This window comes from Macaca mulatta, chromosome 10 (genome assembly GCF_049350105.2).
Source record: "Macaca mulatta isolate MMU2019108-1 chromosome 10, T2T-MMU8v2.0, whole genome shotgun sequence".
Taxonomy (NCBI): Eukaryota; Metazoa; Chordata; class Mammalia; order Primates; family Cercopithecidae; genus Macaca; species Macaca mulatta.
Window position 1 is genome coordinate 57401053 of NC_133415.1, and position 72089 is coordinate 57473141.

The 72089-nt window shown below is 41.5% G+C and overlaps 1 protein-coding gene, 1 non-coding gene and 1 pseudogene across 5 annotated transcripts; 1 reads left to right on the top strand and 2 right to left on the bottom strand.

Annotated features, from left to right (window-relative positions):
• Positions 1–21522: 21522 nt before the first annotated feature.
• On the bottom strand, positions 21523–50553 carry LOC114675655 (POTE ankyrin domain family member B-like). 4 transcript variants are annotated; one of them, XM_077949103.1, is made up of 13 exons: positions 50310–50553; positions 49772–49937; positions 45261–45375; positions 44928–45101; positions 41981–42087; positions 40513–40650; positions 38005–38075; positions 32097–32167; positions 30680–30724; positions 29492–29658; positions 22481–22601; positions 21679–21825; positions 21523–21570 (listed from the first exon to the last, which is right to left on the bottom strand). In XM_077949103.1, the coding sequence occupies exons 1-13, from the start codon at positions 50551–50553 to the stop codon at positions 21523–21525; spliced, it is 1614 nt and encodes a 537-aa protein (XP_077805229.1). The 4 variants fall into 4 exon arrangements, with proteins under 4 accessions (XP_077805229.1, XP_077805226.1, XP_077805228.1 ...); XM_077949100.1 differs by having other exon boundaries at positions 21523–21549; positions 21649–21825; positions 49772–49950; positions 50206–50553; XM_077949102.1 differs by having other exon boundaries at positions 49772–49897; positions 50159–50553.
• Positions 39181–39287, bottom strand: LOC114675661 (U6 spliceosomal RNA). The gene has a single exon (XR_003726573.2). It is a non-coding gene; the product is annotated as a U6 spliceosomal RNA (small nuclear RNA).
• Positions 50554–54391: 3838 nt separating the features above from the next.
• Positions 54392–54872, top strand: LOC144332239 (cyclin-dependent kinase 2-associated protein 2 pseudogene; annotated as a pseudogene).
• The last annotated feature ends 17217 nt before the right edge of the window (positions 54873–72089 follow it).

Consider the following 72089-nt stretch of genomic DNA (forward strand, 5'->3'; position numbering starts at 1 on the left):
GGGCAAGGCCAAGCTGACTCTAAGAGAAACCAGCCACTTCTCCAAGGGTGTTCCAGGAGCTGGTGAACCAGCCACGAACCCCACTGACTGCCGGTCGGGTACATCAGTTCCTCTACCCTAGAGGTAAGGCCCCAGTGTCTTCCGATTTTCCTCAGGCCTCAGCTCCATCAGCCATCAGGTGGCAGACAGTCTGGCTGTTGGAACCTGGCCATCCTTACTTCCTTGAGTGGGTGAGGTAGGTGGCTACTGCAACTGATCCAGGTGCACCCTTGCAGAAGTGACTGGTTGCTCTTTGAGCCAGCTTGGTTTTCCCTGGAATGCACAGACCCCAGGCACCAACATGCTGCTCTGAGTGAGCTGGTCCTGCCTGGGGCAAATTCTAAGTCTTGCCACAGAAGGGCCACAGAAGACCTAGGCCCCTGGGTGGAAATCCTGGCTGCTTTCTGCACTTGAACATAAAGTCTTCCTCAAGATGGCCTGTCGTCTGAGCCTTGGCAGAAAAGAAGCCCAGAATGCCATCTGAGCCCTGAGGAATTGAGTGGAGCCCTAAAGGCAGGGCACACCGTGCTCCTGAGCCTGCTGCTTATTTCCTCTATATGGCTCCATTTATAAGACAATTGTCACAATGAGGCTTGTGCATGCAGGACAAGGCCAAGCTGGCTCACGGAGCAACCAACCACCTCTGCAAGGGTGTGCCAGGAGCCCATGGACCAGCCACCAATCTCACTGCCAGTCAGGGTACATCATTTCTTCTACCCCAGGGGTAAGGCCTCATTGCCATCTGCTTTTCCTCAGGTCTCTGCTCCATCAGCCGTCAGGTGGCAGTCACTCAGGCTGTTGGAATCCGGCCATCCCTGCTTCCTTGAGTGGGTGAGGTTGATGGCTGCTCCACCTGTTCCGGGTGCACCCTTGCAGAGATGGCTGGTGGCCCTTTGAGCCAGCTTGGCCTTGCCTGGCATGCACAGACTGCAGGTACCAAAGTGCTGCTCTGAGAGAGCTTGTCCTGCCTGGGGCCAAATTCTAAGTCTGGCCAGGGCCACAGAAGGCCGAGTCCCTTGGGTGGAAATCCTGGCTGCTTTCTGCACTTGAACATAAAGTCCTCCTCAAGACGTCATGTGGTCTCCCTATTTGCAACCAAGAAGCCCGCAGTGCCATCTGAGCCCTGAGGAATTGACTGGAGCCCTAAAAGCAGTGCACACCCTGCTCCTGAGCCTGCTACTCCTCTCCACTATATGGCTCCATTTGTAAGACAATTGTTGCACTGAGGCTTGTGCATGCCACACAAGGCCAAGCTGGCTCAAAGAGCAACCAGCCACCTCTGCAAGGGTGTGCCAGGAGCCAGTGGACCAGCCACAAACCTCACTCACTGCCGCTCATGGTACATCAGTTCTACCATAGAGGTAGGGCCCCAGTGCCATCTGCTTTTCCTCAGGCTTCTGCTCCATCAGCCATCAGGTGGCAGCCACTCAGGCTGTTGGAAACTGGCCATCCCTGCTTCCTTGAGTGGGTGAGGTTGGCAGCTGCTCCACCTGCTCCAGGTGAGCTTGTCCTGCCTGAGGCCAAACTCTAAGTCTGGTCAGGGCCACAGAAGACCTAGGCCCCTGGGTGGAAATTCTTTCTGCTTTCTGCACTTGAATATAATAAAGTCCTCCTCAAGATGGCCTGTGGTCTGCCTCTTGGCAAAGAAGAAGCCCGCAGTGCCATCTGAGCACTGAGGCATTGACTGGAGCCCTAAAGGCAGCTCATACCCTGCTCCTGAGCCTGCTGCTCTTTTCCTCAATATGGCTCCATTTGTAAGACAATTTTTGCACTGAGGCTTGTGCATGCCAGGCAAGGCCAAGCTGGCTCAAAGAGCAACCAGCCACCTCTGCAAGGGTGTGCCAGGAGCAGGTGGACCAGCCACCAACCTCACCCACTGCTGCTCGTGTACCTCATTTCTTCTACCCTAGAGGTAAGGCCTCAGTGCCATCTGCTTTTCCTCAGGCCTTTACTCCGACAGCCATCAAGTGGCAGCCAGTCCGGCTTTTGGGACCTGGCCATCCCTACTTCCTTGAGTGGGTGGGGTTGGCGGCTGGTGCAACTGCTCCTGGCACACCCTTGCAGAGGTGGCTGGTTGCTCTTTGAGCCAGGATGGCCTTGCCTTTCATGCACATGCCCCAGCTTCTCCGAGTGATCTTGTGCTGCCTGGGGCCAACTTTTAAATCTGCCCAGGGCCACAGAAGGCAGAGACCTCAGGCCTCTACTCCATCAGCACCTGCTCCAGGCGCACCCTTGCAGAGTTGGCTGGTTGCTTTTTGAGCCAGCTTGGCCTTGCCTGGCATGACCAGACCACAGACACCGATGTGCTGCTCTGAGTCAGCTTGTCTTGCCTGGGGTCAAATTCTAAGTCTGGCCAGGGCCACGGAATGCCTAGTCCCCTGGATTGCAATCCTGGCTGCTTTCTGCACTTGAACATAAAGTCCTCCTGAAGATGCCCTGTGGTCTGACTCTTGGCAACAAAGAAGGCCGCAGTGCCGTCTGAGCCCTGAGGAATTGACTGGAGCCCTAAAGGCAGCCCACACCCTACTCCTGAGCCTCCTGCTCCTTTCCTCTATATGGCTCCATGTGTAAGACAATTGTTGCACTGAGGCTTGTGCATGCCAGGCAAGGCCAAGCTGGCTCAAAGAGCAACCAGCCACCTGTACAAGGGTGTGCCAGGAGCCGGTGGAGCAGCCAGCAACTTCACTCGCTGCCCCTCATGGTACATCAGTTCTACCCTAGAGGTAGAGCCCCAGTGCCATCTGCTTTTCCTCAGGCCTCTGCTCCTTCAGCCATCAGGTGGCAGTCACTCAGTCTGTTGGAATCTGGCCATCCCTGCTTCCTTGAGTGGGTGAGGTTGGTGGCTGTTCCTGCTGCTCTGGGCGCACCCTTGCAGAGGTGGCTGGTTGCTCTTTGAGCCAGCTTGGCCTTGCCTTGTATGCACAGAACGCAGGTACCAAAGTGCTGCTCTCAGTGAGCTTGTCCTGCCTGAGGCCAAATCCTAAGTCTGCCCAGGGCCACAGAAGGCCTAGGCCCCTGGGTGGAAATCCTTTCTGCTTTCTGCACTTGAACATAAAGTCCTCCTCAGGATGGCCTCTGGTCTGCCTCTTGGCAATGAAGAAGCCCGCAGTGCCATCTGAGCCCTGAGGAATTGACTGGAGCCCAAAAGCAGCCCACACGCGGCTCCTGAGCCTGCTGCTCTTTTCCTCAATATGGCTCCATTTGTAAGACAATTGTTGCACTGAGGCTTGTTCATGCCAGGCAAGGCCAAGCTGGCTCAAAGAGCAACCAGCCACCTCTTCAAATGTGTGCCAGGAGCCAGTGGACCAGCCACCAACCTCACTTACTGCCGCTCATGGTACATCAGTTCTACCCTAGAGGTAGGGCCCCAGTGCCATCTACTTTTCCTCAGGCCTCTGCTCCACCAGTCATCAGGTGGCAGTCACTCAGTCTGTTGGAATCTGGCCATCTCTGCTTCCTTGAGTGGGTGAGGTTGGTGGCTGCTCCACCTGCTCTGGGCGCACCCTTGCAGAGGTGGCTGGTTGCTCTTTGAGGCAGCGTGGCCATGCCTGGCATGCACAGACTCCAGGTATGGACATTCTGCTCTGAGTGAACTTGTCCTGCCTGGGTCCAAATTTTACGCCTGGCCAGGGCCACAGAAATCCTAGGAACTTGGGTGAAAATCCTGGCTGCTTTCTGCACTTGAACATAAAGTCCTCCTCAAGATGGCCTGTGATCTGCCTCTTGGCAATGAAGAAGCCCGCAGTGCCATCTGAGCCCTGAGGAATTGACTGGAGCCCTAAAGGCAGCCCACACCCTACTCCTGAGCCTCCTGCTCCTTTTCTCTGTGTGGCTCCATTTGTAAGACAATTGTTTCACTGAGGCTTGTGCATGCCAGGCAAGGCCAAGCTGGCTCAAAGAGCAACCAGCCACCTCTGCAAGGGTGTGCCAGGAGCCGGTGGATCAGCCACCAACCTCACTTGCTGCCGGTCAAGGTACTTCATTTCTTCTATCCTAGTGGCAAGGCCTCAGTGTCATCTGCTTTTCCTCGGGCCTCTGTTCCATCTGACATCAGGTGGCAGCCACTCAGTCTGTTGGAATCTGGCCATCCCTGCTTCCTTGAGTGGGTGAGGTTGGTGGCTGCTCCACCTGCTCCAGGGGCACCCTTGCAGAGGTGGCTAGTTGCTCTTTGAGACAGCTTGGCCTTGCCTGGCATGCATAGAATGTAGGTACCAAAGTGCTGCTCTGAGTGAGCTTGTCCTTCCTGAGGCCAAATTCTAAGTCTGGCCAGGGACACAGAAGGCCTAGGCCCCTGGGTGGAAATCCTGGCTGCTTTCTGCACTTGAATATAAAGTCCTCCTCAAGACGGCCTGTGGTCTACCTCTTCACAATGAAGAAGCCTGCAGTGCCATCTGAGCCCTGAGGAACTGACTGGAGCCCTAAAGGCAGCGCTCACCCTGCTCCTGAGCCTGCTGCTCATTTCCTCTATAGGACTCCATTTGTAAGACAGTTGTTGCACTGAGGCTTGTGCATGCGGGGCAAGGCCAATCTGGCTTGCAACCAGCCAACTGTGCAAGGGTGTGCCAGGAGCCAATGGACCAGCCTCCAACCTCACTCACTGTCGCTCGTGTACCTCATTTCTTCTACACTAGAGGTAAGGCCTCAGTGCCGTCTACTTTTCCACAGGCCTCTGCTCCATCAGCAATCAGGTGGCAGCCAGTCCGGCTTTTGGGACCTGGCCATCCCTACTTCCCTGAGTGGGTGAAGTTGTACGCTGGTGCAACTGCTCCAGGTGCACCGTTGCAGAGGTGGCTGGTTGCTCTTTGAGCCACCATGGCCTTGCCTTGCATGAACATGCCCCAGCTGCTCCGAGTGATCTTGTCCTGCCTGGGGCCAAATTTTAAATCTACCCAGGACCACAGAAGGCAGGGTCCTCAGGCCTCTGCTCCATCAGCACCTGCTCCAGGCGCACCCTTGCAGAGGTGGCCGGTTGCTCTTTGAGCCAACTTGGCCTTGCCTGGCATGCACAGACCCCAGGTACCAATGTGCTGCTCTGAGTGAGCTTGTCCTGCCTGTGGCCACATTCAAAGTCTGGCCAGGGCCACAGAATGCCTAGTCCCTGGATTGCAATCCTGGCTGCTTTCTGCACTTGAATATAAAGTCCTCCTCAAGACAGCCCGTGGTCTGCCTCTTGGCAATGAAGAAGCCCGCAGTACCATCTGAGCCCTGAGGAATTGACTGGTGTTTTAAAGGCAGCACACACCCTGCTCCTGAGATTGCTGCTCATTTCCTCTATATGTCTCCATTTGTAAGACAATTATTGCACTGAGGCTTGTGCACGCCGGGCAAGGCCAAGCTGGCTCAAAGAGCAACCAGACACCTCTGCAAGAATGTGCCAGGAGGCGGTGGACCAGCGACCAATCACACTCGCTGCTGGTCAGGATATATCATTTCCTCTACCATAGAGTTAGGGCCTCAGTGTCATCTGCTTTTCCTTAGGCCTCTGCCACATCAGCCATCAGGAGACAGCCACTCAGGCTGGGGGAACACGGCCATCCCTGCTTCCTTCAGTGGGTGTCATTGAAGGCTGCTCCAACTGCTACAGACGCACCATTGCAGAGATGGCTCGTTCCCCTTTGAACCAGGTTGGCTTTACCTGGCATGCACACACCCCAGCTACGGACATGCTGCTCTGAGTGACCTTGTCCTGCCTGGGGCCAAATTTTAAGTCTGGCCAGGGCCACAGAAGGCCAAGTCCCTTGGGTTTCAATCCTGGCTACTTTCTTCACTTGAACATAAAGCACAGGCCACCAACTTCACTCACTGCCGCTCATGGTAGAGCAGTTCTACCCTAGAGGTAGGGCCCCAGTGCCATCTGCTTTCCCTCAGACCTCTGCTCCTTCAGCCATCAGGGGGCAGCCACTCAGGCTGTTGGAATCTGGCCATCCCTGCTTCCTTGAGCGGGTGAGGTTGGTGGCTGCTCCACCTGCTCCAGGGGCACCCTTGCAGAGGTGGCTGGTTGCTCTTTCAGCCAACTTGGCCTTGCCTGGCATGCACAGACCTCAGGTACCAAAGTGCTGCTCTGAGTGAGCTTGTCCTGCCTGAGGCCAAATTCTAACTCTGGTCAGGGCCACAGAAGGCCTAGGCCCCTGGGTGGAAATCCTTTCTGCTTTGTGCACTTGAATACAAAGTCCTCCACAAGATGGCCTGTGGTCTGCCTCTTGGCAATGAAGAAGCCCACAGTGCCATCTGAGCACTGAGGAATTGACTGGAGCCCTGAAGTCAGCGCATACCCTGCTCCTGAGCCTGTTCCTCTTTTTCTCAATATGGCTCCATTTGTAAGACAATTGTAGCACTGAGGCTTGTGCATGCCAGGCAAGGCCAAGCTGGCTCAAAGAGCAACCAGCCACCTCTGCAAGAGTGTGCCAGGAGCAGGTAGACCAGCCACCAACCTCACTCACTGCCACTCCTGTACCTCATTTCTTCTACCCTAGAGGTAAAGGATCAGTGCCATCTGTTTTTCCTCAAGCCTCTGCTAAATCAGTCATCAGGTGGCAGTCACTCAGGCTGTCGGGATCCGGCCATCCCTACTTCCTTGAGTGGGTGAGGTTGGTGGCTGGTGCAACTACTCCAGGCGCACCCTTGCAGAGGTGGCTGGTTGCTCTTTGAGCCAGCATGGCCTTGCATTGCATGCACATGCCCCAGCTGCTCCAAGTGATCTTGTCCTGCCTGGGGCCAAATTTTGAATCTGCCCAGGGCCACAGAAGGCAGAGTCCTCAAGCCTCTGCTCCATCAGCATCTGCTCCGGGCACACCGTTGCAGAGGTGGGTGGATGCTCTTCGAGCCAGCTTGGCCTTGCCTGGCATGCACAGACCGTAGGTACCAACGTGCTGCTCTGAGTCAGCTTGTCCTGCCTGTGGCCATATTCACAGTCTGGTCAGGGCCACAGAATTCCTAGTCCCCTGGATTGCTATCCTGGCTGCTTTCTGCACTTGAACATAAAGTCCTCCTCAAAATGGCCTGTGGACTGCCTCTTGGCAACCAAGAAGCCCACAGTGCCATCTGAGCCCTGAGGAATTGACTGGAGTCTTAAAGGCAGCACACACCCCACTCTACAGCTTGCTGCTCATTTCCTCTAAATGGCTCCATTTGTAAGACAGTTGTTGCACTGACGCTTGTCTATGTCTGGCAAGGACAATCTGGCTCAAAAGCAACCAGCCAACTCTACAAGGGTGTGCCAGGAGCCTCAGGCCTCTGCTCCATCAGCCATCAGGTGGCAGCCACTCAGTCTGTTGAAATCTGGCCTTCCCTGCTTTCCTGAGTGGGTGCGGTTGGTGGCTGCTCCACCTGCTCCAGGCGCTCCCTTGCAGAGGTGGCTGGTTGCTCTTTGAGCCAGCTTGGACTTCCCTGGCAGGCACAGGCACAAGAATCCAACACTGATCCATGTGAGCTTGTCCTGCATGGGGCCAAATTCTAAGTCTGGCCATCCCTGCTTCCTTCAGTGGGTGAGGTTGAAGGCTGGTCCAACTGCTACAGGAGCTCCATTGCAGAGGTGGCAGGTTGCCCTTTGAGCCAGCTTGGCCTTGCCTGGCATGCACAGATTCGAGGTACCGACATGTTGCTCCGAGTGAGGTTGACCTGCCTTGGGCCAAATTCTAAGTCTGGCCAGGGCCACAGAAGGCCGAGTCTCTTGGGTATAAATCCTGGCTGCTTTCTGCACTTGAACATAAAGTCCTCCTTAAGACGGCCTGTAGTCTGCCTCTTGGCAACAAAGAAGTGCCATCTGAGCCCTGAGGAATTGACTGGAACCCTAAAGGCAGTGCAAACCCCGCTCCTGAGCCTGCTGCTCATTTCCTCTATGTGGCTCCATGTGTAAGACAGTTGTTGCACTGAGGCTTGTGCATTCCAGGCAAGGCCAAGCTGGCTCAAAGGGCAACCACCCACCTCTGCAAGTGTGTGCCAGGAGCCGGTGGACGAGCCACCAATCTCACTCACTGCTGGTCAGGGTACATCATATCTTCTACACTAGAGATAAGGCCTCAGTGCCATCCGCTTTTCCTCAGGCCTATGCTACATCAGCCATCAGGAGGCAGCCATTCAGGCTGCAGGAACCTGGCCATCCCTGTTTCCTTCAGTGGATGACGTTGTCGGCTGGTCCAACTGCTACAGGCGCACCATTGCAGTGGTGGTTGTTTGCCCTTTGAGCCAGCTTGGCCTTGCCTGGCATGCACAGACCCCAGCTACTGACATTCTGCTCTGAGTGAGCTAGTCCTGCATGGGGCCAAATTGTTAAGTCTGGCCAGGGCCACAGAAAGCCGATCCCCTGGGTGGAAATCCTGGCAGCTTTCTTCACTTCAACATAAAGTCCTCCTCAAGAGGGCCTGCGGTCTCCCTATTTGCAATCAAGAAGCCTGCAGTGCCATCTGAGCCCTGAGGAATTGACTGGAGCCCTAAAGGCAGCCCACATCCTGCTCCTGAGCTTGCTACTCGTTTGCTCTATATGGCTCCATTTGTAAGCCAATTGTTGCACTGAGGTTTGTGCATACCAGGCAAGGCCAAGCTGGGTCAAAGAGTAACCAGCCACCTCTGCAAGGCTGTGCCAGGAGACAGTGGATGAGCAACCAACCTCATTCATTGCTGCTCATGATACATCAGTTCTACCCTAGATGTAGGGCCCCAGTGCCATCTGCTTTTCCTCAGGCCTCTGCTCCATCAGCCATCAGGTGGCAGCCACACAGTCTGTTGGAATCTGGCCTTCCCTGCTTCCTTGAGTGAGTGAGGTTGGTGGCTGCTCCACCTGCTCCAGGGGCACCCTTGCAGAGGTGGCTGGTTGCTCTTTCAGCCAACTTGGCCTTGCCTGGCATGCACAGACCTCAGGTACCAAAGTGCTGCTCTGAGTGAGTTTGCCCTGCCTGAGGCCAAATTCTGAGCCTGGCCAGGGCCACAGAAGGCCTAGGCCCCTGGGCGCAAATCCTGGCTGCTTTCTGCACTTGAACATAAAGTCCTCCTCAAGACGGCCTCTGGTCTGCCTCTTGGCAATGAAGAAACCCGCAGTGCCATCTGAGCCCTGAGGAATTGACTGGCGCCTAAAGGCAGCCTACACATGGCTCCTGAGCCTGCTGCTCTTTTCCTCAATATGACGCCATTTGTAAGACAATTGTAGCACTGAGGCTTGTGCATGCCAGGCAAGGCCAAGCTGGCTCAAAGAGCAACCAGCCACCTCTGCAAGAGTGCCTCTGGAGCAGTTGGAGCAGCCACCAACTTCACTCGCTATCGCTCATGGTACATCAGTTCTACCCTAGAGGTAGGGCCCCAGTGCCATCCACGTTTGCTCAGGCCTCTGCTCCATCAGCCATCAGGTGGCAGCCACTCAGTATGTTGGAATCTGGCCATCCGTGCTTCCTTGAGTGGGTGAGATTGGTGGCTGCTCCACCTGCTCTGAGCGCACCCTTGCAGAGGTGGCTGGCTGCTCTTTGAGCCAGCTTGGCTTTGCCAGGCATGCACAAGCCCCAGAAACAGACACTGCTGCATGTGAGCTTGTCCTGCGTGGGGCCAATTTCTAAGTCTGGCCATCCCTCCTTCCTTAAATGGGTGACGTTGAAGGCTGTTCCAACTGCTACAGGCGCACCCTTGCAGAGGTGGCTGGTTGCTCTTTGAGTCAGCTTGGCCTCGCTTGGCAATGCACAGACCCCAGCTATGGACATTCTGCTCCGAGTGAGCTTGTCCTGCCTTGGGCCAAATTCTAAGTCTGGCTAGGGCCACAGAAGACCGAGTCCCTTGGGTTCAAATCCTGGCTGCTTTCTGCACTTGAACATAAAGTCCTCCTCAAGATGGCCTGTGGTCTCCCTCTTTGCAACCAAGAATCCTGCAGTGCCATCTGAGCCCTGAGGAATGGACTGGAGCCCTCAAGGCAGTGCACACCCCGCTCCTGAGCCTGCTGCTCATTTCCTCTATATGGCTCCATTTGTAAGACAATAATTATACTGAGGCTTGTTCAGGGCAGGCAAGGCCAAGCTGGCTCTAAGAGCAACCAACCACTTCTGCAAGGGTGTGCCAGGGGCCAGTAGACCAGCCACCAACCTCACTCGATGCTGCTCAGGGTACACCATTTCTTCTACCCTAGAGGTAGGGCCCCACTGCCATCTGCTTTTCCTCAGGACTCTGCTCCATCAGCCACCGGGCAGCAGCCACTCAGGCTGTTAGAATCTGGCCATCTCTGCTTCCTTAAGTGGGTGAGGTTGTCAGCTGGTCCAGCTGCTACAGGTGCGCCCTTGCAGAGATGGCTGGCTGCTCTTTGAGTCAGCTTGGCCTTGCCTGGCATGCACAGACCCCAGCTACCAACATTCTGCTCCGAGTGAGCTTGTCCTGCCTTGGGCCAAATTCTAAGTCTGGCTAGGGCCACAGAAGACCAAGTGCCTTGGGTTCAAATCCTGGCTGCTTTCTGCACTTGAACATAAAGTGTTCCTCAAGATGGCCTGTGGTCTCCCTATTTGCAACCAAGAAGCCCGCAGTGACATCTGTGCCATGAGGAATTGACTGGAACCCTAAAGGCAGCGCACACCCTGCTCCTGAGCCTGCTGCTCATTTCCTCTATAAGGCTCCATTTGTAAGACAATTGTTGCACTGAGGCTTGTGCATGCCAGGCAAGGCCAAGCTGGCTCAAAGGGCAACCAGCCACCTCTGCAAGGGTGCGCCAGGAGCCGGTGGACCAGGCACCAATCTCACTCGCTGCCGGTCAGGGTACATAACTTCTTCTACCTGAGAAGTAAGGCCTCAGTGCCATCTGCTTTTCCTCGGGCCTCTGCTCCATCAGCCATCAGGTGGCAGCCACTCAGGCTGTTGGAATCTGGCCATCCCTGCTTCCTTCAGTAGGTGAGGTTGGTGGCTGGTCCACTGGTTCCAGGTGCACCCTTGCAGAGGTGGTTGGTTGCCCTTTGAGCCAGCTTGGCCTTGCCTGGCATGCACAGACCCCAGCTACTGACATTCTGCTCTGAGTGAGCTAGTCCTGCATGGGGCCAAATTGTTAAGTCTGGCCAGGGCCACAGAAAGCCGATCCCCTGGGTTGAAATCCTGGCAGCTTTCTTCACTTCAACATAAAGTCCTCCTCAAGAGGGCCTGCGGTCTCCCTATTTGCAATCAAGAAGCCTGCAGTGCCATCTGAGCCCTGAGGAATTGACTGGAGCCCTAAAGGCAGCCCACATCCTGCTCCTGAGCTTGCTACTCGTTTGCTCTATATGGCTCCATTTCTAAGCCAATTGTTGCACTGACGTTTGTGCATACCAGGCAAGGCCAAGCTGGCTCAAAGAGTAACCAGCCACCTCTGCAAGGCTGTGCCAGGAGACAGTGGATGAGCAACCAACCTCATTCACTGCTGCTCATGATACATCAGTTTTACCCTAGATGTAGGGCCCCAGTGCCATCTGCTTTTCCTCAGGCCTCTGCTCCATCAGCCATCAGGTGGCAGCCACACAGTCTGTTGGAATCTGGCCTTCCCTGCTTCCTTGAGTGAGTGAGGTTGGTGGCTGCTCCACCTGCTCCAGGGGCACCCTTGCAGAGGTGGCTGGTTGCTCTTTGAGCCAACTTGGCCTTGCCTGGCATGCACAGACCTCAGGTACCAAAGTGCTGCTCTGAGTGAGTTTTTCCTGCCTGAGGCCAAATTCTGAGCCTGGCCAGGGCCACAGAAGGCCTAGGCCCCTGGGCGCAAATCCTGGCTGCTTTCTGCACTTGAACATAAAGTCCTCCTCAAGACGGCCTCTGGTCTGCCTCTTGGCAATGAAGAAGCCCGCAGTGCCATCTGAGCCCTGAGGAATTGACTGGAGCCTAAAGGCAGCCTACACGTGGCTCCTGAGCCTGCTGCTCTTTTCCTCAATATGATGCCATTTGTAAGACAATTGTAGCACTGAGGCTTGTGCATGCCAGGCAAGGCCAAGCTGGCTCAAAGAGCAACCAGCCACCTCTGCAAGAGTGCCTCTGGAGCAGTTGGAGCAGCCACCAACTTCACTCGCTATCGCTCATGGTACATCAGTTCTACCCTAGAGGTAGGGCCCCAGTGCCATCTACGTTTGCTCAGGCCTCTGCTCCATCAGCCATCAGGTGGCAGCCACTCAGTATGTTGGAATCTGGCCATCCGTGCTTCCTTGAGTGGGTGAGATTGGTGGCTGCTCCACCTGCTCTGAGCGCACCCTTGCAGAGGTGGCTGGCTGCTCTTTGAGCCAGCTTGGCCTTGCCTGGCATGCACAAGCCCCAGAAACAGACACTGCTGCATGTGAGCTTGTCCTGCGTGGGGCCAATTTCTAAGTCTGGCCATCCCTCCTTCCTTAAATGCGTGACGTTGAAGGCTGGTCCAGCTGCTACAGGCGCACCCTTGCAGAGGTGGCTGGTTGCTCTTTGAGTCAGCTTGGCCTCGCTTGGCAATGCACAGACCCCAGCTACAGACATTCTGCTCTGAGTGAGCTTGTCCTGCCTTGGGCCAAATTCTAAGTCTGGCTAGGGCCACAGAAGACCGAGTCCCTTGGGTTTAAATCCTGGCTGCTTTCTGCACTTGAACATAAAGTCCTCCTCAAGATGGCCTTTGGTCTCCCTATTTGCAACCAAGAAGCCCGCAGTAACATCTGTGCCATGAGGACTTGACTGGAACCCTAAAGGCAGCGCACACCCTGTTCCTGAGCCTGCTGCTCATTTCCTCTATATGGCTCCATGTGTAAGACAATTGTTGCACTGAGGCTTGTGCATGCCAGGCAAGGCCAAACTTGCTGAAAGAGCAACCAGCCACCACTGCAAGGGTGTGCCAGGAGCCGGTGGACCAGCCACCAACCTTACTCGATGCCGCTCATGGTACATCAGTTCTACCCTAGAAGTAGGGCCCCAGTGCCATCTGCTTTTCCTCATGCCTCTGTTCCACCAGACCTCAGGTTGCAGTCACTCAGTCTGTTGGAAACTGGCCATCCCTGCTTCCTTGAGTGGGTGAGGTTGGTGGCTGCTACACCTGCTCCAGGGGCACCCTTGCAGAGGTGGCTGGTTGCTCTTTGAGCCAGCTTGGCCTTGTCTTGCATGCACAGACCACAGGTACCAAAGTACTGCTCCGAGTGAGCTTGTCCTGCTTAGGGCCAAATTCTACGTCTGGCCAGGGTAACAGAAGGCCTAGGCCCCTGGGTGGAAATCCTCGCTGCTTTCTGAACTTGAGAAGAAAGTCCTCCTCAAGACAGCCTGTAGTCTCTCTCTTGGCAACAAAGAAGCCCACAGTGCCATATTAGCCCTGAGGAATTGACTGGATCCCTAAAGGCAGTGCACACCCTGCTCCTGAGCCTGCTGCTCCTTTCCTCTATGTGGCTCCATGTGTAAGACAGTTGTTGCACTGAGGCTTGTGCATGCCAGGCAAGGCCAAGCTGGCTCAAAAAGCAGCCAACCACCTCTGCAAGGGTGTGCCAGGAGCTGGTGGACCAGCCACCAACCTCACTCTCTGCCGCTCATGGTACATCAGGTCTACCCTAGAGGTAGGGCCCCAGTGCCATCTGCTTCTCCTCAGGCCTCAGCTCCATCAGCCATCAGGTGGCAGCCAGTCTGGCTGTTGAAACCATCTCTGCTTCCTTGAGTGGGTGAGGTCAGTGGCTGTTCCACCTGTTCCAGCCACACCTTTGCAGACGTGGCTGCTTGCTCCTGGAGCTAGCTTGTCCTTGCCTGGCATGCATAGACCCCAGCTACCACCATGCTACTCTGAGTGAGCTTGTCCTGCCTTGGGTCAAATTCTAAATCTGGCCAGGGGCACAGAAGGCCGAGTCCATTGGGTGGAACTCCTGGCTGCTTTCTGCACTTGAACATAAAGTCCTCCTCAAGATGGCCTGTGGTCTCCCTCTTTGCAATGAAGAAGCCCACAGTGCCATCTGAGCCCTGAGGAATGGACTGGAACCCTGAAGGCAGCGCACACCCTGCTCCTGATCCTGCTGCTGCTTTTCTCTGTGTGGCTCCATTTGAAGCACAGTTGTTGCACTGCAGCTTGTGCATGCCAGGCAAGGCCAAGCTGGCTCAAAGAGCAACCAGCCATGTCTGCAGGGATATGCCAGGAGCAGGTGGACCACTCGTCAACCTGACCCACTCAGGGAAGCCGGGAATGCGTGTTTGTACCATGCATTTCACTGCAAGTACCTTTCTCTGCAGTTGGTGACCTAGGTTTTCTTCTATAGGTTTTTTATGGTTTTAGGTTTTGCATTTAACTCTTTAATCCATCTTAATATAATTTTTGTATTAAGTGTAAGGGAATGGCCCAGTTTCAGTTTTCTGCATACGGCTAGCCAGTTTTCCCAACACCATTTATTGATAGGGAATCCTTTCCCCATTGCTTGTTTTTGTCAGGTTTGTTAAAGATCAGACAGTTTTAGTTGCATGGTGTCATTTCTGCGGTCTCTGTTCTGTTCCATTGGTCCATATATCTGGATTGATATGAGTACTACGCTCTTTTGGTTACTGCAGCCTTGTAGAATAGTTTGAAGTCAGGTACTGTGATGCCTCCAACTTTGTGCTTTTTGCTTAGGATTCTCTTGGCTGTGTGGGCTCTTTTCTGGTTCCATATGAAATTTAAAGCAGTTTTTCTAATTATTTGAAGAAAGTCAGTGGTAGCATGATGGGAATAGCACTGAATCTATAAATTACTTTAGGTGGTATGGCACTCAGGCACAGAAATGTCCTTGAGTAGGGCAATACCATTCAGGACATAGGCATGGACAAAGTCTTCATCGCTAGAACACCAAAAGCAATGGCAACCAAAGCCAAAATTGACAAATGGGATCTAATTAAACTACTGTGTCTGCAGAGCAAAAGAAACAATCATCAGAGTGAACAGGCAACCCACAGGATGAGAGAAATTTATTGCAATCTCTCCATTTGACCAAGGGCTAATATACATAATCTACAAAGAACTTAAACAAATTTACAAGAGAAAAACAAAGTACCCCATCAAAAAGTGGGCAAAGATATCAACAGACACTTCCCAAAGAAGACATTTATGCAACCAACAAACATGTGAAGCAAAGCACATCACCACTGGTCGTTAGAGAAATGGAAAGCAAAATCACAATGAGATACAATCTCATGCCAGTTGGAATGGCCATCATTAAAAAATCGGGAAACAATAGATGTTGGAGAGGATGTGGAGAAAGAGGAACACTTTTACACTGTTGGTGGGAGTATAAATTAGTTCAACAATTGTGGAAGACAGTGTGATGATTCCTCAAGGATCTATAACTAGAAACAGCATTTGACCCAGCAATCCCATTACTGGGTATATACCCCCAAAAATATAAATCATTCTAATATAAAGACACATGCACACATATGTTTATTGAGGCACTGTTGACAACAGCACAGACTGGAACCAACCCAAATGCCCATCAAGGATAGACTTGATAAAGAAAATGTGGCATATATGCACCATGGTGTACTATGCAGCCACAATAAGGGATGAGTTCATATCCTTTGCAGGGACATGGATGAAGCTGGAAACCATCATTCTCAGCAAACTAACACAAAAACAGAAAACCAAACATCACGCCTTCTCACTCATAAGTGGGAGTTGAACAATGGGAACACATGGACACAGGAAGGGGAACACCACACACCAGGGCCTGTCAGGGTGGGGAGCTAGGAGAGGGATAGCATTACCAGAAATTCATAATGTAGATCACGGACTGATGGATGCAGCAAGCCAGCATGGCATGTGTATACCCATAAAACAATCCTGCATGTTCTGCACATACACCACAGAACTTAAAGTATAATTTTAAAAAAGGAAATTTGCTTTTAAGTAAACTTTTAATCATAGAACTTTAAAAAAAAAATCCTTTTGAATCTTTTACTACCACATCTTAGCTTGGACAAACTGCTGATATTTTAAAAGTAACACAAACATCAAACAGAAAGAACTAGACTTAGGAACCAAACTCAGGTTTCTGTAGTTAACAGGCAGAATCTTAACACTGGGTCACCAAGACTACTCCTTCAGCCTGGCCTTGGCTAGCAAAAGATGGCCTTGTTATGTAGGTGAGCCCGCTTATGTACAAACAAAAAAAATAAAAATAAAAAATATTTTCTGATAACTGGAATTTTTTTTTTTTCATTTTTGCAGCCACAGGGCTTTTAGCCAATTCAGATGCCTTGCTCCCCACAATTTGGAACATTCCCTTGGATTTGACCAAGTCAGGAAGAGATGGGAGAAAAGTGAAACAACAACAATAAAACCCCAAACACAAACACACACAAAGAATTGAGCAAAACAAACAAATGCACCATTTATATGATTACTGAGTGTTCTCATGGTAAGGAGAAATTAAAAGTAGCTGGTGGATAATCTTAAATTTTAGTCATTAGAAAAAATTTTAAGACAAAAGTCTAATTCAGTTACTTACCTGGAAATAAGGCTCAGGCTGGTGATCGTTCTCTGCCGTCTTAGAAGCTGGAAAAAACTGACACTCACCTTTCCTGTCAGAAGCAAGCCGAAACTCAGGAAAGGAGGTGCCTGCTCTCCATCGCCATGGAAGCAGGAAAACTTGCCTTCGTTGTTGGAAATGAGTAAAACTTCAGAAAAGGACTTGTACAGCAAAATCAACTTTAGATCTCAACCAAATTTTGGGAGATCAGGAACTCTCTGCAGGGGAGAAGCTCCCCAACCTCAGCAAATTATCCTATTGGTTTGGGCAATAAAGATAGCTCAGGTTGGTATCAATCAATAATGAGATTTATCAAAGGTCAGGACCACCTTTGTAATCTCCTTCTTTTTTTTCTTTTCTTTGAGATGGAGTCTCGCTCAGTCACCCAGGATGGAGTGCAGTGGCACGATCCCAGCTCACTGCAAGCTCCAACTCCCAGGCTCAGGCCATTCTCCTGCCTCAGCCTCCCGAGTAGCTGGGACTACAGGCACCCGCCACCGTGCCCGGCTAGTTTTTTGTATTTTTAGTAGAGACGGGTTTTCATCGTCTTAGCCAGGATGGTCTTGATCTCCTGACCTCGAGATCTGCCCACCTCGGCCTCCCAAAGTGCTGGGATTACAGGCGTGAGCCACCACGCCCGGCCCTCTTTCTTTTTTTATCTTTATTGCTATAGTCCGTTTGGTCAGGAACTAGGAGTGCAACACTTGCTTTTTTCTGTTTTCCATTTGATTGAAATATTTTTCTCCATTCTTTTATTTTGAGCTTATGTATGGCACTGTATGCAAGATGGGTTTCTTGAAGACAGCATACTCAAATGGGTCTTGGTTCTTTATCCAGCTTGCCCCCGTGTCTTTCAATTGGAGCATTTAGCCCATTTCCATTTAAGGTTAATCATGGTATGTGTGGATTTCATCCTGTCGTCATGCTGTCAGCTGGTTATTTTGCAGACTTGTGTATGTGGTTGGTTTTTGGCATCACTGGACTGTGTACTTCAGTGCGTTTTTATACTGGATGGTGATGGTTTTTTCTTTCCATATTTAGTGCTTCCTTCAGGAGCTCTTGTAAGATAGATCTGGTGATAATGAATTCCCTTAGCATTTGTTTGTCTGAAAAGGATCTTATTTCTCCTTCACTTATGATGCTTCATTTTGCTGGACATGAAATTCTGGGTTGAAATTTCTTTTCTTTAAGAAGTTGAATATCTTTTCTGGTTTGTCGGGTTTCAGCTGAGAGGTCTGCTAAGTCTGATGGAATTCCTTTTGTAGGTGACCTTGCCTTTCTCCCCAGCTGCCTTTAACATACTTTTTTTTCATTTTGACCTTGGAAAATCTGATGACTGTGTGTCTTGGGGATGATCTTCTCATGACATATCTTACTGAGGTTCTCTGGATTTCCTGAATTTGATTGTTGGCTGTCTGGTTAGGTTGGGGATATTCTCATGAATGATATTCTGAAGTACGTTTTCCAAGTTGGTTCCATTCTCCTCATCCCTTTCAGGTACATTAATTCGTCACAGATTTGGTCATTTATATCATCCCATATTTCTCGGATATTTTGTTCATTGCTTTTCATTCTTTTTTTTCCCCATTCTTGTCTGCCTGTTTTATTTCAGAAAGCCAGTTTTCAAGATCTGAGATTCTTTCCTCTGCTTTGTCTGTTCTGCTGGGTGGTTTTGCACATGAGATGGAGCTGGTGAGACCTCTGCCATCCTTACTCTGTTTGCCTCTCCCAGGGCTCCAGCTTGGGCACACCTGCTTACAGGGCACTCTCGGGTGCCCACACACACTACAATAATTTTCATAATGCCATCACACACAATCACCATGTGACTGCATTATGAAAATTCTTGTAGTGTGATTTACAGCTCTATCAGGTCAGTTATGTTTTTCTCTGTACTGCCTATTTTGTCTGTCATCTCCTGCAGTGTTGTACAATGATTTTTAGCTTCCTTGTATTGGATGACAACGTACTTCTTTCACTCAGTGAACTTTATTCCTACCCATATCCTGAACTCTGCTTGTATCATTTCAGACATCTCAGCCTCAGCCCAGTTCTGAACACTTGCTGGAGAGCTGATGCGGTCATTTGGAGGGAAGGAGGCATGCTGACTTTCTGAGTTCTCAGTATTCTTGCACAGATCCTTTCTCATCTTTATGGGCTTATCCTCCTTCAGTCGTTGAGGTTGCTGACCTTTGGACAGGATATTTTTCTTTTATTATATCTGATGACCTTGAGGATTTGATTGTGGTGTAAGGCGGACTCAGCCAACTGGTTTTGTTTTTGGAGGATTTTAGGGGGCCAACATGCATCTCCCAATTCCTGAACTGTGTGCTTTAACTCTGGGGAACGTGTATTGGGCCCCATCTTTGCTCTCTGGCTCCTCGAGGTTTGGAGTCCACTGCACTGAGGGGATCCAAGTGCGGCAGCTGCAGCGGAATGCTAGCGGATGCAGGAGTCCCTGCCTCCCTGAGAGCGTTGACAAGGGGGTGGAGGCAAGACAGCTGGGGTGTGGGCCAGGGGGCCCCTGCTGACTCTGTGTGCTGTTACACTAGAGGCAGTGCTGGTTTGGGGTGGACTGCTGGCCAGTGCACCTCTGGGTGCCTTCTCTGAGCCCCCCCTCCCCCAAAGCAGCAGTGGTCGCTCAGGATATAAGAAGGTGCCTTTTTCTCTGCACAGCATTACCTCAAGGGTGAGATGTTGACAGGGATGGGGTTTTTGGCTCTGTTCCAACCACAGCTTCGTCTTCAGTGGCAGTTGGTGTGGGTTGGGGTGTGTGCTGCACTCCCATGTGCTATCTGGGCAAGTACAGAAAAACCCACCTGTGTAAACACACACAGCAAAGGGATGTGAGAAGTTTCCATATAAAGGGCTGCAGTATGGAGAGGTGATGTGCAGGCTGGTGCATGGCTGTAGGGGCCACCTTGCTGCAGCTCTCCACTAATCAGGCACGGTCCACTGGTACAGAAGCTATGGTGTGTGCACCCGAGAGTGTCCTGTAAGCAGGTGTGGCCTGGCTGGGGTCCTGGGAGAGGCAAGCTGACTAAGGGGTGCTGAGGTCAGACCAGCCTCACCTGATGTGCAAAACTGCCTAGCAGAGATCAGGTCTCAGAGAACTCTCTCAAAAGTGAACCCCAGCACAGCACAACTGCTCTACACAAACATGGCCAGACTTCTTTTTTAAGCAACTCCCCTTTTTAAAGAAGGTAACTCTTAGACCTGATCTGTGCTGGGCAATCTTGCACATGAGACAGGGCTGGTCTGACCGCAGCACTCCTTAAGTGCTGGGATAAAGTGTCTCATAAGAGCAAGCAGAGCTAGAGAGATAGCTGTCCCTGCCCTCTGGGCTGCATATCATCTGACTTGTTGCTCTACAACTTTGTCTCCTGGAGGCTCCACCCGAGAGAGATGTAAGTTAGCAGTTACTTAATGTAATCACCCCAGGATGGAGGGTCTGTGCTGTGAGCCCAAGTCAGGGTTCCCTGTCTGGTGATGAACAGTGCAGGGTGTGTTGTACCTGTGGGAAATGGACTGGTGTGTTCCTTGGGTCAACTGCAGCTTGTTGGAGGTGTCGATATGGCACTTAGAGTCTTTGCTCCCTTGATATTCTGAGGGAAGCAAGGGCAGTTCCACTGCAGAGGCAGCGGCAGAGAGGATTTCAGTTGCTCCTGGAAGCTCAGTCCAGGGAATTGCCAAGTTGCTACAGGCTTGATAGTTCCAGTGGGGGGCTGGCTGGAGACCCTGCCAGGAGGGCCTACCCATTGAGGAGATATGGAAATGGGCACCCACATAACAGTCTGGCCACTTTTCTGTGGGGCTGCTGTGGTATGCTGGGGGTCCACTCCAGTCCCCAATGGCCTCCTATTTTCCAGTGCCTGAAGGTATCAGCAGTGAAGTCTGCAAAAAGGCAAAGATGATAGCCTGCCCCTTCCTCTGGGAGCTCTGCACCTCGGAGGTATGAACCAGTTGCCAATCTGTACACACCTGTAGGATGTGGCTGGAGGCAAGTTGAGAAGTCCTGAACAGTCAGGAGGAACAGGAACAGGGACTTGCTTAAAAAAGAAGTCTGGTCATGTTTTTGTAGAGTGGCTATGCTGTGCTGGGGGTTCACTTCAGCCCCTGGTTGCCTCAGACACTCTGAAACTTGAAGACTGAAATGGCTAAGTTGTCCAAACGGCAAAGATGACAGTCTCGTCCTTCCCCTGGAGTTCTGACTCAGGGAGGTCTGAAACCTCTGTCAGCCAGAGAACAGCAGTGAAGGTGGCTGGAGACCCTAGTTGAAAGCCTGCACCCAGTGTTTACAAATGTGGTCGGAGACTGACTTAAACACGAGTCTGGCCACATTTTTGGAGGATGGCTGTGCTGCACTGAGACACCACTTCCACCCCTGGTCAGCTTGGGCTCTCCAAAGCCAATGGGCCAGAACGGCTAGGTACCCAAACAGCAAAGGTGGTGGCCCTCCCCTCTCTCTGGGAACTCTGTCCCAGGAAGGTTTCAAATCTCCGTTGGCCAAGGAACACTAGTGGGGGTAGCTAGAGGCCTCAGGTGAGAGGTCCTGTCCAGTGATGAGGAACAGGATCAGGGCCTGCTTACAGAAGCAGTCTGGCCATGATTTGGTAAAGCAGCTGTGCCGTGCCACAGGATCTCTTCTGCCCTTGATGGGTTTGTAGTCTCCAAAGCCCACACACTAGAATGACTAAGTTGTCTGAACAGGAAAGATGGGGGCCTGCCCCATCTTGTCTCTCAGAATTTATCCTGTGTGATGCAGCTTAATGTTTAGGCTGTTAATTTTGCTGTCAACATTAGAGTTGTTCAGAAAGAATCTCACTGTTATCTTTTAGGTTAGATATATGAGAATTCATTTTTTCCTGTAAATAAACCTGTTCATGTTTGTTCTCTGTAAAGAAGTCTCTTTCATCTATTTGACATTGATCACAGTCATGTAGGGCAGTAGTCAGTCTAAAACGACATGATAGGATTTCCATTTCCAGTGTTTCCTAGCTGTGTCTTACATTCTGCAGTTCAGAACTGAGCATTCTCAGCGGTCAAAATGCTAAGCTGTCCACTCTACTGAAATACTGATTTTTACTCATGCTTCCTCATTCAATTTTACAGCCTTAAGAAGTTTATCATTATTCTCAGTTGTCAAAATGCTAAGCTGTCCACTGTACTTAAATGCTGACTTTTGTTAATGATCCTCCCTTAATTTTACAGCCTTTAGAAGTTTATCATTCTTTGCTTTCACACTTTCAATTTCCTCCAAAAGTTTCTTTTCCCTTAGCTGGCTCTGCTCTTTTATTTTGTCTACTTTCAGTCTCAGCATGGCAATTTCTTCCTGCAACATGCGATTTTCATGCAAGAGATCTTTTTCTTTCTTATTGGTAAGAGAAACCTAAGTAAACAAAGGGAACTTTTAATTAGCACTCAAGAGAATGATATATGATGATTTCTTCTGAAATTAAAGTATGACATTTATATTTGTATAAGGAAAGAATTCCCATAGTGGATATTTAACTGGAAAAAAGTTGGACAAAACTTCAAATCTAAAAATGTGTAAATTCCAAAAAGTTGAAATACTTATTTAAAGACCATGAAAAATAAGTCACTAGAGGATTTTTAGAATTTCAGAATTGGAAAAGCCTTTCTCTGAATTATAAAAAACACAAATGCATAAAATATAAGATTAATAAGCTTGAGTATATTTTTTAAATTGGGTTTATTCTCTGATATCTAATCTATCAACCACACCATTGTAAGAACCTTAGCTATGCATATATTTGGACAGAAGCAATTTCTTAAAGTTCTTTAAGTTCCTTTTTCTGAAGAAAGTTTTATCAATATACTACTTTTCTAATATTTTTACAGTCAGTTATAAGAATTGCATTTATTCATAACTGTTTAAGCATTGTACCCTTCCACAATGTACATGTAGGCATCTAAACATTGCACTTCTGTTTTAAAAATCCTGTGTGCTTTCCAAAATACATAAAGTTGTCTTTTAAATAAATACACATATTAAAACATTTGAAAATGACTAAAGAAAATACCTCAGAATTCATTTTCTTTTCAGCCACTTCCATCTGCTCTTGTTTACCAGTCAGAATCTCTTGTGATATTCCAGCATTCTGTTCTTCCGAAACTTGCTTCTGGGTATCATTTTGTTCATCACTAGAAGAAATTTTGATTTTCATGAAATACTGGAGGTGTCCCTAAAATGATCTACAGGGCAACATGGTGCCATCAGATGTCATTCACACAATGCATATCTGCACATTAATCCAAGACAAGGCAAAGGGGTCTCACATCTCTTAACCCAGCTCTCCCCAACCATGATGGCACCAGGGACTGGTTTTGTGGAAGGTAATTTTTCTGTAGACCTGAGTTGGGGGATGGTTGCAGGATGACTCAAGCACATAACATTCATTGTGCATATTATTTCTATTATTACTTATATATAATGAAATAATTACATAGCTCACCATAATGTAGAATCAGTGGGAGCCTCAGCTTGTTTTCCTGCAACTAGATGGTCCCATCTGGGCGTGACAGTAGATGGTGACAGATCATAAAGCATTAGATTCTCATAAGGAGTGAACAACCTAGATACCCTGTGTAAGCAGCTTACAACAGGGTTTGAGTCACACTACTATGACAATCCAATGCCACCACTGATCTGACAGGAAGAGGAGCTCAGGCAGTAATGTGAGTGACAGAGAGTGGCTTTAAACAGATGTAACTTTGCTTGCTCACCTGCCACTAGCCTCCTGCTCTGTGGTCCAGGTCCTAAGAGTCCAGGGACTGGTACCGGTCCATGGCCTGGGGATTGGGAAGCCCTGTGTTAACCCATACTTTTTATATTTATTTTTGGGAAACACTTTCCACTTATATTCTTGATTCCTCTGTATTTTATAGACAACTTAGAAATTCCTTTTGGAACAAGACAGGGTCTAATATTGTGTTTTTAACATACAACTTTGAATTAATTTTATCTGTGTATGTGACAGAGATGTGAAATAAAGTAATCATTAATCACTTTTGATTTTACTTTTATTTCATGCATGTTAAGAATAAAACTGGGAAGTCCTAGGCAGAGCAATTGGGCAAGAGAAATAAAGGACATCCAAATTGGAAAAAAGAAAGTCAAATCATCTCTTCACCAATGATATGATCTTATCCCTAGAAAACCCTAAAGACTCCTACAAAACACTCCTAGACTTGATAAATGAATTCAGTAAAGTCTCAGAGGCTACAAAATGTACAAATACCAATGAGTAGTACCACTATACACTACCTACAACCAAGTTGCGAGTCATGTCAAGAACCCAGTCCCTTTGACAATGGCTGCAAAAGAGTAAAATACCTAGGAAAATACGTAACGAAGGAGGTGAGTCAACTATAAAAGGATAACTGGAAAACACCACTGAAGAAAATCAGAGATGACACAAATAAATGAACATACATCTTATGTTCCTGGACTGAAAGCATTGATATTGTGAAAATGATCATAGTGCCCAAAGAAGTCTACAGATCCAATACAATTTCTATCCAAGTACCAATGTCATTCTTCACAGAGTTATTTTAAAAAGCTGCCATTCATGTAGAACCACAACAGAGCCTGAATAGCAGCACACACACCAAGCAAAAGGAACAAACATGTTGGCATCACATGACCTGAAAACTGTAATTATTTTTAATGAGGTAAAAATGCATAAGAATATTACTGTTATTGTACAGAGAAGACAGTGAACAAGAAAAGGAATTTAAAAAGAGAATATCACTACCATATACATATATTAACTGACAAAGAGACTAAAATCTCCTACTGGAGTTTATGTTAGGACTTGAACAAAAGCTTCTAGAAATACCAATAACAGAAACAAGGCAATTAATTTTAAGGAATAAATTATGCAAAGAAATATGTATTTTAAAAAATGTAAATAGATCTTCCTGAGAGCTATTATTAACCAATTCATCGTGACCACAATTTTAAAATGAGGTCTAAAATTCTGGAATATAAAATAGTTTCATTTTGAACATAGTTAATTGAAGGCAACTTTTAAACAGAAAATGTTCAGTTAAAGTTGAGTGTAACTTAGGAAAGAAATGACCTGTACCAATGGTAACAAGAAGCCACCCAGAGCCAGTTTGAAATCTAATCAACCAATCAATGACCACTGGTCTTGCTCACCAACCAATACAGATGTGAGCAGCTTGCTTCTGAAATACAGCCAAGCAGCAGCACCTGCTCCATCAGAATAGCCAGTGCCGGAGCAGTATTCCTCTTACTATAGGAAGCAAAATATTTCCAACTCTGTCATTTTATTTCAAATACCAAAGGTTCATAATCCCTTGAAAAGAATTTGTAAGTTCATTAAATGTGCCACCCCAATTTTTTTTTTAAAGCAGGTGGCCAGGTGCAGTGGCTCATGCCTGTAATCCTAGCACTTTGAAGGGCCAAAGTGGGTGGATCACCTGAGGTAAAGAGTTCGAGACCAGCCTGCCCAACAAGGTGAAATTAGTAGTCTCTACTAAAAATACACAAATTAGCCAGGTGTGGTGGCATGGCGCTGTAATCCCAGCTCCTCAGGAGACTAAGGCAGGAGAAATACATGAACCCAGGAGGCGGAGGGTGCAGTGAACTGAGACCCCACCACTGCACTCCAGCCTGGGTGATAGAGTGAGACTCTATCTCAAAAATCAAATCAAATAAAATACTAGTAAAGTTTGCAATTCCTCTGACTCAGTTTACCATAATTACAATTATGATTACAAATAAAAGAATAAATAATGAATAACCACAATATTGGGCTTTTCTCCCTAAATAAAAAAATTAATATAAAGAATGTAGCTTATTATAAAAAGCCAAAACAATTATTAAAATGCATATAATTACCAGACAAAACTAATAGAATGACCCATGTCAAAATTTTAAAGTGAGAATCAATCAAACAACATACCCAGGATAAACTCCATTCACTCATTTAATAAGGATTTATTAGGTAGCTACATCCAATACGCTAGGCCTTTTTCTAGGCAGTGAGGATATAGTAGTGAAAAATAAAATCCTTATTCATGAGAGTGAGATAAACACACAATAACAACAGACAGAGAAGACAAAATATACAGTACGTTAGAGGAGAAAAACTAAAGCAGGAAAATGAAACGTTTATGTGTTTGATGGGGAGGGTGGTAGGAAAGTTGGGATGGTCAGAAAAGTCTCTGCTGAGAAAGGGGATTTCTTTCTTTCTAATACAAAAAACCTTTTATTTGTATATCAAAGACTCTAAGAAATGATGATATAAGGTTAAGAGTGTTGATGTCAAGATACAAATGGATTTGAAGTTAGAGATGATAAATCACTTTGTTTCATTGAACCTTCCCTTGGTTACATTAGAGAGCCTCCCTGGTACACTCCCAGTTGAATCTTAAGCATGATGCATCTGGGTAGTACATGGTTCTTCCTCAGAAAGTGGTTGTTCCATAATGTGTTTCTTTTTACCCTTTTTCTACTTCTTAGCAGAAAGGAGGTTTTAAATAAAGAACTGAAGGAATGGAAAGAGTAAGCTAGGATGATATCCGGGGAAAAAGCATTCCGGACACAGGGAACTGCCAAGTACAGAGGTGTGCTTGGAGTCTTTAAGCACTAGGGGTAGATAAGGGATGGCAAGAAGTTCAGTGTGGCTAAAGCAGAGCAAGGGAGATAATTAGGAGGAAATTTGACACATACTCAGAGTGAAATGGGAGGCAATCAGAAGGGCTGGGGCACAGGACTGACACAATTTGACTTATATTTTAGGTACATCCACTGAGTTAAGAATTGATGAAAAGGGAAGTTTTTAAAAGCCAGAACTATCAATTACCAGTCTATGACACTCATGTAGACTGCAGATGAGGGTGGCTCAGATGTAGAAGATATGACTGGCTTCTGGACATATTCTTCAGGTAGACCTGACAAGATTTACTGAGAGAATAGATGTAAGGTGTCAGAGACGGAGAGAGAGATGAGTCAAGAATGACAACGAGATTTTTGGCAGAGCAACTGGAAGAGTTGCCCTTAACCAAAGTAGGAAAGACTACATGAGGGGTAGATTTCAGGAAGGCCATTAGTAGCCCAATTTTGGGTCTGACAAGTGTGTGATACCCAATAGTTAACCAAATAGAGATATCAAGTAGGCAGGCTCATATGGAAATCTGGAATTAGGGAGAGAGATCTGAGCCAGAGACATACATTTGGAAATCACTAGCATATACACGGTAGAAAAAGTCACGAGGGGCTGGGTGCAGTGGCTCATACCTGCAACCCCAACACTTTGTGAGGCCAAGGCAGAGAGATCACCTGAGGTCAGGAGTTTGAGACCAGGCTGGCCAACATAGGGAAATGCTGTCTCTACTAAAAATACAAAAATTAGCCGAGCATGGTGGCACCAACCTGTAATGCCAGCTACTCAGGAGGCTGAGGCAGGAGAATCACTTGAACCCAGGAGGTGGAGGTTGCAGTGAGCCGAGATCACACCACTGAACTCCAGCCTGGGTGACAGAGTGAAACTCTGTCTCAAAAAAAGAAAAAGTCATGAGAGAGAAGATTGAGGACTGAGCCCTCGGAAAAAACAATGTCCAAATGGAGAAAGATGAGGAGGAGCAAGCAAAAGAGGCCATGATGAATGGATTAGAAAGGCAGGAGGAAAAGCCTGAGGGACTGAGGTCCTGAAAGCCAAGTTGAAGACGCTGTTAGAGAGGAGATGTCCTCCATTGGCTCAAATTCTGCTAACAGATTAAATAAAATGAAGTGTACGAAAAATGTCTAGATTTATTACAGAAAAAAATTAGTGATAATCTTGAGGAAAAACAACGTTGGAGGAGTACTGAAACTGAAGACTTACTGGTGTGAGATCAAGAGTGAATGAAAAGAAAATTGAGTTCATGAGTGTAGACATGTTCTTTTAAGGACATCATACTTAGAAGTCATGGCTGAGAATGTTGTTATTTTCTTCCACAGTCATGGAAAATAATAGACAATTAATTTCTAATTTTATATAACAGGTGTAGTCTTCAAATTTTACATAACAATTATATATTTTAAAAGTTATAAAATTATACACATGTGGCATTAAAAATGCCAGACTGAGGTGTTAAATTCTTAAAACTATAGAACTAAAAGTCACCTTAAACAATTCTAGATTCCATAAGCTGAATATCACTTTGTTCATGCTTATACATAAAGACCAAGAACCACTAAACGTTTCAAGGAGAGTATTTCTGGCTTGATAAAAATCAGCCAATTCTAGAACAGTTGATACTCATCAAATATACAAAGTAATTGATCACAGTAAACTACTGAGTTCTATTAACAGGAATAAAGTGGCAGAAATGCAGAAAATAGTCTTATGTTATAAATGAAATTTTAAAAATTGTATGAAGTCACTGTGGAAAAATGTGGTGTGGTGAATACTGAAATATATCCTTTTCTAAAAGGAAGGATAATGTCACACATGCCGGACACTTTTATGAATAAGAGTTACTGCATTAGTAGCACCTTCCTTTTAGCACAAGGTCAGCACATTAGCACCTGTGGGCCAAATCCCACTGCCTGTTTTTGTAAGTCAAGTATCTTGGAACCCAGCCATGCTTATTCACTCTACAGTTCACAGAGTCAATTAGCTGGGTGTGATGTTGCACACCTGTGGTCCCAGCTAGCAGAGAGGCTGAGGTGGGAGGATCACTAGAGCCCAGAAAGTGGAGGCTGCAGTGAGCCATGATCACAAAACCGCACTCCAGCCTGGGCAACAGAGACCCTGTCTCAAAAATATATATACAGTCTGCAAAGCCTAAAATATTTACTAACTGACTCTTTGCAGAAAAATCTGACCAAATTCTGGTTTAGTAGATGAAAGATCCTTTGATACATTTTAATAAAAGTTTTACCCAATATACTGAAATGTTTATATTAAATATAGATCCCCATACAATCCCTTGGCAATATTCAGATTGAAGATCCAATATTTCAGCACTCAGGCACTGACAACAAAAATTTAATAACTAGCAATCAAGGTACAGTGTCAATGGAGCATGCAGCTTCCATTTGCAACACAGCAGATATTACAAGAATTCTAACAAAATTATCTTAAGATGTGTTATCAAAGCAAAGGTTTTAAATACATTTTAATTGTGAAATAATCCGTATACTCTAGATCTAACCTCATTTGTAAAAAATGGTTCCATACTACATTATTTTCTGGGAATGAAAATTGAGCTATTTCCTATTGGTAAGGATTTGCTTTTAATAATGATAAATTCCTACTGATAAGGATCCATCTTTTGATATAATGATGCTGTAATAAATGTTCTTATATGTAAGTATATACGTAACAAATCTATACAAGTATCCTTAATATACATATATATCCTTACTATGTTATATATGTGTGTGTGAATATGCTACTCAATTAATGTTCGAAATGCATTTACCAACAGTGTACGACATGTCTTTTTCAATGAGACCATTTCCTTTGCAGCAACACAGATGGAGCTGGCGGCCACTATTCTAAGCAAACTAATGCAGAAACAGAAAATCAAATGCCACATATTCTTACTCATTTAGTGGAAACTAAACAATGAGAACTCATGGACACAAAGAGGAGAATAACAGGCAAAAGGGTCTACTTGAGGGTGGAGCATGGCTGGAGGGAGACGACCAAAAAACTACCTTTTGGGTATTTTGCTTATTATGTGGCTGATGAAATAATCTGTAGCCCAAACTTCCATGATACAGTTTACCTATATAACAAACTGCACATGTACCTCTGAAGCTAAAATAAAAGTTCACTAAAACATAAAGAAATTCCTTTCCCCTCACATTTGCCAATACTCGTTATTTTTCAAATAAATTAATGACTGGAAAAAATGGTAACTCATTTTTTCTGATTTTCATTTTTCTGATTACCAGGCAAGGCTGAATATCCTAGGAAAAATATAAAATTTTTAATCATGAATATTAGCCCAAATTAGGATTAGTTTGACAGCATATGGCTGTCTCCTATTAAATGTTGTCATAGGCTTACCTGTGATACTCTTCATTCTCAGTGTCAGGAAATTGCTGACTTTCAGGTGTTCTGCTCTTGCTTTGTGGAATTAATCCATCATCACCATTGCCAGCAGCGGCATCATTAGTCAGGTTTTCTGGTAATCCCATATTATTACTTCCGTGCTTCTTCATGTCTTCTTCAGCCTTGAGTGGAAGTTTGATATTAAGGATATTCACTTTATTGAATAAAAAGAATCTTTTTGATTGATTTTATCAATTGACTCAGTTTGTCATTATTGTAGTCATTAAAAATATTTCACACTTAAGTTTGATCATATATACAGAACAATTACCCTCTAATTTTAAGATGTAATTATCATATCATTGTAAAGTTTGCTTCATTTCTGCTTGACTGAATAAAACAGAATTTTTCAAAATTCAAAAAGGGCCCTCCTTCATTTTGTGCTTTTATTCCCAATGACTCTTCAGAATCTTATATATGTATTTATCCCATTTGACTCGTGGAAACACACAAATAAAAAGACAAAGATGCAAAATGTGTCTTCTTCTGTCTTTACCACCTAGATCTCACATTAAGCAGTCAGATTTAGAGGATGAGACACTGTGGGGCTTCAGGAATAGAAAGGAAGATTGCCCTTTTCTGCACTGAGATATTCTTCTCCCCCACTGCCGTTGATCATTTTTTTTATTTGGTCCCTGGGATATCAAAAACATGATGGTTCTCACTGAAACATGGGAACTAAAGTTCGCCACAACACAAGGAACACAGTGAAACTGCTGAGGTACAAGCGTGGATGCCCAGAAAATAAGATGTTCCCCAAATTTCACATTCGATAGCCGTACAATTTTCTAGCTGGAAGATACACAGAATAAGAAATTATCTTCTTTAGCCACATTAACTATTGATAATCAGACTAAAACCAAGAAAGATAAAATGATTGATCCAAAGCTCCTAAAGTCGCATGACCTAGCACTTTACGGCACCATTCAGGATTATTCCATAATAATGAAAGAATATCTCTGGGGTTTGTATCTCTTTAAAACTCAATCTACAGAATTCTTTCTGAGTTAAATATTAAATTTTTCACTGATGATTTATGCTACTTACATGATAGGATCATGTGTGCCTATACTTACAACACTTTATTAAACAACATAATGTAAAAATCTAATTCAACAGAAACATTTGAATATAATGGTATACCTCTCTATCACAATCCTTGTTTATTTCTGGTTCTTGAGACATTTCCTGCAAATGCAAAAATAGAAGGTTAATTTGCTTGTTGTATTTCTGTGATGTTTCCTCTTTTGGAATGCATGTTTTAAAAATAATTTTATTTTAAGTAATCAAGTATAGACAATGAAAAATTAGAAAATAATTAAAATTAAAATTTAACTGTTAAAATAAATAATTAATTAAAATTAAAAATTAACTTTTTAATCTACGTTCAGCTACTGCCACATCACTGGCTTCTGACTAACATGAGAAAAATAATTCACCTTAGCCAACGGGAGAAGATAAACATGAACCAGCAAACTTAACTTTGTCACCATTTGTTTGGACTCCACTTAATTTATTACGTGTTAAATCTGCCAAAAATGCATCAGCGGATGATTTGTAGTGTTGCAAAGTCTTCCTCACTTGAAAAGAGTTTACCTCACCAAACCCTAACCAGTGAGCCTCTACAGATTACTAACTGAATTGTAGGCATGCTTTCAGTTATTAGGAGCTGAAATCAACACCAAACAGAAAGAAATGCAAATTCTTAAATTTTAATTGAAATTATATGTTGTAATATGATAGTGTTGTGTATCTAGTTTATCTGCTTAAGTCCAGTTCTAATATATTCTAATGTGTACTAATGACAGTGGATAAAAATTTTAATAATCTGTACTCATTTTCTGCAACTGCAGTAAGTTCAAATGTTATTGTGTTTCTGCACTAACACCAAAGGTCCCATTCTGCAAGATACGATTCTTGTAATAGGCATTTGGGTTGCTTTTATGACCTGGTTCCCTCCCTGAAGAGAAACGCTGAGGTCAATGAGAGATCACAAGGCAGAATATATCTTTCACCTTGCTATCAGTGACTGCAATATAAAACTGCAGATTTTCAATCACTGGCCATGATTACTCTTCAACCACAAATCCAGCTCAGGGACCATCAGTGTTACATTGTTCATAATTCTATTGCTTAATAATATAATCCAATAATTGATGTTACTTTCTTTATCATGTCAGGGTGTTGTAAGAATAAAAGAACAAAGTTCTGGAATTTCTTTTGCCTCTATTCCAAAAGGAAAGATTACCTATAAGCTAATCAAAAAGGCAGATAAGAATATTTTAAATAAGAATATTGTAAAGTAAGAGTATTTTAAAGTTTATAGTGGTTATGTTTTTTAAGTTAAGTTTCAAATGCTAACTTAGAATCTATTGATTCTTCTGTTAATGAGGTTGCTGAATTTATTAAATTTTATGAATCTATTAAAAAGTTCTTAGAAAAAAGAATCTATTCATCCTCAAAACCTAGTCTGAAAGATAATTTCATTTGGACTACCTAATATTATTAAAGCAAAGAAAACAACATTAAATCAAACATTTAAATGTAAAATTTTCCATGCCTCTGGCTGGCTATTTTCACTGCCTTTAAGCCTTTGTGATTCTTCCTCTGATGTCAGCTTTAAGTCTTGTTCTGTTGAGAAATCCATATATTCAGTTAAAATGAACCACTTAGAACAGTTAAAAACTATTGCCTTTATAAAAATAGATTTAAGACAACATTTTATTTTATCTCATAAATTGAGTGTTTAGTGTTTCATGAAATAGTTACTTAGGAAATCACTCTCTAAGACTTCAACAAACCACTTGGGGAGACGCCTGATGAGATTCACTCACAAATTCATCCACCCAACATAAATGAACAAAACCACCAGAAACAAAATTTTAAAATACAGTAGAAACATATAAGGTAACACAGAATGTTGTTCTCCACTTCCTAATCATGAAGCAGTAAATGTAATGAAAAGGAAATTTAGTTTTAAAGAGAAACAAGTTTTCCTGCACTTAACTACTCTGACTCTAAGGATAGTAACAGGCAGGGCCCAGGTAAGGTTGTGTTGACCCTGTCCAAGAAGCCAGAGCCCACAGGTATGGGTCCAGACATCCCAGAGCAAGGTTAAGAAAACAAATTCCTTTACCGTCTCCCCTTCCCCTCAGCATTTACTCATAGCTATTTGTACAAATGTATATATTTTGCAAGTTCTTCTTTTCCTTCAATGTAGTTGCAAAGTCACAAGCTATGCTGAGGTTGCAAAACTTTCACTATATGATTAACTGCCTTTGTTCTGCTTCTGTAAGCTTGCCTTTATAAGCCAGGCTCTGTCTTTGTTCAGGACTCAGCATTTGGATGCAAATCCACTGAACCGGTGTACACCTAAATAAAATCCTCCTGTTTCACCCACTGGGTCTCTCCTGCCTCCTGTTTTCTGCAACAATAGTACCTTATAAATGATTTCCAAAACTACTACTGACACCTTTATTAGTGCACAATGTCTTCCTAATATCTAAAATGTTTCCCTCTACTATTCTGACAAATTTATTTTCTTTTCTTTTTTTTTCTTCTTCTTCTTTTTTTTTTTTTTTTTTTTTTTTGAGCCAGGGTCTTTCTCTGTCACCAGGCTGGAGTGCAGTGGCACAATCTCAGCTCACTGCAACCTCTGACTCCCTGGTTCAAGCGATTCTCTTGTCTCAGTCTCCCAAGAAGCTGGGATTACAGGCATGCACCATCATGCCCAGCTATTTTTCATATTTGTAGTAGAGATGACGTTTCATGATTGGCCAGGATGTTCCTGATCTTTTGACCTTGTGATCCACCTCCTCCAGCCCCCCAAAATGCTGGGATTACAGTTGTGAGACACAACAACTGGCCTTATTTTCATCTTTTAAAACAATGATATGTGAAGTCTTCCTTGATTCTGCATGTCTTTCCCCAGATAAAAAGGTACCTCCTTCTTGAGGCTGCCTTCTGACTTCACTGATTTTTCTACTGCATCTTTACTACCTGAACTCTACGTTATTCCCCCACATATCTGTCCCCTCTGCTCCAAGACTCCAGAGAACAGTCTTGCACATCATCTTTGTAAAAACAGTCTTTATTTTACTCAGAAATTTCTTATTGAGTCCTGCTACATACATGCTACGCATTAGGGTTTAAAAACAATGAAAATAAAGCATATCAGGGATGGCTTTTCTAGAACACATGCCCAAGCACAGACTGAAATATTGAGGCTAGCCAGATTAAAAGTGGTAGAGGGAAGGAAAGGGTAACAGCATTCCACACAGCAGCAAGAGCAGGAGTGAGGCCTGAAAGAGTGAACGAGTGAGTAGGACATTACCAGCAACTCAGTAATGCCAGAGAAAGGGCGCACAGGGAAAAGGGCTAAAGATGGAGAGTGGGGCAGAAGTCAGATTATGAAACCTGATGTGTAATTTTAAGATGCTTGGACATTAATGTTCAAGAGTGATCCCTGGTCCTATCTGCATTTAGAAAAATATCATTTTAATGCCAAAACCAATATTCCTAGTGAGCCAATAGTCATTAAGACAAGGTGACAGATAGCTCTTGTGGACACAGCTGAGATGTTACTATGTAGCAAATTCTCAATAATTCTCATGAGCACTTGGAAAGTGAATTCTATAATAATTCAAAGAAATTATAATCAATCACTTAATATTTGGTTTGGGAAGGTGCTTTCTAAAGTTATAGTGCATACGAATATAATTCATAGTTGTGAATTCAGAGATGTGACAATAAAGCAATGAAACTACATTGTGTTTGAGTCAGTAATCTTCAGATTTCTATCTCGTCTTCCTACCCGGTCTGTAAATTCTAAGTATAATCTTGGTACTCACTCTCAAGTTTATGTTAAATACTAGCCTATAAAAAAACACTCTTTCTCTTACTTCTTTTTGTTATTTATATGTTGCTGTTATTAAAGGAAGAACACAAAAATGCCCCACTGAAGGGATTCTATTTGGTTGCAGGCTACAAGAGGGGAAAAACAGAAAGCATATTTTGCAGAAAATAGTATTTCAGAAATCAGAACTATGACATGAAGTCAAGCAGGGCACTCTAGGACTGAATTTGCTGTGCTTCTTTAATACACTCCTTGCTCTCTTTCTTTTCTGGCAGCCGTGACTCACACAGGTCATGGAGACTATCATTCCCTAAGAGGAACACAATTCTGATATTCATCTTTATCTTTTAAGTTCACCTATCCCAATTCTGTGTTCTGTGGATGCCAACTTTTGGTCACTGATGGTGATACACATGGACAGTTTCATCAACTTTCAGATTCTTTGATCTTTGATAAGTCTTGTTACTGAGAGTCAAAGTAGTAGGATGTGTTATAAATGCTGGTTATCCAATTACCTACTCAAAATATACTACATGAATATTCCATTAAACATGCATAGGAAAAAAATGGTCATTCCTGCTGACCTGCAGCTCTTTGCTCTTCTGTATTCACCAGAAAATTTCCTACTCCTTCCTCATGTCCAGGTTAAATACTAGTGTACGACCTGGAAACCTGTAAATCATCTGACATTTCTCTCGGTCCCCCAAGCCTTTCTCATTCAATTATCACTAAATCATATGGACTATACCTCTCTTCTGCCTCTGCTTTATATTCCCACTGCCACTGGGAACATAAACTTTACAAAATGGCTTCTATTTAAAAGAAAACCGTCAACTACTAATGTTAGTTCTTACATGAAAAAATTAAGCAAAACAAATAAAAAGGCATAACACCATAAAAACAAAGACCAACATATTAAAATGAGTAACTGAGATTCCTAACTTTATTCCACCATGGATGGGTGAAAACCTTATAATACATTGATACTAGTCCAAGGACGTGTGACGAAAACTATAGCTGACTATTGCAAAAGCTTCCTTTGTCTCCTGGTTTCTTTCCATGGTAACCTTCCACCAATCCCAGGAAACTATAGGCCACAGTCCAAATTAAATCTGCCTTATGGTTTGTAAATAAAGTTTTAAAGGAGCTCAGTCATGCCTGTTTGCTTACATAGAATCATGGTGGCTTTCACTCTACAACAGCAGACAACAGCAGGGGTAAGTAGTTATGACAGAGACCACATAGTCTAAAATATTTCCCACCTGGTCCTTTACAGGAAAAGCTTGCTAACCCATTTTACACCATAACCAGAATGCCTTAATACTCACATTTAATCTTGTGACTCCCCTGCTCCCATGTCTCCAATGAGCCCCTGCAGCAAACATTGTCGACTCCCTACCAATAGCCATTCCTTATTCTTTCTTGCAGAAGAAACACAAGTCTATTGGGATGTTTATTATCCCAATCTCCCTCCTCAGCCTTAGAAAGGGAAACGTTAATTCTAAGCTAATCACGTATTTGCATTCCCAGTGCCTGGTTTGGGAATGAGCAGGTAGTGTAACACAGCCAATGAAATGTTACAGGAAGCCCCTTGTGTACTTCTAAGTTTTCTCCCTGTTTAGAAAACACAGGTGAAGAAAAGAAGCCCTTGAGATGTTGTGTTGTGAGAACAAGATGTTTGGAGCTGTTGCAGATTACCCAACCATGAAAGGAGACATGAATAAAACACTGTCCACAGCACAGAAAGAGGGACAAGAGGGATCCCTAGGATATCACTGAACAAACAAAACAACTCTGGTTCCTACTGTTTTCACCACTGCTCATCAGTATTTGCAGTCCAAAGCATTCTACCTGGTAAACTTCCCATGGCCCACAGGATAAAATCTACTCATTTCTGTAGTATTAAAAAGTCTGTCATAAACTTGCCTTACCTAAGTATTCACCTCATTCCCAACCTCTGGTATCTCACACTTTTGGTGCTAGCAGAACTGAACTGCTCAGAAACCCTGCAAAGTTCACTCAAGCATCTTGTCTTTTGCACTTGCTGCCCTTCCTGCCAAACAGGCAATCTCCTTAGATGTTCCTTCTGGCCAACACACAATCTTGTTGTATGTTTCTTCTGTCAAACATTATTCTTCTGCTTCTTTCCCTAGAAAAATTCTTCTCACTCTGCATGCTTCCCTTGAATCATACCTACTTTTTTTTTTTTTTTACGAAAACTTTTCTTCCTCATCACTTATGTCTGGCACATAATCAATATATAATAAATTATAAGCTTCCAGTGGGCATCTAGCACACAGTAAGAACTGAATAAAGAAGTAAAATAAAAAAATAATGACAATGATAATAACAAACTCCTGTCTGTATTTTTAATTGTGTTCTATTGCATTAGAAAAATGCTTAGTATCTAAAAGACATTCAATAGTTATTTGTTAAGTGAAGTGAAAACATAAATGGAAATATTTTCTTTGTAAATTCTATTGAAAAAGCACAGAAATGAAATAGAGACAGCTCTATTATGAGCACCTTAAGGATCAAAACTACATCTGCTCCATCTTTATCTCCTGCAACTTATAAAACCAAACTTATAAAAGTTCTTTGATAAATTGATGGCTAAATTAAAGGTGTTCTCATATCGTTTGGGTTATACAATGTATTAGGTGTCCACAACCAGGTAGCATACTAGCATTTTTGTTATTGTGAAACATTTTTCTAATTTTATTATAATCTCCTGAGCCTAGAGTTGAGAAATTTGTATATTTATTATGACAATCTTTTGGCAAATGGTAGCAGAGCATTTGTTCTAACAAAATTGCTGTTATCATGACAACTAACCAGCAGGTAGAAGAGCACATCTTCCTCCAACAAAGTAAATGTGTCTCTTTCCAACTTCAAATGAGGAAGAATGAAGTCAGTAATAGTGAGACCTTGTTGGGACAAGCATATGTAACATAACTTTGCTCCAGCATTCTTTTGAGATCAAAAGTTCCTTACTTTTACTTTTTTATCTATGGTAGGACCACCCAGAGCAGGGGTCCTCAACTCCCATGCTACAGACCGGTAGCAGTCCATGGATTATTATGAACCCATGGATTATTATGAACCACACCACACAGGAAGAGGTGAGCAGTAAGCAAACCAGGGAAGCTTCACCTGTACTTACAGCCAACCAATAATAATGGCTCATATTATTGCCTGAACTCTGCCCCTTCCTAGATCAGTGACAGCACTAGCTACTCATTGGAGCATGAACCCTGTTGTGAACTGCCCACCCGAGGGATCTAGGTTGTGTGCTTCCTATGAGAATCTAATGCCTGATGATCTGTCACTGTCTCATGTTGCCGCCAGATGAGACCATCTAGTTGCAGAAAAACAACCTCAGATCTTCCACAGATTCTACATGATGGTAAGTTGTATAATTATTTCATTATATATTACAATGTAATAATAATATAAATAAAGTAGCACAATAAATGTAACATGATTGAATAATCCTGAAACTATCCCCACCTTCCCCCAGCCCATAGAAAGACTGTCTTCCACAAAACTGGTCCCTGGTACCAAAAAGATCAGGGACAACTGACCTAAAGTAATTCACTATCACAAGGGTTACCTGGATTGCTGTTTTCAGAAGAGATTTTTAGCATCTGTTTTTCTTCGTAGTCAGAAAGTAATTGGCAAATTCTATGTATAAAAATGTAATAAACCAAATTACTATTTTAATACTGATGTAAAACACTTACCAAATGTAAAATTCTTAGAGTATTTCAAACAATATCATAATATCAGAACTTAACAGTATTATCCCATCCACTTATGAGTACATTCTACAAACTTCTCTTGAAGCTTCTAAGTAAAGAAGACAAAAATGTAGGGTGAAATGCTCATAAATCGAGAGCAGTGTGACCCAGTAAATTAGCTTGCATTAGCATGACATAATAGAAAGCGTTCCAACTCTGCTTAAGTCCTAGCTCCATAATGAACAGCTGCTATTTGTTCTTGGATGACTTGCTTATGTTCTTCAACAAAGTGAGGACTTTGCTACCTTCTTTCACTAGGTTGTTACAAAGATTTAACAAGATAACATTTTTTAAATGCTCAGAGGAATAGTAAAGCAAAGTAATAATCTGTTCCTAAACTGTAACTAAAATTATCTTGGAATCCCAAATAAAACCCAATGCATATTTTGTTCATAGGTTCTAATATGCAAATGTTATAGTTTTCAGCAAATGTTATTAAGTCTTAATTTTGCTTCTTAGTTTTCCTGCTCCTTAGGGCTTATAATTCTGGGCATCTCAACTACGTCTTAGTTTGTAACTAAATTTACTCATAAATATCTCATTAAAGTAGATAATGTGAGTGTCCACTCTTACGGAGTTGACCAATCACACCAACGGCAGAAAAACCAATGGATGTTAAGACCTGGCTTGGACCAGTGATCCTTCTGTACCGACTCCAACTCTGAGCCAGCAGATGTTTCTTAGGATAATCGTTTATATTGATGTTCAATTCCACCTGACATGGAGACCAAAACTCTACCTATATGTTTTTTAGTTTCCATGAAGAAGTTGTAAGTTGACATTCTCTAATTTTTGACATACACACTAACAACATATTTTGCACCAAACACATTATTCAGCTCTGAATCACCTCATAGACCATCTTACATGACTATTTTTTAGTACAAATCACAATTTCAATATTTTGGTGGCACCCATTTTTTGCTTTGATTCACACTGTTTCCTTAGAGCTAGTCAGCAAATAGTCAAATGACCTTCCAGTGACTGACCAAACTATGGAATGCTTCAAAAATTTGTGCTGCTTCCTTATGCAGAAGCCATGCTAATTTTCTCTGTATTGTTCCCATTTTAGGATATGTGCTGCGGAAGCAAGCACAAAGCCCTAGTTTTACACATGATTAGTGATGAGTCATGCACAGGGCTTGGTTCTGTTAAGTCCAACTAACCTACTTGAGATTCTGAGAATTCTCTTCAATGGCTCCCTGTGAGGTAGAATTTGAAGATATTTTAAAATCTTGAGTTACAGATGAAAGTAGCTTGGACGATTTTCATTATCATGTAAAAGAGATCACTCAAGGGCCGACCACAACTGGGAGCCACTGCTTGGAGAAGGTTCATATGGGACTTTCTACTGCCTAAGGTTCTATAGAGAATATAAAGGTGCCTCACAGTACAGATCTGATAGCAAAGAAGAAGAAACAAACACTGATCTCTTTCTGTCACATTATTTGAACCCCTCTGACCCTTTAGAACAAGCCCAATTAATATCTGCCAGAGAAAAGACCAACAACGGCCTCAAAGGATTTTGTACCATGAAGGTCTCAGCTAATTCTTGGCTAAGATGTGGTTTCCACATTAGGTTCTGAATATGGGGGCAAGTGTCATTTTGCTCACTTTGTCTGCAGATCAAGTCAGGATGCCCAGTTGCCAGAGCAGGGTGCTGGTGCTTTGGGAACAATGGCTGAGCATAGAAGCATAGATATGGGAACTTAAAGACTTGAGGGATCTGAATCAGTAAGGGCATCTTGGTGTCAAAGGTCAACCATTACCAGGCAACAGGACCAGTTTGAGTGGCAACAACGCAGCAACAGAAACAAGGGAAACATCAGAATGACTGGAATGTCCTTTTTATTCTCCTCCTTCTGAATTGATAAAAGGGACTGTCTTCCTTGGATTTAGTGAATCCCTTCAGTTATTGAAAAATTCAAGGAGTATGTAGGAAATAGTCTCCAGAAGACAGTACAAGGTTTTCTGTTAAGCTGGACATTTCAAGACTCAAATAACTAAACAGAAAAATGAAAGATATGACACTGTTTTTTAATCCCATCCATAGGTGTTATACTTGGATGAAATGAACAATGTTGGGATCTCTAAGTATCAAGGTCTTAAAAGTCCTGAGATAAAGAATCCTGTATCCATTGGTACTTCTAAATCGTCTTGCTTTTTTTGTGATTTCTTGCTGATGCAGGGGACTAACTGACTGCCACTCTAAAACTAGCTGAACCGCACTATGACATCTCACCTGATATGTAAGATGCTATTGTTATAATTATTTTAAACCTCAATTTAGCATTAACTCGCCTTTTAATGTAAACACTTACACATTATGATGACTAGAAACAGCATAGTCTCTGGCCGTCTGTCCAGATAGATCTTTAGAAGAGACATCAATATTTTGCTCGAGTAGAAGGCTGACTATACTTGCTGATCCACAACGTACAGCAAGTATGAGAGCATTTCTAAAATGACAGAGATAATTTCTCCCTTAGGAACTGTAATAAACTTATTTTAAAAGCTAATTTGATATACTTTATCAACTTAACATCTTACCTGTCCATACAGAATTAAAGATTTACATGCACTAAAACACACAAGCACTTGGGTGCTTAAGTGTTCATCTTTGTAAAATACCAACAAGGTTTAAAGGAAGGGACAACAAGGAAACCTCTTATCTCGGTGAGGTATTGGAAAGTAGAAGACATTAATTTAAAGTCTTTCAATGGGCAAAAAACAATGCTAGGGCCACTTATCTGAAGTGGACAAAGTTATAAGTGAAAATTTCCTTACAGCTTCCCTAGATTGATATGCTGTAATAGAAAATCAGCTAGAGGGTAAGATAAGTAAGAGCTCTCTGCTTGCTGAAAGCAGTAATATTAATAATAATGGTAAGAATAGTCATAGGAGTTTCAGTTAATGATGCCAATAAGCATGTGCTAGGCACTGAATTAAATGCCATATATATCTTCCTTACTTATGCACAATCAATTTGAAGGATATATTCTCCTACTTTTCATATATGACAACACATTTGGTGGTAAATAAGATTCCCAAGGTCACACACTTACCAAGTAAGAAAGCTAGGGATTAAACCCAGTCTTGTGTGAATCCAAAGCCTAGCTCTTTTCTCTTTATCACCCACCTACGGCTTGCCTTCATTAAAGGAAAAGTGTATCCACTTAAAACTATCTTCACTCCCTCTCTCCATACCAATTAAAAATAAAACCATCAAAATACACTGGAAATAAAAAAGGAAAAGCTGTTGGACCCACAGTATGTGGGAATAGCAATTAATTGTCAAGTAGGGATAAGCTAACATTAATATTCTTCAAACAAGGCAACTTAAAGCAGAGTCATTGAATAGAAAAAAGGATTTTCAACTCCTATTTATATTCCATGCAGCATATTTAGCAGAAAAGCATATAAGACACAGAGGTTAAAAACTACTAGAAAAGGTTAAGAAGTTCAATACTGGGTCATAAAGTAAACTAAAAGCTAAAGTTCACATTTCATAAAATTAACATGAAATCCCTTTAACTAACATAATCTCATCTAACCAAAAACATCATACAACAAATAACATCAGTCAATACAATAAGAGAAGATGAATCCTACTAAAACTGTTCTTCATGTTGCCCAGTCCAAATAATTGTTTTTCTACTTAACTGATTTGTGTTGATACTCATCACTATGTCCCAATAAGTATAATTTAATCTTACTAATTTATTATTTATGACTTGAGTGACTGCTATCAATCTCGAACAACACACAGATTAAAAGAAATAACTATACCTTCCACATCTGTCACGTGCACTTAAATTAGCTTTTTTCTTGATTAAAAATTTCACCACTTGCTGTTTTTGTCCATGTACACCAAGCAAAAGTGGTGTGAGGCCATGCTGTAAAACAATATAAAACAAAAACAATATGTAATTCAAAAAATTATGTATTTCTCAGCTGAACTGGAAACTTTATATAAGATCCCGTGGACTTACACTCATAGAAAGTAAATCAAATGTAGCTGCTTCCATCTTACTCTTCTGTGCTTTCCCACATGCTGCTGCTTCCCTTGGAAACACCCCTTCGCTGCCTGACCATATCAACTCTGATCATCTCAAAAACTCACTTTCAACATTTACTGCTTCTAAGACTCTTTGCTTCTAACCCAGCATTTGGCATGGCACTTTTGGATGACGATTTTTTTTCCATTTAAACAAAGAGCTTCTTGAGGGCAGGGGATGTATCTTTTATCTCTATATTATCCAACCCTAAAACAAAATTCTTGTGTATAAAGCAAGAATTTGAATGTAAAATATTTCTTTAGTTTCACATGTTTTACCAAAAGTTCAAGCTCCAATGTGCAATAAAAATTGCTATTAATACTCCTACTGCCCATTTGAAGAATTTTTCCATTCATTCATTTAAAATCTATTTGTATTTACTTTTTCCAGATTGTTAACTAAATCATCAGTTCATAGGATTACTGAAACTAACAGAATTCCCGTCTGTATTCTTAATAACTCCATGGTTTTTAGTGTTTAAACCTGTCATCTTGATTATGTCAAAGCTCTGCAAACATAAGAGACATAATGGATAGTCCACAATACAGCTTCAATTGATTAAAAAAAAGGTTTAGAATTTGCTACAATTCTAATTGAGAAAACTCTGCTCTTAACAATGACTTACTGACCTAAGCACTTGAATATCTGAACAAAGAGACACAAAATCCTGAGAGGGCCGTTCTCTACTTAATGAAAGACTACTCACTGCAAATTTCTAAAGACCTTCTGAATGGCAGGGAATAACTGAAGGTATAAAGGAAAAGGTATTATTCCGTAAGCTGATAGTGCCAATAATATTCATTTTAATGTCTCATCCACATATAAAAGTCAGACTTGGCCAGGAATGGTGGCTCACACCTGTAATCCTAGCATTTTGGGAGGCTGAGGTGGGTGATTCACTTGAGCCCAGGAGTTCAAGGTCAGCCTGAAAAACATGGCATTAACCTCATCTCTACTAAAAAACAAAAAAAAAAACCAAAAAACAAAAACAAAAAAAAACACTGAGATTGGAGAACCACCTGAACTTGGGGAGGTCAAGGCTGTGGTAAGCTGTGATCACACCACTGCACTACAGCCTGGGGAACAGATTGAGACCCCATCTCAAAAACAAACCAAAAAAAAAGTTAGATTAATGTTATTGGAAAGGAAAGATTGAAAGGAATTTGCACATATGCAACTCCAACTCTTCTGGAAATATCTTAAGTTTCTGAGACATAAGAATTTACATATTACACTTTTGTATTCATGGTTCTTAAGCAGAAGTGTATCCAGATTTTGAGAAATTTGTTGTTGTTGTTGTTGTTGTTGTTAGAGACAGGGTCTCATTATGTTGACCAGGCTAGACTCGAACTCCTGAGCTCAAGCAATCCTCCCACCTCAGACTCCCCAGCAGCTGGGACTACAGCCCTGCAACACCACGCCTGGCTTCAAGGAAACATTTTTAAATGTACATATTAGACTTACTCTATCAAAACCTTCAGGGGAAAGCCTAGACTTGTGGATTATTTAAAAATTTTCCTGAGGTAACTGGAATGCACAACTCTAGCTGGAAGCTAGTACAATAGATGATTACTTCAGTCTCAGCGCTCATCCACATAACCAATTCCCTTTATCATTTGAGGATTTGGCCAAAAAGAGGAAAGAGTAGGAGAGAGACTCATTTGCTGAAAACATCACATAATTTTCCCCGGTAAGAGTAGAACAAGGTCTAGTAAACTCAAAATCCAACCTGATCTTGTTCCTTATAAGCCCCTTATCACCCACCTTCCCATCAAGATATTCTAGAGTTGAAAGCAGAGTTGAGACTCCAATTGGCCATTTTTACCAGAATAGGACACTAAGTCAGTTAATTACTTGTCGTTCCCTCTGCTCAAGTGTTTCCCACTACATTACCACCTATTCACTGCCTATCTGGATCCTCAGAGGCTTCCTGAAATTGATCTCTAAGCAGTTTACAACCCACTAACTCCCTCTCCCAAACTGAAAACTGTCATTCTCTAAAATTGAAAAGAACCTTGTCTCACCATACAAAGGAAACAAATGAATGATCAACAGCAACACACACACACAGAAAACCTCTTCATGGTCTTTCCCTCCGTTACCCAATTTCCAAATTGGCCTTGATATTTCTGATTGCTGTCTTTTTCCCTTTCCGCTTCTGCCTCATGTGCAATCAGAAATATCTTAAGACTTGTCACTGAGAAAAAGACTTGTCACTGAGAAATCCATCACCTCATATATATTACTGGGTTTTTTTTGTTTTTTTGGGTTTTTTTTGGGAACTTGCCAAAGGGGCAGGATTACTATTCACTGAACTCTGTTTGAGTTTTCTTGGAGTTTTAATGTAAAACCTATTTCCAGGGCAAATTTTGTCATTTTACATTTATTAGGGGAAAAAAAACCTGGCATGAAAAAAAAACAAAGTATTACCTTATACAAATTCAGTGTTTTTTAAAAAAACATAAACCACAAGAGCATTAAAAAAAAAAACTGTACCCTCGAATGCTTCTTTAAAAGTAACAATATTTAAAATAAAGTCTTAGATAATTAACTCATTTCAAACTATTTTCATTCAGGTTATGCTTGAGCTTCCAAATATGGAAAACTGGCCCTTACCCAGGTCAATGTTAAAATGAATGCATTTTAGTATTTTGAAGATGAAATTGGTAGACCCATACCTTGTTTTTTGATTCAATATCAGCACCGTATAAGAGCAGTGCTTTCGCCATTAATTTATCTTCATTGTAGATAGCATAGTGTAGAGCAGTATTTCCATACTCATCTGGAATATTTGGATCAGTGCCATGTTCCAGCAACATTAATGCACATTCATCTTCTTGGCATTGTACAGCCTGTCAGTATTAGACCAAAAATAAATTATAAGTCCTGAGAATTAAAAGTAACATTCCACAGCTTTCACCAACTAGTTCCATTTAAATGAGAAAACTCATTTTTATGCTATGTATTGAAATCAAAGCCATCTCATGCTGATATAGTTGACTACTGCATACCTTGATCAGAGCTGTCCTCTTTTTGTTGTCAAGGACATCAAGTTGACATCGTCTGTCCAGCAGGAGTTTTACTATTTCTGAATTCCCATTGGCAGAGGCCAGATGTAGAGCAGTCCTATGAGAGTGAGAATACTTTTTAGGAAATTGTAGTGCACTATCTACAGCTACATCAATGATTCATGCAATAGCAAACACAGAATAGCCTGCTATTACTCTGCCTTCAAAACAAACTTAATTTCCCTTTGAAGAAAGCACACTACTTATTACCTCATGACTCACTGTATGAATGAAAGAGCAGCCTATTTGAATAGGAAGACCAGAGCCCTTGAATGGCATTCAACGTGGGCTGGAATCCTACTTGAAGCTCTGATGCTTCCCAGCTGTTGCTTACCTATTTTGGCTCTCAATTTCCTCATCAATAAAATGGGAATGAAAAGAGTAGATTTCTCAGAGGAAACCACAGTAATGCTTAAATAAGACTCTACACGAAAGATATAGAATAGTTCCTAACACAAATAACAGCTCAGTAATTGTAAGATATTATAATTTTTACTAATACCACTAAAGACAACATTTGAATTCAATGAGATGATACAATTATACCTACACTTTCAGGTATGTTTTAAAGATTACAGGTAATGATGTATTTTAGTGATTCTAAGATGATCATTGTCTCTATGTTTCACCATTTCTCACACTGAAATACCACTTATAATTCATGATTTACTATAACTATAATTGGCAGCATTTAAATAATTCTCTTATTGAGACATACAATAATGGGGCATCATACAATCCCTGGTGCCTTACATTAAGTAGAATATGTTACAATATAACACGTCTGGGGCGGTTCCAGTCAGATGACTAGCATTTAGATAAATTTTAGTTCTTAAAAGAAGTATGGAATAAGAGGGCTGAGGTGAAAACACAAACAAATTTCTAAAATAATCTATTTCTTACTTTGGTTTTCAAAAACTTTAAGCCAAAGAATGCTTGAAATTCAAATGAATGGCATGGGCTCATTTTTATCAATACTTAGATTTATACAATGTATGTACATTAGATATTTCCAATCATTCATATTAGGATTTAAGACTGTTATAATTCTTCTCCTTTTAAAATAAATTTATGAAACTATTTGTGGAGCTTTTTTTCAACGTTTACTTTCAGGGGTACAGGTGCAGGATGTGCAGGTTTGTTACATAGGTAAAAACGTGTCAAGGGGGTTGGTTGTACAAATTATTTCACTACCCAGGTGTTAAGCCCAGTACCCATTAGTTCTATTTCCTGCTTCTTTCCCTCCTCCCACCATTCACCCTCTGATAGGCCCCAGTGTGTGTCGCTTTCCTCTAGATGTCCGTGCGTTCTCATCATTTAGCTCCCACCTATAAGTGAGACCATGCGGTACTTGGTTTTCTGTTCCTGTATTAGTTTGCTAAGGATAATGGCCTTCAACACCATCCATGTCCCTGCAAAGGACATGCTCTCGTTCTTTCTTTTATGACTGCATAGTATTCCATGCTGTTTGTGTGCCACATTTTAGTTCTTAAAAGTACTAAAACAGTCTTTACCCAAGACTTATACATTTTCAGAAGGGTAGTTGAGGGTTATCTTTTACTATTGTCTACCTTCAGAAATGCTTTTGTTTGAAAGGAGGGAAGAAAAGTTTCAATTGAGATTACCTCCTAATGCCCCAATTTTAAATCTCTCAACTTGCTCAGGCCCAGCAGGTAAATATGAAGTTTTCAAAGACGGGAGGATCCTGAGAGATGGTAGAATATGCCTTCCACATAATAGGTGTCTGGCTTATGTTTGATGACTAAACGGATTGAAAGAATGCATAAACACAGCTTGGGAGTTCAATATTTTTAAAGAATGCTGCTGTTGAGTAGAGCAATACATTTACAATAGTAATGGTCATTTATATTTGCTATTTTAGTTTTCATAAATATATAACTAAAATAAAATAATTCATACCTTTTACACATGTTTATATATATAATGAAAAGATAATTTTATAATAAAATGTATATACAATAAAATCTACAGGAACAGGTAAACAGAAACCCTCTACTTCTCAACAGGGTAAAAGTTCACAGAAGATAGCTATCCACAGGAATAAAAATAAATAATAAAATGTGAGAAATTATTTGTATCTATGCAAGTAGCATATTTCTTCTCTTTCCAAGGATTATTTCATTACTAGTGAAATTTAACTAAAACTTTTCAGATATTCATTGCAGAAATCACAGATAAGAGAAAGGGAAGAACTTCACTTACAAATCCCCAGAAATAAGTTTGATTATGTTTTCTACACGTTTTCAGGTAACACAAGAGCAGATTCTGTTTGTGTAGGTGTATAACAAACTGATTTTTTCCTCACTTGATATAGCAAAGCACATCTTTGCACGACAACATATCTCTGTATCTACTGACACCTTCAATGGTTACATGTTATTCCATCCTATGGATGCACTGAAAGTTTTTCATAAAATCTTTATGTGAGCTCTTCTCAATACACTGCTATTTTAAGCAATACTAAGAAAAACATATGTGTCTATTTCATATAGATATTTCAGTATAATAGAGTTGATAGGTAAAAGGCATACACATTTTTAACATGTGGTTCTTATCATCGAAGTGTGTTAGAAAAGTTGCAGCAGCTTAAACTTTCAGCAACTACATAAATACCACTGTTCTTCACCCTCACAAACTTGGTGGATAGAAGACAGTATTTCATTCCTTTATTTATTTTTTATTATTAATTAATTTATTTATTTTTGAGATGAAGTCCCATTCCATGATCCAGGCGGGAGTGTAGTGGTGCAATCTCAGTTCACTGCAACCTCCACCTCCCTGGTTCAAGCAATTCTCCTGCCTCAGCCGCCTGAGTAGCTGGGATTGCAGGTGCATGCCACCATGCCTGGCTAATTTTTTGTATTTTTTAGTAGAGACGGGGTTTCACCATGCTGGCCAGGCTAGTCTCAAATTCTTGACCTCGTTATCCACCTGCCTTGGCCTCCCAAAGTGCTGGGATTACAGGCGTGAGACACCGCGGCCGACCTTTCATTCCTCTTCTAACTTAAATAGAAAACAGTATTTCATTCCTCTTCTAACTTAAATTCCTTCTCTTGCCAGGAACACTACGTTTTCCTATGTGCACAGGTCACTGGTAGATATGCAAAAAAGTACCTTGCCCAATCTTAAATTGAGCTTATTTTATTATATCTGCATATATATGCTTGGTTCAGTGGCTCAGGCTTGTAATCTCAGCACTTTGGGAGGCTGAGGCGGGTAGATCACAAGGATAGGAGTTCAAGACCAACCTGGCCAAGATGGTGAAATTCTGCCTCTATTGAAAATACAAAAAAATTAGCCGGGTGTGGTGGCGGGCACCTGTAATCCTAGCTACTCAATAGGCTGAGGCAGAGAATTGCTCGAACCCGGGAGGCGGAGGTTGTAGTGAGCTGATATTGCGCCACTGAACTCCAGCCTGGGCAACAGAGTGAGATTCTGTCCCAGAAAAATAAATAAATAAATAAATAGTTGCATATATAAATAGGCTTTTGTGTTTTCTTCTGGTATTTTTCTCCTTTTGTATATTAAAAAATTTTAATCTATACTCCAGGAACTTACTTTTGTGACATAAAAATCTAACTAGTTTTCTCCAAACAGCATGCATTTCATTTATTAATGATTAATCTTGCTTTATCAATATGAAACATCACCATTATCAAGTGCTAAATTCTTACATATATTTGGGTATTTCTGGATTTCCTATTCTGTTCTATTCATTGATATTTTTTCAGTTGTTAGTAAACAATTTGTGGAAATAACACATTCACATTTTGATATCTGGAAAAGCAAGTCTTTTTCCATTCTGTTACAAAAAATTAACTTATTACAGCAATAAAATACAGGATGTGCAGTGTAAAAATGCTAAAACTTTGCTATTTTTATTTGGCTTACGTAAAAGTGATAAACACAGAAAAAGCTCACATCTTAAGAAAAACGAATCTTCCTATTCAAGGACACAAACCATCTTCTCATTTCAGTTTCCTTGTAAGGTTCCTCAGTAAAGGACATATTTACATAGGGTACATTGATATAAAATCCATATTGGATTTTATTTGAAAAATATTTCGCCCAGAAGTTGATATATTATGGGACTTAGTTCTCAATATACACCTTTCTATAATGTATAGAACATTGTTTTAAAATGTGTACATTAAAAATAATCTGCTGCATCGACTTGATTTTGCGAGTTAAGTCACTTTCATACAGTCTATTAGTGTTCTATAAGGGAAATTATAATCGGATAGGAAATCAGCTAGTTTTGTTTCTGTGTTGTTGTTCATCAAGGGCCTGTGCCCTGACCTCTCTGAGGTTTCCACACCCAGGGTGGTGTGGGGCCTGCGGAGGAACAGAAAGCCAGGACCCCGATCCCTCCAGGAGGGTATGCCCCCATCATCCCCCCACGTCCCGCCTCCTCCCAGCCCAGGCCCGGTTACCTCTTTTGTTTGTCCGTCTTGTTCACGTCAGTGTCCCTGAGCATGACGATGAGATCCTTTCTGGGGACTTTACCCCACCAGGCAGCTCTGTGGAGCTTGTCCAGATCTTCTCCACAGACGTGGTACCTGGGCTCCATGAAGGCGCTGTCGTCGTAGTCTTCCCAAGCTTCCACGTTGCTCTCCCCGCGCCCCTTGCAGCTGGGGACGTGGTACCTGGGCTCCATGAAGGCACTGTCGTGGTAGTCTTCCCAAGCTTCCACGTTGCTCTCCCCGCGCCCCTTGCAGCTGGGGACGTGGTACCTGGGCTCCATGAAGGCGCTGTCGTGGTAGTCTTCCCAAGCTTCCACGTTGCTCTCCCCGCGCCCCTTGCAGCTGGGGACGTGGTACCTGGGCTCCATGAAGGCGCTGTCGTCGTAGTCTTCCCAAGCTTCCACCTTGCTCTCCCCGCGCCCCTTGCAGCGGGGGAAGCAGTGGCAGCACCACTTGGCCATCTTGCTCCTAAGTGTCTTCATAGCAGAGGCATGGTGGTCCCCAGAAGTGCCCACGTTGCTCTTGCCGCTCCTCCTGCAGCAGGGGAAGCAGTGGCAGCACCACTTGGCCATCTTGCTTCTAAGTGTCTTCATAGCGGAGTCGTCCTGGTCTCCAGAAGCACCCACGTTGCTCTTGCTGCTCGCCCTGCAGCAGGGGAAGCAGTGGTGGCACCACTTGCCCATCTTGCTCCTGAGACCAAATGGCTTCTTCACAGCGGAGGCAGCGGGTATTGAAGAAACCTCAGCCACCATCTGCTTTGAACAGCCAGGGGAGGCCGGTAGTCGCGAGCACATCGCGTCTACCAACCAGTTTCACCAACTAGCAGGAAATTCTGGGTTTCCGATCTGTTTGAAGAGAAAGGTCAATCCCAGCCAAAACCTGCCAACCCCAGCAGGGGAGCCCAGCCCACCCCACCCGGGAAAACCCACACCCAGCCGGGGAAAGCCCACGCCCACCCGGGGTGATCCCACGCCCCCCCCCCTCCCCCAGGAAGGGCCAACCCCCGCCCCGCCCCGCCCAAAGGAAACACCCAACCCAGCCAAGGGAATGCCAAGCCCAGCAGCGAAAAGGTCAAGCCCAGCAAAAGAACGCGATGGAGGAAACGTCAATCCAAGCGAGAAACACCGGGCAAAGCGATTAACGCCGAGCCAAGCGAGGAACGCCAAGCCAAGCCAGGAACGCAGAGCCAGGCCTAGCAGTTACAGGCAAGCCAAGCCGTTACGCGGGTGCGCGTGCGGTGTGCGCGCCTCAGGCGGCGTCATTGCACGTGGCACAGACAGTGGCCAATGTGTGCAACCTGCGCACAAGTCTTGGTGCCACGAATATCAGTGACAGCCTTGCGTTCCCGGCAAACTTCTTGGGAATTGGCCGAGCCTTCAGGCTATGGAGGAGAAGCCTCTGGTTGGAAAAAGCCTCTTGAAGCAGGACAGGGGCTAGAGCGCCTGGAACTGGAGGATGCTGACAGGCTCCTCTGAGGAAAGCCCGCAAGACACTCGTGGTAGTGCTGTTGCCGGTGGCCACGGCTGCCGCTCAGAGCTCGGGCTTCTTTCTTATATTTGTTTTGGTTTTATTTTGCTACTATTTTCTACTTTCTTGATGTGATAGCTGAAATTTTATTTGAGAAATTTCTACTTTTCCGTCATACACATTTAGTGAAACACATTTTCCTGCCAGCACTGGCTTTACCTGTGTTGAATCAAGTGTGATATGTCGTATTTTTATTCAGTTTAATATATTTAATAGTTTCCCTTGAGACTTTTCCCTTAGGAGTGTGCTTGCTGTTTAGCGCTATTCACAATAGCAAAGACATGGAATCAATCCAAATGTCCATCAATGATAGACTGGATGAAGAAAATGTGGTACACATACAACATGGAATACTATGCAGCCATAAAAAGAGAATGAGATCATGTCCTTTGCAGGGACATGGATGGAACAGGAAGCCATTATCCTCAGGAAACTAATGCAGAAACAGAAAGCGAAACACCTAATGTTCTCCGTTATAGTAGGACCTGAACAATGAGAGCACATGGACACACGGAAGGAAACAACACACAATGGGGCCCCTGGATGGGGGCGGGAGAGGGAGAGAATCAGGAAAAATAGTTAATGCATGCTGGGTTTAATGCCAAGGCAATGGGTTGATATGTATAGCAAACCACCATGGCACAAATTTACCTGTGTAACAAACCTGCACATCCTGCACATGTACCCCAGAACTTAAAATAAAATAAATAAAAATGTAAAAAAGAAAAAAACCAACAAAACTAAAATGTGTGCTGTTTATCTTTCAAGTATTTAAGATTTTGCTGTTATCTTACTTTTTTATTTTGAATTGGATGCCATTTTGGCTGGAGGATACATTCTACATGATTTCAGTTCTTTTAAAACTCTAATGTTTGTTAAAATGCAGGACACAGACCATCTTGGTTTATGTTCTGTGGGTACCTAAATGTTCTGCTGTATTCTGATGCTAGGGGGTGGAGGAGCAGGGGTTTTTGTTGTTTCGTTTTGTTTTGTTTTTTTGAGGCAGAGTGTCGCTCATTTTGCCCAGGGTGGAATGCAATGGCCTGATCTCGGCTCACTGTAACCTTCGCCTCCCGGGTTCAAGCGATTCTCCTGCCTAAACCTCCCCAGTAGCTGGGATTACAAGCACCCGCCACCACACCCGGCTAATTCTAGTATTTTTAGTAGAGGCAGGGTTTTGCCATATTGGCCAGGCTGGTCTCCAACTCCTGACCTCAGGTGATGCAACCGCCTTGGCCTCCCAAAGTGGTGGGATCACAGGCGTGAGCCTCCGCACCCAGCCAAGGGTGGAGTACTTTATAAATGCCAGTGAGTGGCAGCCGCCAACATCAGTAGCTGCTGACACTGCTAGCGACTGGGGCGGACAGCGGCCAGAGCCGGAACCCAGGCTTCCTGCCACCTGTGCGTGTGGCGCACACCTGGAAGCTGTCCTCCCACAGCCTACACCGGGGGGCACAGCAAAGCTGGGACTCATGTTTGAAGGAAGGAAAAAAATCGAACGCGTAACCCAGCACTGTTCTTTCCAGATCCATCCCGCTGGCCCTCTTGTTTCTCACGTTTTTGAAAACTGGCCACTCTGACCTCAGATCCCTAAATCGCAGCCACTGAGACCTCGCTCTCAGAAGCCAAAGCCCTGGCACTTTCCAGGCTGAGCAGGAGGAGGTGAAGGCAGACTGGAGGCTGGTCCAAGACAGCTGAGGGCTGACCATAGGGGGTCGTGCAGAGGCCACCACTGGGGCCGCTACACGTGACATGGGATTTGGGCCATTGGGTAGAAGGCGTGGAGATGGGGCACTGCCAGCGGAGCCAGGGAGGAAAGAGAACACTCTCCAAATTGTCTTCCAGGGTTTCCATGAGCATTTTATTAACTCAGAATCTGTCAGGAATAATACTAGGGAGTTACCTTTCCCTGAAGATGGCTCTTGTCAGAGTAGTGAGATAGGTGTGGGGGGGGGGTAGGGGGGAGGAAGAGGAATGTGAGGCTCAGTTTACACATATTAAGATCAGCAATGGTGTGCCGCTGGCAGGAGCAGAGCGAGCCTGGAGATTTGGGTGGCTGCAGTTGGTAAGTGGTTGCAATCCAGAGAGTGGGACTGAGATCCTCTCTTGTCATGTTAGCATCCCATTTCCTGAGCGCGGCTCTGACATCCTGCAGGTGGTCATTTCACTCATGGAGGTTTTGTCTCTCTTCCATCACCCCAGACTCAGCTTCACACTCCAGGGCTGCACACCACCAGCCACCGTCATGTTAACCCCTTCCCAGGTCAATGTGTCCCTCACCTGGAGCCCAATATGCTGGACAGCCTTGGACCATCCATTTTCGGGGTGGTGGGCAACCTGGTGGCCATCGTGCTGCTGTGCAAGTCGCACGAGGAGCAGAAGGAGACCGCCTTCTACACACTGGTATGCGGCTGGCCACCAACGACCTGTTGTTCACTTTGCTGGTGAGCCAGGTGACCATCGCCATGTACATGAAGGGCGGGTGACCTGGGGCCAGCCCCTGTGCCAGTACAGCATCTTCATCCTGCTCTTCTTCAGCCAGCCCGGCCTCAGCATCATCTGCACCCTGATATCTATACAGGTAATTTGTGTTCGACATTCTCAGAGGAGTTTCATAAGCTTTATGTTTTATCTGGGTTATAAACAGAGTCCTCAAATGCGTAAAAAAGAAATCATACCAGGATTGAATTTCAGCAGGAATAAGTTTATTTTACCTATTCAAAATTAAAATACTTTTGTTTTGTTTGATAATGTTTTTGTTAAAGATATGTTTTTGAAAAAAATTTAGGTAAATATTTAATAATGTCCCCTTTTCTATCCCAAGAAGTAATTTCATAGTTTATTTAAATTTTTTTAACAAAAATGTAGCATAGATTTTTTTAAAAAAATGCATATTTTAACTCAATAAATCCAAAATACTGTGGCAACATGTAATCAATGTAAAAATTACTAGAGATAGTTTGCATTCTTTTTTCTTATGAAATCTTTGAAATCCATTGTGTATTTTACATTTTAGTACGTCTGAACTCAAATGTGAAATTTTCATCGAGAATATCTGAACTGTATTTAGATTAATAAAAACGGCAGTTAAAAAATTTAACATAGATTTAGTACGGGGTGTGCAGCCAGCTTGCAAATCAGATCTCGGCTGAGCGGCCAGGCAGCCAACCCCCGAGGAGCGGCCTGCTGGCTCCGCAGTGCCCAGAAGTTGAGGATGTTCTACAGATCCATCATGCCTGCCCCCAGCAGCACCCCCGGCTCCAGCACCCCTGGGCCGGGCACCCCGGTCCCTACAGGAAGCGTCCTGTCGCCGTCTGGTTCAGTGCCAGGAGCCGCTGTCCCTTTCAGACCGCTGTTTAACGACTTTGGACCGCCTTCCATGGGCTGCGTGCAGGCCATGAAACCACCTGGCGCCCAGGGCTGCCAGAGCACCCACACGGAACTGCTGTCGGTCACAGGGGAGATGGGCAAAGGGATCCGGACCACCTTCGCTGGCAGCAAGAGCACCACGGAGCGCCTGAAGAGAGGGATCATCCATCCCTAGTCAGAGTGCCTGGCGGAGACAGAGCGGAACCCACACACTTAACAGGAAGCTCCTAAGCCTCCGTGTCTGGACTTTTCCCGGCCACTCTAGAGCACCTGCTTCTCCCTGGCCCTCATCCCTAGTTGCACTAACCATCCTGGGCTTCCTGGGTCCTGTGTCCCTTGATGGTGCCCTCAGGAACCAAGGGGTGGCTCTCACTGCAGGTGGCAGCACTAACGATCCTCCCTTCCCCCCACCCCACTCCGCCAAAGCAACAAGAGTTAGCAGCGAGGTCCCCGTGAGTCCCACCCATGACCTGCCCACAGTGTTGCCCACTGGAACTTTCTGTGGGCCCCACCACTCAGCCCTTCCCAGCACTTCTCCCACGTGCCCCCAGCCTCCTTCTCCCTCAGCACGGGCTCAGGCCTCAGGCCTGACACTTCCCTGCCTTGTGTCTTTTGCTAAATATGACCTTTCTACATTAATAAAAGATGATTTGGAGTTGTGCTCTCTAAAAAAAGTTTAATATAAAAGAGAAATAAAAGAAAATTTAGCAAAGGAATATATCGATGAATATTTAAATATTTAGATGACATTACTACCAGACATAATGAGATAATCAGATATTTCATTTACTTATGATTAATATGTTTGTATTTATTTTTTTATTTTATTTACGTATTTATTTTTAGTATACTTTAAGTTCTAGGGTACATGTGCACAACGTGCAGGTTTGTTACATATGTATACATGTGCCCTGTTAGTTTGCTGCACCCATTAACTCCTCATTTACATTAGGTATTTCTCCTAATGCTATCCCTCCTCACGCCCCCCACCCCATGACAGGCCCCTGTGTGTGATGTTCCCCGCCCTGTGTCCAAGTGTTCTCATTGTTTAATTCCCACCTGTGAGTGAGAACATGCAGTGTTTGGTTTTCTGACCTTGTGATAGTTTAAACAAACTAGCAAGTTCAGAAGTCACTTTATAAGAGAAATAATGAAAAATAAAGTATTACTGACATTGGTAACAGAATAAAAGTTAGAGTTAGACAAAGTATTAACAAATAAGCTTATTTATTTATAAGAGAAGGGAAAATATTAGAAAGGATTAAATGACGTCTTGTCAACATGAAGAAAAACTGTATTATATATAATTCATTTGTTAACTTATTATTGTGTTTCCTTGTATAATTTTCACTTGGTTTTGTCAGTTTTACTACTTGCTTCATTAGTTCAAAAACTACATCTTCATAGACCATTTCAGCTTTTGCTGTGTGGGCAGAATTATAAAACCCAGTTTCAAAATTTCAACTGAACATTGTCAGCATTTTTCTTTGGGCTTTTTATTAAAAACAAAACAAAACAAAAAAACCCCCAAGTAATTGTGTGTGTGTGTATTTTAGCATTATCATGAATGTAATAACAATAAAATCAAACAGAATCAAATGGATAAGCAATATGTTGGACTAGCATCTCAAGTATGAAAATGGCATTGCCAACAGTGATATGATTTTTTCAAAATGGTCAACTTTTTAAAGTATAATCTTATTTCAACCTAAAATCTTACTATCGGAAAGTGTAGTGTACATTAAAATGTTCTGAAATGCCTTTATTCACATATATTAAATGGTCGTACTCATTCAGTTATCTACAAATTGGTTTTTCACTTCTGTAATTGTCTTATAGAATGTTCAGAAGTTATGCAGAATGTGAGATAATTTTCTATTGAATATGATCATTTTATCGTTGCAAGACATCAAACATACCTGTTGCAAGCCATTAAACACCCCTGTTTCCTACCAAATAAATGTACAATAGTGATAAATGTAAAGATGTTTTTCAAAAAAGACACATTTTTGAGTTATAAAACAAGGATTTTAAAACTTGAATTGTTACAGTGAATATGTCTTAATATAGGCTACGGTCACTTTAGATAAAAAAATTACCTCACGTCTATTTTCAGTATTACTTAAAGGTATTTATGTAGTGGCAAAGAATTTTTTTTTTTTTTTTTTTGCCTAGAGGCAGATATTTTTCCACATGGCTATTTATGGTATGAAACTATATTTAAATGCATGTATACATATAAAAGCTGCCACTGTGGCTGTAAACTATTAAAAGTTATCAAGATTAAAAAATAAATAAAAAATAATTGTTTTTCTATGAAATGTCTTTATTCAAGTCCAAATTTAGAGTTTTAAATGCTTGAAATGAATAAAAGTGAGTGTTTCACATATTTCAGTCGGAATGGCCTTTGTCCTAGTTTTATTAGTGAAGCAGCAGACTGCATTTTTTTCGCTCTCACACACCTTCAAAAGCTGGACAGAAAAATTTGATAAAACTTCTAGGACATTATGTGATGAAACACATTAAACACTGAAGGAGAAATACCACCGCACTGTTTATAAAAAACATATAAGAAGAAATCCTGCATACATATATCTATCAGTTTTGTATTTTCAAAAAGTATTTGCCTTAAAATGAGCTTCGTTAGAATATGTGTTCTCCCAGAAAGCCAAGGAAAGTACGTTAGACACAGGATCTGGAAGTCTACATGTGTGATGTAACTTCATTGAATACATTTCACAAATAAGGCAGAAATGTATCCGTGTGACCCAAAATATTCTCTAAATTTTCTCAAAGCAATGTGGCCACATCTATTATCTTTTACCATGACTAGTGTTCATTCCAGGGGTTGGATATTACCTCGCCCATTTGCAGCCTCCTATCTCTGCGATTAATTATGGCTAACATTCTCAGCAGTCAAACATCTTGCAAGTGACAGCTTGAAAAGGCCTACCAGCATGATGTTCACTCTGCCACCTGACTAGCTCGTCTTCCATCTACACATTGCAGTATTTAGAAGAGCGCTTTAGTATTGTAAATTTGATCCAACATGTGTTCAACGAGATGAAATCTTCAATATTGCACTACCTGTGAATCGGGAGAATGTTAATTTGCTTCTGTAGTTTTAAGTGTATTCTCAGAGGTAGAGGAAGCCATATTATATCATTGGATTCAAGAAGTAAAGTAAATAGAAGAAAAAAAGATGTTATTCTAGTTTGGTTATGTTTATATCTTAAGTTTTCTTTTCCAGATATATGAGAACCTACTAAATACACTGAATAAAATGTGGTAGCCATGGGTTAAATATCATACTTTATGTTTTGCTAATTAATTCCAAGATACAGTAGAAAAATAAGCTCTCTTATATAATACAAAAATGATATGGGGGAAAGAAGTAAAAAATTAACTTAGAGACATCATTAATTAATTTCTTTTCTAAATGAAACACTAAATAATTTCTATTTGTTTTGACAAATAGATAATATATTTAGAATCAATGCTTTATTACTTGGAAAGTGGAGTAAAATTTTAAATGTATTATTCAGATTGTATTATTACTATTTACTACAGATCACATACATTTGTCTTTTCTTCGTATTAGACATTAATTAATGGCAAACGTCCCTTCGAGGCCTATTTAATATGAGTAGTAAAGTATCTGGAATTTCTGAAATAATAAAAGTGACCTAAATCACCATGTTTGGTAAATTCACAACATTCAAATGGCAGGAGGGGAGTAGTGGATGTAGGGAAGGGAATGCTCATGTTCTCATTATTCCCAAATGGATTCTTACAAGTCTTCTCACTCGGCACATGGATGCATCTCAGTAACACACAATGTCTTACTTAGACAGCCACAACTGTCTGCAGTTTTTAACAAGGTACAATTCAACATTATTATTCCTTGCCACCTCAATATCAGATATTTTCTCATGTCATCTTTTACTTCTGAAGAGCTGAATTATTGATTCATAAACTGAATCCATAGCTACATATCTGTGGATGTTTTTAAATTATGTGAAAATTTTGTATATGCTTTCTTCTGGGGAAAGTATCGAACCTGGTGATTGTAACAAAAACAATCACTCGTGTTAATATTTAAGTCTTAATTAATTCAGAAAACTTTGCACACACCTTAAGGTCAGATATTATTTTGTACCCTACATATAAAAACTTTTTTTTTTTTTTTTTTGAGATGGAGTCTCACTCTGTTGCCCAGGTTGGAGTGCAATGGAGTGATCTCTGCTCACTGCAAACTCCGCCTCCCATAACATTAATGATCACTGATCAAAGATCACTATAACAAATATAATAATAATGAAACATTTAAAAAATTGTGAGGATTACCAAAATGTGAAACCAAGACACAAAGTGAGCACAGGCTGTTTATTAAAAGGTACCAATAGACTTGTTTCACCTGGGTTGTCACAAACATTTCATTAGTAAATAAAAAAAGGCCATATCTGTGAATAAAGAGAAGTGCAATAAAACATGTTTGTATTAATTTGGTTAACTTTATTCCAACTTAATGTAAACTAGTTTGTTTATTTATTTATTTATTTATTTATTTATTTATTGAGACGGAGTCTGGATCTTGCCCAGGCTGGAGTGCAGTGGCGCATCTCGGCTCACTGCAGGCTCTGCCTCTGGTGTTCACACCATTCTCCTGCCTCAGCCTCCCGAGTTGCTGGGACCACAGGCGCCCGCCACCACGCCCTGCTAATTGTTTGTAATTTTTACTAGAGACAGGGTTTCACCGTGTTAGCCAGGATGGTCTTGATCTGATCTCGTGATCCTCCCACCTCGGCCTCCCAAAGTGCTGGGATTACAGGCGTGAGCCACCGCTCCTGGCCATAAACTAGTTTTAAAACAGTTTATAAAACTCTAAAATGAACCTGGCAAATTTAGAGCAATAATAAAATGATTTAAATTAGAGAAGTATTTTTTAAAAAGGTTAAATAACAAATGTCTCATTGGAATTATTCAAGTTGTTTCAAGCTCAGCTCTGAGGTTCTTAGAAACTAAAGTAAAAAGTATGACCCGTTTCTGAAGTCAACACAAAATCATACAATCTTTAACTTAGAAAATTATCTTCTGTATTGTGTCCTAAGCATAAAACAAATGTAAGGACTTGCCCTGACACTCTGTAAGTCGTTCCACTCCCATACGCACTGCAGAAATGTTTCCTGGCAAGAACAGCAAGTCAGAAGCCTTTTCAGCACAATAAGGAGGGATACGCTACATATAAAAAAATAGATGAGGAGGGAAAATAGCACCTTAGAGAAGTGAGAAGTCTCAAAAGAGACATGTATAAGGAGAGAAGTTGCAATTATAAAGAGCAAAATATGGAATGATGAAAAAAGACGCTGCAAAAAAAGTTTTCCTCAGTACTTTGCAATACTCTTGCCACCTTCTGAAGAAAGCTGACTCCTCCTGGAAACAGGGTATTTGGACCCAGGCTTTGGAATGGAGTGACCGTCTGCATCGAACTACCTTAAACTCAACTTTGTGAGCATAGGGTAAGAATAATTGGGTTACATAAAAGTCATTTTTAATCTAAAATGTCGTTCGTTAGTTTGACCAACTTTCTTTACCACTGGCCACTTGATTATATACACAGTATATAATGCATACAATGTATGAAGTATGTGTGTATGTGTTAATTGCCTATTTATGTTATCAGTAAGGTTTCCAGTCAGCAGTAGGCTATTAGTAGTTAATTTTGGGGGAATCAAAAGTTATGCATGTATTCTGAACTGTGTGGAGTGTCAATGCCCCTAATATCCGCATTATTCAAGGGTCAACTGTATATATCTTACTCAGCATAAAAGCCTTTATGAGGAAATGAAGACCCAAAGAGGCGGTTAAGAGTCCCACTCGTTATTTATTGAATTAAACATGAGTGGTTGTGAAATGTGGTGAGTCCAAGGGGCTTGGGTTACAGTAATTTATTGGTTAGAGAAGTGACTAGGAAGAAAAAGGTTAGTTTAACAAGATTTATTTGTGCAGATTTTCCTCAGCTTTACCTTCCAATCATTAATGGCAAGAACGCTACTACTTTTGGTATAGAGAATATATATTACACATGGTAATTTCATGTCTTGTTTTTTTAAAAAAAACAGAGTTAAAATAAGAGTGATCTTGAACCTGCCTTGGGTTTTTTTGTTTGCTTGTTTTTTGTTGGTTTGTGGGTTTTTTTGGTTTTGTTTCTTTTGGGGGGGGGCTTTGTTTTTATTGAAAATAGTCAATATGCCAGAGTAGCATATTTTGTGGTGGAATCTTTTCAACTCCTTCACTGACTTAGCAAGATTCTTGTTCAAACTGGGTTCTACAAGGACAGAGAAAAGTCTGAGGTCAGGACTAGTCAAGAAGGACTCAAATACCTGACTAAAAGTTTACTCAAAGGAAAGTCTTTGTCACAGGTAGGTCAAGAGAAACTGTATTAGTAAAAATCCTCTCTATTCCTTTATTTCTTCCTAGATTAATCATTTATGTAGCAAGGATATGTTAGGAATACATTATTTTTCAACCATAAAAAGTATGTTACACTCAAGGCCATCATTAAGACACAAATTTAGATTTATAGTTTACAAGGACTGTGCAGTCTGTCTGTGTATATATTTTTTCTGTCTTTATATTAACAATATTAGATTTGGCTGAAAGTTTCATATTGTAGTTTTATAAACATTAAAGAATTTAAGCATTTTAAATGACAAGTATTGCAAATATATCCAAAGTGATGCAACTATTTAGATACTTCCTTCCTTACCCTCCAAATACATAGAAAGTATGATATATAATGTGATGTATTATAGTTTCTAAACCTGCTCCTATATGTGAAGAGGGAAATATAGTATCTTTATATGAAGAACTTCCATACTTTTTATCATATAGTAAATATCTGCTTTCCAAAAATATACCCTATGTCACCAGTAACCAGGTTTTGTTTTTGTTTTATTAATAGATTATATGTTCTAAGATTTCAGGACAGTAGTAGTCTCCACTTATCCATGGAGAATATGTTACAAGACCCTCTGTGGATGCCTGAAACCATGGATAGTACTGAAAGCTAATATATACCTGTACTATGATTTTTCTTATACATACCTATGATAAAGTTTATAGATTAGCCACAGAAAGAGATTAACAACATTATTTAATATAAAATTTACCAATTATAACAATATATTCCAATAAAAGTTATGTGAATATGGTCCCTCTCTCTTAACATTTCTTTTTCTTTTTTTTTTTTTTTTTCTTTCTTTTTTGAAATGGAATCTTGCTCTGTCACCCAGGCTGCAGTGCACTGGTGCGATCTTGGCTCACTGCAACCTTCACCTCCTGGGTTCAGGTGAATCTCCTGCCTCAGTCTCTTGAGTACCTGGGACTATAGGCGGGTGCCAACACGCATGGCTAATTTTTTGTACTTTTAGTAGAGATGCGGTTTCACCATGTTAGCCAGGATGGTCTCGATCTCCTGACCTCATGATCCGCCCTCCTTGGCCTCCCAAAGTGCTGGGAGTAAGTGGGTGTGAGCCACCATGCCCGGCCTCTCTTAACATTTTCTATTGTACTGTAGATCTTAGCAACCTCAGGGTATATATATTTTTTTCTTTCCCTACTGAGAATTTTGACCTTTTCACTTGAAGGAAGCACTTTACAACTTCTCTTTGACATATCCAAATTGCTGCACATCACTGCTCTTGCACTTATGAAATACAATAAGGGTGACTTGAACACAAGCACCGTGATACCAACAGTTGATCTGATAACCCAGCTAGCTCCTTAATGATTCACCCACAGGAAGCGCAGACAGCATGCATTTGTGGGACAAAGGGATGATTCACATTCAGTTCCACCTGGGATGGGATAAAAATCTCATCGTGCTATTCAGAACTGTGTGCAATTCACAACTTAGAAACTGTTTATTCTTGGAATTTTCCATTGAATAATTTCAAACTGCAGTTGACGACTGGTAATTGAAAACTGTGGAAAGTGAAACTGGGATAAGGAGGGCTACTGTACTATTGTTTTTCTGTACATTTTCAATTCATTTTATTTCAGAAGTAATTCTATTGTAAATTTATTCCGATTTTGTTTTTGCTTTGGTAGAACACCTTAGGAAAACTGAGAATGGTGGTCAAAAGTATAATGGTTTTAGTTGGTTACTGGGACAGCCAAAAACAATCAACCACTTACTCCTAAAGATCCTTCTACTATATAAAGGTCCCCACAGTTCAAATCACAGATATTCAGTTTACAAAACTTTGGTTGACATTATGATTAAGAGTATAAAAAGTATAAAATACTATGTTAACATTTGAACACTAATGTTCCAACAGGCTATGAAAAGGAAATGGAACATTCATACAGACAGATAAATCTTAATTTTAGTCATTGAAAATTTATAGCTAATCAATTATCAATCATGTTGGAGACAATTATGAAAAGATATACTTAAAACACCTGTTTTTTTCTTTTCCATTGGTATAGAAGGCTCCATTTTTAAAATATTGAAATAAATCATTAATTTATATGGATTATGAATTATATGTATTTGCATTCCAAAAGTAATTTTAAAATTAGGTAACTTTCAAATCTTTTAAAAATTTTCTAATTTAAAATAGACATTAATTTCAGTTTTTCCAGCTTCTCTTTGGCATAAATAAGTTTTATACACTGTCATTTGACTCTTTTCTATGTACTAATTTATTATTATTTAATGTTTATTATATTTTAAGCTCATTACATTAGTGCATTTTTTATAAAGAATACTAGACTAAGTAACTAGTATATTTGCTTATAAACCCAATATAAACTAAAATACTTTTCAGAAAATATGATCAACTTTACACACTAATTTTGAGATTTCAGTTGTAGCCTGAAATTAAGTTTCATAAAAACTTTAAAAGTATTTTTTAGGGCCAGGCATGGTGGCTCATGCTTGTAATTGCAGCACTTACGGCGGCAAAGTTGGGAGGATCCCTTGAGCCCAGTAGTTGAAGACCAGCTTGGGCAACATAAGAAGACTTTGTTTTTAGAAAAATTAAAATAAAATAACAAAAAATTAGCCAGATGTGGTGGCACATGCCTGTAGTCCCAGCTACTCAGGAGGCTGAAGGAGGAGGATTGCTCGAGCCCAGAAGGTCTAGGCTGCAGTCAACCATAATAACATCACTGCACTCCAGTCTAGGCAATAGAGCAAGACTTTGTCTCAGAAAAAAAAGTCTGTTTTCCTTTACTGATCCATGTAACATAATTGTTATTAAAATGTAAAACAATGTGTGTTATATTAAAATGACATCTTATTTACAACATATTGTTCATGTGTTATAATGACAGAAAACTCTAAAAATGCCCTGCCGAAAAATAAAAGCAGAAGTATAGAAATACTTTATTTTGTTGACCAGAAAAACTTCAAATAATTTTTTATTTCTAAGCAAGAATGTCAGTATTAAAAAGGGTACTTGCTTTAGACTTTAACATTTAAAAAAAAAAAACCAGCAAACTTTATAGGATAAAGTTAATTTCTGAAGTGAGATTGTCTGAGTTCAAGTCTTATCTGTGTCAATTATTGTGTGAACTTAAATAAATTATTATGCTATTTGTGCCTCAATTACTCATTGAAAAAATTAGTATAGCAAATGTTCTTACATAGAGGTTTTGTGAAATAAGATGATGATTTGTACAGCTCAAGACATACATTAAACGCCTATAAATGTTTCTTAACATGATATTTACATCTTAAGTCATTCAAATAGCTAGAAAATGTATCTACCCAATAGGTATTTTTTTAATGACCAACTTAATATTAATAATATATTGATATTAAGAAAGAACATAGAAAAAATATGAGTGTGAAACCCTGTTTGAAATATAATAAGAACTGGTAGTGTTAAGTGATACTTTATAATATCTACGTAGCTATATTCCTAATTTTCTAACCATCATCAGGGTACGTATCTATATTCTGTTTCCTAGATTGCAAAAATTTTAAATAGAAGAAAAGAAATGATAGAGAAAAATAAATTTTTAATTGATTGATAGGGAGGATGAAGAGTAATCAATAAGTTGTAACTTGCTTGGCTTAGTATTGTTCAGTCTCTGTTTTTGTTTCAAGAAAGATCCTTCAAGATGAAGAACACATTTTGGACACACAATGCTATTCTATAATAAGAAAATTAAAGGAACTGTAGACACATGCTAAAAAGTGTATCCTTTATGTATCTTTCAAAATTTTTTGTTGCCATGCCTAGAAGATTTAGATTCCAGGATTTATCTTTTCTTGAGCATTTATTCAGTAATAGCTGTAGGAAATATGCAATGGTTTGTTTTGTTATAAACACTTTTTTTAGAAATTTATGAAAATCAGTTTAATATGAATAACTGAGACAATAAAACCCATATACCATAATTTATATTACGCTAAATCTTAAAAATCTTTCTTCTCTTTTATTGTACTTCCTATATGTGCTTCAAATGAAAAATGAAGCTTTATATGTAAATCAGAAATGGCTTTGATTATAAGTAATGGAAAATCCCAACAGATGGCCAAAAAGCAAATTTAAAGGAAATTCATTTGTGTCACATAATAAAATAACTAGAGCAAAGCCATTTTCTCTGAAACATTCTTAGCATTTTTCTCATTGTAACAAGATGTCTGTCATCACTTCAGTCTTTAAAGTCTAGGCAATATCAGGAAAGAAGCTTTGCCAACCACTTTTATCAAGGAAAAAATAATGTTCTCAAAGGTTTCCAAGAGACCTTTGCTTACTTCTCACATGATGAGTTCTAATTTACAGGAATCCTGAGATATTGAGAATTGGCATTTTCAAATTGATATGTACATACAAAAAGAAGAAGGAGGATAAATTAATAATTCATCAAACATTGTCTAAACAAGGATATTCTGTACGTTTTCAAAATTCATAGATTTAGCTAGTAGCACATTAAGAAAAAAAAAAGCATGTGTCTTGGAACTTCAATATAACTATTTTGTTAGTCTGCTAATATAATAATTTGCCTCAAGTTACACTACTGGAATCAACAGAAAGTGGTTGGTGTATTGAAAAATAAAATCTTACAAATTAAAAAAAAATGCAGAAAAAATTTAACATGGTTGCTTAACTTTATTTTCTTGACATTAATATAGATGATTTATTAAGTATTAAAATTATACTACCCTGAATTGTAGTAGATAAAAGAACCTGAAAAAAACTAGTGAAAATCAATGATTTTGCCCAATACGTGATGCTTTTATTTTCTTGTAGCATTACTTTTTAGTTTATTATCATTTCAAAACATCCTTAAGTTTTTTCATAACTGTTTTGTTAGCATAGAATGATATTGATTGCTCTATATTTCCAAAGAGTGTAGCTTTCTATAACTATACCTAAAGTGACAGAAAATATTGATCCAAAATATAGAATATATATCTAAAATCAAGAAGAATGCATTCAATTGAGTATTCAAATATTTGATATTACTATATTTTAAAATGTGCTATTCTTCAATAATGCAGATATGTTCACATGTACATAAATCTCATAAATGACTCTTGATTCATGATCTTTCATAAGTAAATGTTGATGAAAGTGATTACCTCTTTTCTACTCCTGATGTTACCTTGCTTTTTGGCAGAATCTCACTGCCTGAGAATCCTGGCTTCTACTTTGTCCTCACTCATGATGTAATAGTTGATATATAAACATTTACCTAATTGGTGAATTTTCAATAAGATACTGACCGTGAGTAGTTCAATCTTGCCTTGGATGTTGTTTTCATTTTCTTTCCTCCCACTACAGGACCTTATTTCCGAGGCAACATGCACTATGCTTTGTTTCTTCATGCCTTAAGTTTGATACATTTATACCACAGTATAACTATATGCCATTGTCAATTTCATCACAGTTCTTTGATCTTCAATAACTAAATCCTGTGATAATTTTAACTCTTTAAAAAGCAAAGCTAGAGGCATTACAATAAATGATTTTAAAATATGTTACAAAACTATAGTAATCAAAATAGCATGATACTGGCATAAAAACCAACATATCAGCCAACAGAACAGGATAGACAACCCAGAAATAAATCCATGCATTTAAGGTCAACTAATTTTCCTCAAACAAAGGCAAGAGCACACAATAGGAAAAACATAGTCTCTTCAATAAATGGTGTTGGAAAAACTGAATGTCTACATGCAGAGGATTAAAAGTATACCCTTATCTTACTCTATACAAAAAAATTAAGTCAAACAGGAATAAAAACTTAAATGTAGAACCTGAAACAGTAAAACTGCTGGATGAAAACATAGGGAAAAAAGCTTTACGACACTAGACCAAGTAATGACTTTTTTCTTTCACTATGTCCCCAAAACCACAGGTAACCAAATTAAAAAAAAAAAAGGATAAAGGAGATTGCATCAAACTGAGAAGCTTCTGTACATCAAAAAGTTCAATTGACATAATAGACAATCCACAGATTCCCCTTCTAGAAAAGCATTTGCAAAATATGCATCTAAGAAGGAGGTAATACCCAAAGTATAAAAGGAACTCAACTCAATAGCAAAAAAAAAAAAAAAAAAAAAAAAAAAAAAAAAAAAGAAAAGAAATAATCAAATTAAGTTCTAGCAAGCAAAATGGAAAAATGTCCCCTTCTAGGAAAATAGCATCATTACATTCTACTCCTGACCAGATATATTAGGCCAATTTTGAATTGCTGTAAAGAAAAACTTGAGACTGGCCAATTTATTAAAAAAGAAGAAAAAGAGGCTTAATTGGCTCAAAGCTCTGCAGGCTAAACAGGAAGCACAGTGTCAGCATCTACTTCTGGAAAAGTCCTCTAATGATGGGAGAGGGAAATGGGAAAGCCAGCACATCACATAGTGAGAGTCGGAACAAGGAAGAGAGGGAGGAGGTGCCACACAATTTCAAACCACCAGATCTCACAAGAACTCACTTTCTCCCTGACAACACCAAGGGGGATGGTGTTAAACCATGAGAAACTGCCCCATGATCCAATCACCTCCCATCAAGCCACCTCCAAAACTGGATATTCCATTCCAACATAAGATTTGGAGGGCAAAAATATCCAAACCATAGCATACCATATTATGAATATCCTACACATTAATATAAATTAATAAAATCATATTTTAAATTTGTATAATTATTATATTATAGATGACTTACAATATTACACAATGATTTCTCTATTAATGGTAATTCAGAATTTTTCTGCATTTTTATTACTAAAAATACAGTAGAATAGCCAGCTATATTGTTATGCATTAAATTATGTCCCCTCAAAGTTTATGTGTTGGAGTTCTTACCCTCACTACCTCAAGATGTGACTGTAGTTGGAGAAAGAGCTTTTCAAAGAGTAATTAAGTTAAATGAAGTCATTCGAGTGAGTTCTAATTTAATGACTGGTGTCCTGATACAAACGAAAGATTAGGACACAGTTGTGTACACAGGGCAGACCACGTAAAATGAGAGCCATCTACCAGCCAAGGACAGAAGTCTCAAAAAGAAACCAGCTCTGCTGACATCTTGATCTTGTAGCCTCCTGAACTGTGAGAAAATAAAAGGCCATTCTTTTTATTTTTTATTCATTTTTTAATTATTTATTATTTTATTTTGAGACGTTGTCTTGCTCTGTCACCCAGCTGGAGTGCAGTGGCGTGATCTCGGCTCACTGCAGCCCTGCCTCCCAGGTTCAGGAAATTCTTCTGCCTCAGCCTCCCTGAGTAGCTAGGACTACAGGCACACGCCACCACGCCCAGCTAATTTTTCTGTATTTTTAGTAGAGATGGAATTTCAACATATTGGCCAGCATGGTCTTGATCTCCTGACCTCATGATCTGCCCACCTTGGCCTCCCAAAGTGCTGGGATTACACGCGTGAGACACCACTATCGGCTAAAAGACCATTCTTTAAGCCACTTAGTCTGTGATATTTGTTATGGCAGCCCTAGCAACTTATGTACCTGAATCCTGTTTTTTAACAAGACGCATTTATTATTTTGCTATATGGATATTTCTACACAGATGAGCTTTAATAGTGGAGTTGTTGGGTTAGTATGTTTATAGACTTTTATTTAAATAGACACTGGCAGATTTCTTTCTATAATGTTTGTAACAATATGTACTATAAATGTTTATTTGCCAAGGCTTTCTCTTCTTAAGATTTCTACTAGTTTAATTATTAAAAGTTGATATATACATCTATGAATATATACATTTATGCATATATATAATACACACACATATACATATATGTCAATTTTATTTCCCAATAACTACTAGCAAATTTGACACTTTTTATGTTTGCTAGCCATTTAGGTTTGCTTGTTTCAGCCAATTTTTTTCATATCATTTTCACAATTTTTTTTTTGGCTAGCAGTAATTTTGCTTGTTGGTTGTGTATTTTTCCAACCTTTAATTTTAATGTTTTTAGTCTTTAAGTTTTCTGGGAGTAACTTATAAATTTCACATAGCTGCAATGTATTTGGATTCCCTAAGCTGATATTCTCTCACTTTATTTTTTATTATAAATAAAACAATTTCATGAGACAATTTTACAAAGTCTAAACTTTTATCTCTCCCCTCTCCTATGACTTTACCCACTCATTACCCTCTCTCTCTTTCTCTCCCTTTCGCTATTGTTTTCTCCTCAAATGATGAAACAATATGAGTACCTAAATATCTGCATGATAGTAAATACCAAGATGTTATTACAAAAAGATCTCACAGTTTTGGCTTATGTGTGGTAATCTGTTTCCACACTGGCCCAGGCTAATAGGAAAGCTCTGTTCTATTTGGTTATGCAGGGACCTTGGTCCCTATTTTCTTGTTGCTGTGTTATCCCCTAGGACATTGATCTCATTTTTACTCTAATTTCTGCATTCAAGGTGAAAGGTACTCACTGCCGCAAACACACTGCAGACCATAGAAAGGGAGCAAAGAAGAACTCATGAGCAAGCAGCTTTTCTTTCATTTCCAGATACTCTGAAAAGTGACCACATCAGATATGCTTACGTCGAATTAAACTGAAATCTAATCACATAAACACCCATGACTGAAACAGAGGCTGAGAAATCTACATTTTAGATATGTTTTATCTACAGATGTACTAATTTGCATTTGCTGGGGTGCTGTAAAATCTCTGAGTGAATTATCTTTCTTATGCTCCCTGAATTGAGCATTCTGCCCATTTGCAATTCCAGAAAATGGTCGTTGTTCGTTTGAATATTGTGTTCCCAAAGCAGTATCATTTTCTGGGAAATCTGAAATATGTTGACCTGTATCATTTTGGATTCTATTTTGAATTACCTCTGTTTTATATAGTGCAGCTGTTTAATCACTTGGTGCTTTATTATGAATGACTTCTTCATATCTTTCTTTTTACTAATTATCTGTAGATTAACCTAACTTTCTACTTTATATAGCCATTTCATTTTAATCTCAATGGCTAATCTACTCAACATAAATATATACGGATATAAAATTATGTTATTAAAGTTCTATTTTTCTTATTTCTAAATGTTTCAATGCTTTTGTTTATAATGTGGCCCCCATAATGGATTTTTTATGTATGCATATATATTTATTTTTAAACCTGTCTAAACTACTTTAATTTGAAATGTGTTGCTGTGAATAATTTGGCTGTGGATTGTGTTGGCAGTCTTATTTACTGAGGATAAGCTTTTCCTGTGTTCTGACTTGGGATGATTTATTTATCTTTAGAGCACTATTATCCGTGCTGAGTGAGGTTTGACATGAATTTTGCGGTTGTGCTGTGGAAGGGAGCTTCACTTGCTCCAGAGTGTGAGAGTCAAATGGGTCCAACTCTTGCTCACTTGCCTGTGGAGCCTCACACCCCTCTGGGTTGGCACTTGCTTCTGTTATCGCAGGTTTCAAGTGCAGGCTTGTCTGGCTTAGCCCTGCCAGCTTCATTGATTCCCACCCTTGCCCTACACCTCAGAGGCCGAGCATAGGACCTCTGAACCACTGAGTATTCCATGGGTCAACCTATCACCTGGGACACCCAAGTACCCCACCTGGTTAACAAAGGTCAAGCATAAACTCACTGTCACTGCTGCAGTTGGCTGTCACCTGCAAGTGCTACCTACAGGCCTGGAAGTCAGCCTGCACAGTCCATCACATCTGTTGACAGAAGTGCACAGTGCCTGGAAAAAGACAAGCTTCTTACTACCTCTGCTCCCTGCTACTATCATCACCCACATCATCCCAGCTACACACGAGGCTGTGAGCCCACTCACCTGCCCAGTACTCGACTACTACAACTGGCATTTGAGAATGCCGTGGCCCTAAGGCTATTTATCATCAAGAAAACCACACTGAATATTCGCCACTGAAGCACCCCAGAGGCGAAGCTAAATGACCTCCATCAACATACGTCCTAATCACAGCCTGAAAAAAAAAGCCCTGCCCCAATGAAAGTAAATTGAAAAATAAGAAGTGACTGCTTCTTCAGGTGTGAAGAAATCAGTGTAATAATACTAGAACTATGAAAAAGCAAAATGTTATGACATCTTCAAAAGAAACACAGTAATTCTCTAGCAATGGATCCTAAAAAAAATGAATTTTTGAAATGATAGGAGACATTGTCTGTATATTCTACGTTTATTTTTGTTTCAGTTCTACTAGGTGAACCAGAGATATTATCAGTTCATACACATATTCTAGGTTGAAGCTGCTGAATCAAAGATATAATGTGAGTGTAAATTGCTAAGTTTGCTTAAACATAGGGTTTTGCCACAAACGTTTAGTTGAGTTTCTTTCTTTTTTTCTTTTTTTTCCCCTCTTGTCCCTATCCAAACTTTTAAAGCAAGGAACTAGACAGTAAGAAAATACACACACACACACACACACACACACACACACACACACACACACACACAAACAAAGAAACAAACAAAAAATACCCCATTGTACTCTCTCTGTGGTAGTTGTAAACATACGTTTGGCCTTTTGGTGGCATTTATTTTTAAGCTTCATCTTTCTTATCTAGGATCACGGCCTCATCTGATGAATTTCTGTAAGCATGAAGCCTTAGGTTTTCTATTATTGGTACAGGAATAGGCATGTTTACTCACACTTAACACTATGTTTTTAAATAATTTTTAAATTGAACTTCAATATGCTCCTTATTTTTTAATTCAGTCTTGGGCGCTTCACCCTTGTGAATGGGAAGGTTCTTATGAAAGAGGCTTCACTCTGCACTCAGCTTTCTTGTCCTTCTATCTCTGCTTTGTGGGGACACAGTACCCTTTCCCTACAAAGAACGCACCAATCAAGCATCTTGGGATCAGACAGCAGCCCTGACCAGACAACCAAACATGCCAGTGCCTTGACTTTGATCTTTGCAGC

What these genes read in the sequence shown, in the direction of transcription:
- LOC114675655 (XM_077949100.1), bottom strand. Translation starts at nt 50,553, where the DNA reads ATGGTGGCTGAGGTTTCTTCAATACCCGCTGCCTCCGCTGTGAAGAAG. An exon ending in ACAAGGATTGTGATAGAGAG is followed by an intron (nt 29,659 to 30,679) that starts GTATACCATTAT and finishes CTTCCACTCAAG; the next exon opens with GCTGAAGAAGACATGAAGAA. An exon ending in GAGAATGAAGAGTATCACAG is followed by an intron (nt 22,602 to 29,491) that starts GTAAGCCTATGA and finishes AATTTCTTCTAG; the next exon opens with TGATGAACAAAATGATACCC.